This window comes from Crassostrea angulata, chromosome 9, assembly GCF_025612915.1.
Source record: "Crassostrea angulata isolate pt1a10 chromosome 9, ASM2561291v2, whole genome shotgun sequence".
Taxonomy (NCBI): Eukaryota; Metazoa; Mollusca; class Bivalvia; order Ostreida; family Ostreidae; genus Magallana; species Magallana angulata.
The window spans coordinates 31509554-31581642 of record NC_069119.1 but is presented as its reverse complement, the minus strand read 5'-3'; the positions used below and the strand labels follow the sequence as shown (position 1 = coordinate 31581642).

At 32.9% G+C, this 72089-nt stretch overlaps 5 protein-coding genes across 5 annotated transcripts; 3 read left to right on the top strand and 2 right to left on the bottom strand.

Moving 5' to 3' along the window:
• Window positions 1-2662: 2662 nt before the first annotated feature.
• Window positions 2663-5150, bottom strand: LOC128163836 (uncharacterized). The gene is made up of 3 exons (XM_052827505.1): window positions 5049-5150; window positions 4866-4921; window positions 2663-4768 (listed from the first exon to the last, which is right to left on the bottom strand). The coding sequence occupies exon 3, from the start codon at window positions 4762-4764 to the stop codon at window positions 2767-2769; it is 1998 nt and encodes a 665-aa protein (XP_052683465.1). The 5' UTR covers window positions 4765-4768; window positions 4866-4921; window positions 5049-5150; the 3' UTR covers window positions 2663-2766.
• Window positions 5151-18297: 13147 nt separating this feature from the next.
• Window positions 18298-20685, bottom strand: LOC128163635 (uncharacterized). The gene has a single exon (XM_052827264.1). The coding sequence runs from the start codon at window positions 20683-20685 to the stop codon at window positions 18685-18687; it is 2001 nt and encodes a 666-aa protein (XP_052683224.1). The 3' UTR covers window positions 18298-18684.
• An 11178-nt stretch (window positions 20686-31863) lies between these two features.
• LOC128163741 (protein inscuteable homolog) lies at window positions 31864-43907 on the top strand. Its single transcript, XM_052827394.1, has 13 exons — window positions 31864-31951; window positions 32406-32563; window positions 32992-33055; window positions 33728-33851; window positions 35214-35266; window positions 35578-35692; window positions 36018-36131; window positions 36851-36976; window positions 37320-37491; window positions 38330-38505; window positions 39647-39872; window positions 40117-40193; window positions 41004-43907. The coding sequence occupies exons 1-13, from the start codon at window positions 31920-31922 to the stop codon at window positions 41133-41135; spliced, it is 1569 nt and encodes a 522-aa protein (XP_052683354.1). The 5' UTR covers window positions 31864-31919; the 3' UTR covers window positions 41136-43907.
• Window positions 43908-45524: 1617 nt separating this feature from the next.
• LOC128163162 (phospholipase B1, membrane-associated-like) lies at window positions 45525-54882 on the top strand. Its single transcript, XM_052826692.1, has 13 exons — window positions 45525-45683; window positions 48025-48131; window positions 48740-48821; window positions 49985-50043; window positions 50848-50915; window positions 51219-51262; window positions 51366-51474; window positions 51608-51740; window positions 51898-52055; window positions 52627-52798; window positions 53345-53440; window positions 53873-53941; window positions 54697-54882. Exons 1-13 carry the CDS (start codon window positions 45638-45640, stop codon window positions 54736-54738), a joined length of 1185 nt encoding a protein of 394 aa, XP_052682652.1. The 5' UTR covers window positions 45525-45637; the 3' UTR covers window positions 54739-54882.
• A 6367-nt stretch (window positions 54883-61249) lies between these two features.
• On the top strand, window positions 61250-68946 carry LOC128163759 (melatonin receptor type 1B-like). Its single transcript, XM_052827409.1, has 4 exons — window positions 61250-61349; window positions 66628-67429; window positions 68097-68286; window positions 68500-68946. The coding sequence occupies exons 2-4, from the start codon at window positions 66644-66646 to the stop codon at window positions 68886-68888; spliced, it is 1365 nt and encodes a 454-aa protein (XP_052683369.1). The 5' UTR covers window positions 61250-61349; window positions 66628-66643; the 3' UTR covers window positions 68889-68946.
• Window positions 68947-72089: the final 3143 nt, after the last annotated feature.

Here is a 72089-nt window from a genome sequence, read left to right as displayed (position 1 = left end):
CATGTTATAAAGGTTATTACATATATTAACTGTAGTATTTCAAGTAACTCGACAATTATATTTTTTTTCATAAATAATAATCAAATCATTGGTTTTGGATAATTATGAAATTACATACCAATGCAAATTGATAGAAAAATATTCCTGAAATATTGCATTCAGAAAACGAAGCCTAAAATAAATGTTTATATCGTGGAAAGGGCCCGGTGTTAATCGAAAAATTTGTACATAAAAATTCTGCATTTTTATATAAAACACAACCTATTGATATTGTAGAATTATTCCAATTATTACTAAACACCTAAAGCACAATTAAATGTATTTAACATCCATTTTTTTTTCGAAATAAATTATCATGATATTGCTTTTGGAGCACCCGTATCTGATATATAATAATGACATTTAATGAAACTTATTAATTTAATACTGGTAGAACAAATGCATCTACATGCAGGATAACTTGAAGATAATTAAGTTCTCCCTACTGCATAGCTATGATTTTTCCAGAGTACGACTTCTCCATTACACGACTTCTCCATCATCCGCCGGAAGGGGGCGATATATAGGAAACGCGAAAACGAAAGTGGAAGTAGGTTTACAAATCTGGCGACAAAAAAGCGCTGCAGCTATGCTTAGCGCTTTAAAAAGGAAGCATTGGGATTGTGCGAAGGAAAGTCTTATCTTTTAATTGTTTATGTTTTCGTTGTGCAAACCTTAAAATAAAAACCCCTGTATATTCAAATTTTCTTTTAAATCACCTATTTATAAACTTTAACTTTTCAAATGAAGGTTTTTGAAAGAGTTATAATTTTTTACTAGTTGTGTTTTTCATTAAAAAAGTAAAATATAGAAATAAGACTGGAAAAAAACATATATACAATTTATTAATCACAGATCAGCCTTTACAATGGTGGAATAGGTCGCGTAATGTATAAAACTTTTTTTGCAGGTTGCAGGGCACTGGGGATGAAACCAATCTCGGAGACTCACTGAGAGTTTCAGTTGAGCATGGGTATCCGGATACTGAACGACTCACTGCGTTGAACTAAATAAAATGATAACTCTTTTTTTTAACTCATTGTTTTGTAAAATTGAATAAAAAATCGGTAGGGATTTAAGAACTGATAGTTTTAAGCCGGAATATTTTTAAAAATAGTTACTGAAAACTTATTTTTTTTTTATCTATTTAGTGCCTCTACCATTCATAAATTGTTTTTCATTTTTTAAAAGTTTAAAAAATTCATTGTAAAATATTTACAATGAAGAAAATTTCAATAGTAGTGTAAACTTTTATGAGATTTTCCTTAATTTTACAAAACAAAATTCAATGGCCATTAACTCAAATAGTAGGTCATTAAACTGCTTCAACCCAATACAACCAAAGTCTATTACATACAATAGATGTTTTTTTTTATTATATTTAGTGGATTTTTTTTTTTCATTCTTAGTAAACGTCATCCTTAAGAATATCAGAAAAAAACCATGCTATAGGTATCTCTCATGCTTAACTTTGATTTTCCATGAAAAATGAGAAATTTCAAATGTAAGCGACAAACGTCTTTTTTCATTAAATTTATGTGTTTATTAATTAAAGTAATATAAACACGTCAATATAGACATTACTAAACAAGAAACATTGGGTTCCATTATAAATGCCGTCACGGGAAAAAAAAGATTCAAATCCCAAGATTTCAATATGAATTCGCATCCATAAACCCTAGATAACCATCAAAATCTCTTTTAACAAAAAAATATTGAGATTATTTGTTTATCTTTTCTATTTTAATATTTTTGTACAATATATTTACACATTTAATCATACGTTGGTCTCAAACATTGTACAAAGAACGACAATAAGGCAAGAGAATGTTTTTATGACATATTATCAATTGACCGACCCATATTAATCTCTCATCATAATTAATTATTATCTGATTAGTCTTTGATTAGGTAAACTGTCGTCTTAAAATCATTAACAAATCAACAAAAGACACAGTTGACATTCCAGCATCAAACGGCATGTTTTATCACCTCAATTGTTACAACTATTGTAAACTTGCCTTTTAATCCCAATTCATACAAACACATTTTATAAAAATAATATACATCATTTATCATTTTTAACAAAAACTGTTTGTCAATTTAACATCCATGACAAATTAAACAAGAAAAGAGTAACTGTTGTATTTTCAACAATACTAGTAAAACGGCAATCGTGAGTTTGTAATGGTCAGTCTTTCGTCATAGATCCGTTTTGACGTCACAATTGGATAGGTTATGGTATTTTAAAGCTCAAATGTTGATATACAGCAATCATTTAGAGTTTATATGAAAAGCAATATAAAAATATCATGCATATATTTTATATGCTGGTTTAAGAGAAGCTATGCATTTTAGATTAATTTTTTTCATCAAAAACGCTGGAGATACCCCCCCCCCCCCCCTTACCAAAAAAACCACAGAAATTTGTAGCTGATTTCCTTCATATTTCCTTAAAAAGACAGTCATAAACAAGAACTTTTATAATAAATTTTTAACAATTAAGCCCCGGTACTCTTTACAAAACTAACCTTTTGAAATAAAACATTATTAGGAGAATTCATACCTTAAATATGGAACACCCCCCCCCCAAAAAAAAACAAAAAAAAAACTGTAGGCCACTTTCATATACATGTACTAGATCTTGACCTTTTTTATTACTTACTTAATTACAACTCAGTCATCATAATTTAACGCTATTGATAATCAATGCACTGCTGAATGTCATTACAACGTATTAATTCGTTGTCTGGTGGCAAGTTCTATTCCAAAAACTGGATATTGTTTAAGTGACTGTTGAAATGAAAACCGGGCAGCCTGGATGTTGCCCGTGATCTGTTGACAGATCCCCAGGATCTCCCAAGAAATATCCAAAGTTAAATCATGTACAATGACATCTTTGTTATTTACTAGGGCCTGGAGATTATCTAGCGCCGTCTGTGATCTCAATGTGTCATTATGTCTACAACTTAAATACTCAAGCAAACATAAAAGAATACAAGGCGGAATATTAATATAATGTCGGTTGCCCAAGTAACTAGACTGCTGTTCCAACAGCAGTTCCGTAATATAACAAATCTTATTGTCAAGTATAAGATTTTTTGTCATTGCTTGTCTCATTTTTATAAACCAAGGCCGGCCACCTACAGCTTCAGTATACGCCCAACGTTGTGCCTCATCTAACATGACATATGGTTGTGACATCTTGACCTTTGAGATATCTATTATAGATAACGCTTCCTTGTATCTGAATGTTTTGTAATAGAACATTGCAATGTACAGCATGTCCGACAAATATCCAAATTTCATTGATAATCTTAGCAAGTGACATGCCTTTTTGTCTCTGATATATATATTTTTGTTGTCATTTTTATCGATGTATTTATTGTGTAATACAAAAGCAGTACGTTGAAGGATTGTGGCTGTAATCTGTTGTAACATAATAACCGTATAACTATTCAGAGGTAAATAAATCAACTGTTCTATTACGAGAAGTGCTTTTGCACAGTCTTGTAGGTTGTTTACACTCAAACGATCACAATTTTTTATTTCTTCAGATAATTTAAAATCAAACACATACTCAGATCCCAAATTGCAATCGCCAGAAACTATAAGCCTGCCGGGAAAAATAAAGCCTTGAGGGATATAGTGTATCATCGATGAAATGTGAAGCAGCAGAAAAAAACCTTTCTCATACAAATGATAGAGTCTTCTGAATAGATTTCGTTGGTCTTCACCATATATACGGCTTAAGAATAAGTTATTTTTTGGAATAAAAAAATTAGGGCAAACCCCCTCATACACCCATTTGAGAATAAGTTTAAAGCAGATCCAGAATCCGGCTAATATATTTTTCGGACACCACTGAGGTAGCATGTTTTGTTGTATGGCCCAAAAAATGGCTGTTTTCATGTGATATGAACACAGCAGTTTCTCTTCATCGCTTAATCCAGCATTTATCACTTCATTTAGGAACAACTTCAGCAAGCCGTAAGTTAAAAATTGCGTATGATTCATTGAATAGATAAGTTTGTTTTCTGCCTGAGAAAAAGATATCCTCCACTCGATATCTGCGTGGTTTCCAACTTTGTGTCCTATCGCAACAAAATGACAACCATTTCTGACAATTTCGTCAGTAACATGCTTTTGTGGCCATGAGTGGCATCTGTCTATCCATGAGGATGCAGCGGGAGGCCAAAAATCACTGACAAAACAATGAACAAAGTCGTACATCGCTTTTCCGATATGCTTACTTCTGCATGGTCCATGTATTGTAGAATTAGGTGTTGCACAAGAACATTTGTATTCTCTGAATTTAGAACTTGATATATACAACCCTCCGTTTATCCTTACACAATCAGAATAATCTCGTTTCGATGGGTTTTCAAATGGCAACGAAAGTAAAGCAAATCCAAGTGGACTCTCAGAAGTGTTACATAAAATAAGAGTTTGTTCCTGTGTATTATATAACTCGGAGTGGGACATATCCCAGATAACACGGTGCCTAGGAATTATCATCATTATGTCTATGTCTGATTCTTTTAATCGGAATCCTTCTTTTCTACTACCACTATTCATAATTTCGCAATGATTCTTTCTTCTCAGACGATTGTCCAGGAACTCTTGATTGTCCAATATTTCCCTTCTATAGCTAACCTCTTCTGGGGTCCCTATCTCGTGACACATCCCGTGATACGCTATCTCAGCCAGAAACTGGACAGTCATCTTACTAAAAAATAATTTGTGAGTGATTCATTTTTTTGTCGTTTTAAAATTTCTGTATTAGCAGCACCTTGTTAAATTGACACAAATGCACCCATACTTACATTTGTGGTATTGGTCTTTGGAATTTGTTATTATTAAAGGAATAATGCTAGGAAACCTAAAATGAATCCTCTTAAAATGAATATGAAGTTATTTTATGTACCAACGTGTGAAGATAGGTCTTTGGAAAACCATTGATAATTTGTTTTAGGAAAAGATTCAATATGACGCGTCTTTATACTCACTATATTCTTCTCTGGAATAATCGTGGATTCTTACTGACAGCAAATTTATATCAGTGTACGTAAGACGTCATTCGTTCGTTAACAGCTCTTTTGACAGATCGTTTGTGTTTACTTTCATAATCTGGATGGGTTTTTTCCTCCGCATTTTTTTAGTTTGGTACGATTTTAGAGATGTGAAGTGGTTGCAACATTATATGGTTTTCCAATTTCCTAGACATTTTCAGCGAGAGAGAGAGAGAGAGAGAGAGAGAGAGAGAGAGAGAGAGAGAGAGAGAGAGAGTTTGTTTCTGTGATCAATACACTAATTAAAATAAAGTTCGTTCAAAGAATAAACCCATATATAAGAATCTGACTACTGCATGTGCAGGCAAAGTGTTGTTCATGATCAGTCACTATTTAAGTCTTCAGAAAGGTTTTTTAAATACATGTACATATCTTAAATAGAAAAAAATGTCCTCTTCACCTCGATTCTTAATGGCATGTTGTAACATTTATTTTGTTTTCACTCTGTTGAATTTCTACAGTAATATTCGATTTTGTGAAATGTGATCATCATCATCATCATCATTTTGTCAGTAGAAAACCGATCATCTTTATATTCCTAAGCAAGTGAAATTAAAGAGGATGCATATTTGTTTATTTTTCTTCTATGTAAATGTATGCGCCTGAAAGCATGTTTATTAGAGTGTTAATGGATGTTGTGTAAATGATTGAATCCAAGAACAAAAAAAGATGTAGGTTTTTACTTTAGATGGAATATTAGATCATCCGGGAGGATGAATTAAGATCCGAAATCCCTGGATGATTCTCTGCCATTTAGTCAATGGAAAGGTGTTTGAAAAGTAACTGAATGACAAAGCAATGTATGTCGGTCAAAGTTCGGGTCCTTACAGTTAGCACTCAGTTGACGGAGGGGCGCCTGAGGGGCACAGGTTCAGGCATCATTTGAATCTTTTAACAGCTAAGTATGCGGATCATGAAAGTAATGCAACTTACTATGAATAATAAGTAAATGGAATGCTAGACGTTGAAAGGTAAAATAGAGCTACGCATAAGTACCATAATCCACGAAATCGTGCAAAGAGTTATCGCGCTGTGCTACAATACACATTACATGTGAGTCCTCGAAAATATTTAGAGCAAACCCTAAAAAAAAAATTGTTCTCAAGTTCTGTCATCCTTTCATTTACAACGTGAGAATGGAGCTCCAAATAAATTACGTGTTTTTTAACAAAAAATAACAGAGACTCTAAATGTTGTAGGAAGTAAAGTGTATCATTGTATTTCAAATGAAAAAAGTTTTGCACATAAGCTTTGCAAAGAGATTAAGCTCCCTTGATGGATCTTATGCACCCGAAAAAAAAAAGATCAGGGCTATTACGTTTTAGGTTGCTCCTTACTTTGTCATTATGTACTTCCTTCAAAAACTTTGACCTTCTTTACATCTTTTATTTGAATTCAAATTTGATAACCAATTATTCCTTATTATAATCTTTCACGAATTCTATTTTTTTTTCAGGAGTATAGCGGGTTAGGTTGTTTGCTTTCCAGTTCCTTTGTTTGACAATCCTACAATGTATGTAACACTGTTGGTGAGGTTATACCCGTTAAATCGATTAACTAACTGATTTATTTTATTTTCATGAACGATATGAATATATATATATATAATTCAACATCATGCAATTTGCTCTTTGTGCAACATTTTTGACGATAAACAATGTCTTTATTCTCTTCATTTTATTTACAGTCTTAAAGGGACTTAGACACGATTTGACTTAAATTTTTCAATTTTTTTTTTATCCATTTTCAATGTTTATGATAATAAACATGGAAGTTTATAATGCTATGTCAAAATTTGAAAGTCAAATATCAAGTTATTAGCAAGATGCAGAATTCATAGTTCTTTGTTTTGTAAGCAAAGCTCAAAATGTCATTTTTAAATATGTGTTGTATTGGTGTAAGTTTTAATCAAAATGTATCTTTCTTTTTTTTTGATAATAGCATTTATGAAGATATTCAATTAGTTTAAATTTTTTTACATGTCATTTCGTCTAAGAAATGGCAATTCTAAAAAATAAAGGAAACGGTTGTGGAGATAAGTGTCATTAACGACAAGTTTATGTCATAGCACGTATTGACGCAATTGTAATAAACAAATTTAATGATTTTTACAAGGAAATTGTTTATTTTTATAACTTTGTCCTCATGAACAGGTTAGTTTTAACAATTCTCAATACAAAGTATCTTTACTATATAAAAAAAATTAAAGTTTCTGAGACGGTCTTGTCTTTTTAAAATCATAGTTTTGCAATGCGTTTTTAAAATAACGACATGTGTTGCAGACATGTTTACATGAGTGTTCAAAATTTATAAAGGCTGACCTCGACCGCTTAAAAAGGTGCAGTATTTCGAAATCTAAAATTAAAAAGATCAATTTCTAAACAGAAAATATTACATTTTATGAAACTGGTCTGAATTTTTTATTTTATATTTCCTGAAAATTTATAAAGGCTGACCTCGACCGCTTAAATAGGTGCAGTAATTCGAATTCTAATATTAATAAGATGAATTTCTAAACAGAAAATATTACATTTTATGAAACTGGTCTGAATTTTTTATTTTATAATTATTGAAAAAATGCTATTAAATAATAAAGAAAACATTACAAGTGTGATCTTCTTAACACAAAAATATAGGCGATCCACTTAAAATTGTAAAAATCATTATAAACTAAAAACTTTAGTTTTAATTGGATAACAGACAAACATTTTACGCTTTTTAGTAATTTTGTGGTCAACAAATTATTTATTATTTCTATTTTAAATATTTGAAAGTAAGCTATATTTCGTGAAGAAATATTCCATATTTTAAAATACCGGTATTTAACGTTTGAATATTTCCCCTTTTTACATAAAGCTCTTCTCTTCAAGGAAATAATTAAAGTCTAAAAATGGCAACGCTCATCCAGTCCTCTTAAACCTAATCTAGGACTGAAAACTTGTTGTTCTATTCTTCATACAGAGCTCTTCATGTTTCTGAAAGTTTGAGTTGTTTACAACAGTCCCTGACAAAACAACTGTTCTTGGTTCAAAATGTTTACCATTAGACAAGGATGTCGAGTAGGGCGTTCTAGAATAGCCGTCAAATGCCAATATTTTTCTTATGATCAGGCATGAAGTGTACTTATGTCTATTTAAAGCAATATGATCTGTATTTCTTAGAATTTTATTTTGCTGCAAAAACCTGCTCGTACGACAAGAATGCGTATGACTTAAACTTTTAATATAAATAAGAATTGAAAAATTGATTAGTTTTTGTCAAAGGAAATATTTCTCTTCTAATGAATATATAACTAATCAATTTTTGTACAGGACGACAATAATTCAGTTTTGCTCCAAATAAGGCTTTTTAACGACCTTTTCCACAAAAATATGGCTAACAGACATTTAAAAACCATGAAACTTTTGTCATTTTAGTATAAAAGAACATTTTAGTAAAAAAATTAAAATTTATCGAGAAAAATAAATTTCTAAGACTTTGTTAAACTATTTTCTTTTTTTTTTTTTGCTGGAAAGCTGCATTTTATGTTCTTTTTCATCTTTTGCAACTCAACATACAGCTAAGCGGCATAATGATACCGCCTTTTAAAAATTTAAAATATCAAAAGTGCACACAAGCGCGCTTAAATACATTTTGTAAAATAGCAAAGAAAAAGTTGTTTTACACGCGCGAGCAGATTCTGCAAATGGAGGCACGTATCATAATGGAGGGGGGGGGGGGGGCTTTTTTGCGTAGCAAAGATTTTTCTTAAATTTACATACAAAAAATTGAAATAATATGGAGTTGCCCCCCCCCCCCTTTTTCTATGACCATGTAAAAACTGAGTATAAAATAAGGAAATAAACAGTGAAATTGAATTGAAAAGTGTACTTGCCCCCCAACGGATTAGGTTTTTCAGGATTTTGGGAAGTAGCCTTTTTCCTTATTTTTTCTTTTGCTTGTCAAGACTTTTTGGATTTAGGATGAGTCTGACCCCCCCCCCCCCCATCTTTCAAAAAAAGATGGTACGTGCCTGAAATGGCCTCATTTGAGGCGTTTTCAACAAAGCGAGTGCTTGCAAGCGTTCGCCAAAATTCCCTATACTTGCAACACAAATTTTGGCGAGCGCTCGATCTGCAGAACACGCCTCGGGACAGACACTAGCAAAGTGTCAGATTCAACCCTTTTCTCATTGGTTGATGAATGAATATCATACTATATTATATATCATATTATCATATTGGCATTATACTAGACGGCTATATTCCTTTCCAGTACCCTGCCTAAATTCCATTGTGTATAATGTTTTTTCTGTTATTAACTTAATTGTTATAATGTATAAGGACCCCATTCGGAAATAACCTTTTTAACACAGCTTAAATTTATTGACTATCCTTAAATTAGGTGATATCTATCATTTATATGTCAGGTAATCTATATTTTAATATAAAGCCCCCCCCCCCCCCACACACACACACTTCTTTTTGCCCAGCAAAGATTTTTCTTAAATTTACATTCATAAAAATTGAATCAATATGGAGTTGCCCCCCCCCCCCCTCCTTTTTCTGTGACCATGTAAAAATTGAATTGAAAATAAGGAAATAAAAAGTATAATTGAAGTGAAAAATATACCCCCCCCCCCCCGAATTTATTTTTTGAATAAATATGCCAGGGGGGGGGGGGCTTTTAAAAACGATAAAATGTGCCTGTTTAGTATCTTTTAACAACAGTCTTTGTCATAAACAAATCAGTTTAAGAAACCGTTTAGTTTTTGGTCCACATGTAATGTGTGCAATTTGGCGGGACATCCCTCATAAAAGTTAATTTCCAATATTCAAATATCTCAAATTGAAGAACATGTAATTGGAATAAAAATAATCAAAAATGCTAACCTAATATGCTACAAAATATATAGTTCCCGTTTAAAAAAAAAAATCGGATGGACGACGATCCGATTTTTTTTTCAGACCCAGAGCTATTACCTGCAGGTAGCCACAAAAGTGCTTATTCTAATCAAGAATTTCGACTTGTTTCACCTGTATGTATGTCTTATCAAGTTCTGTAATTCGCGCCAAGAACAATTTCTCGCCAGTGCATTGTTACATAACGCCCGGGATTTAATCGACACATTAATCATAATTATATACGAATGATAACATAACATTTATGCACTCGCGAGAAATGGTACTTGGCTAGAATTGATCGCACGCCAGTTTAGTCCAGCAATAATTTACATGTAAGCAGCTGATAACTAGTCGCTTTTAGATAACGAATTAACACATGCAGCAAAAATTTCAGTCCTCAATATCAGTGAAATAAAAAACACCGGATTCTTTTTTATTTTTCTCTAGATAAAAAAATCATTGGACAATAATAATAGTACATGAGGATTTTTTTCAATAAGAGAAAATTTTAAAACGTGAGGTGCCTGTGAATTTGAGGAGCATAAATGAGAGAAGAATCACGTACATGTATGATGTACATGTCCCGGTACTACCTTTCTTCGGCTACTTCCGAAGATAACGTAAACACTTTTACAAAAATTAAACTGTACACTCTCTGTTAAAACTAAACAAAATCTGCGCTCGGCCCAACGGCCACGCCGAAAGGCGTTTAATATGCTATATAAAGACATGTAACTATTCAAAGTAGCTGGTCAAAGCCGATGGTTATTTTGCCGTTCAATTTTCCGCCAATGTCAATTAGTCAACCCGTTTATAGGCAGCCCGTTCTGGAAAGTTCTTTTCATTCTGGCACGTAGCATCGTTTTTGAAAGGGGGAGCAAACTCATCCAAAAAATCTTGAAAATCCTAATCCGGAGGGGAGGGGGGATAAGTTTTCCTTTAACATCAATTACATTCTTTGTATCCTTGTTTTAATTCAATTTTTACATGGCCACATCAAAGTGTGTGTGTGTGTGTGTGAGGAGGACTCCTTGTTCATTCAATTTTTTAATGTTAATTTTAAAAAAATCTACACAAAAATGTAAAGGGGAGGGAAGGGGAAGGGGGGGGGTATCAAAAATTACAAGACATTTATCAAATTGATCAAATTTTTATGAAGCAATATTTATACTCCTCCTTTCCCTATTCCTCCAACCTCTGCCATGGATTAATTTTGTTCAAATTAAAATGAATTGTATGGACTAGTACAGTTCATTACAATATGTTTTTGATGTTTAAGGGTATATGTTCTTTGGATAGAAAATTTCTCTTTCTCTCTTTAAAGCCTGATTACAGAGGTGAATGTACATGTAAAACAATTTGAACAAAATGACTAGGACAAATGTAAACTTTAGAATTAATCATTAGCTTCATTTGAAATTAATAACATTCCAAATGCCTAAAATTGAATAAGGGTTTTCTATTTTAAAAGAGGAGATTTGGAACACAAATTTAAAAACAATCCCAACAATTATATCACAGTTTATTCAATACTAGTACTTGATTAATATATCAATTTATATTTCAAATTTCAATTTGTTTATTTTCTTAAACCATTGAAATTCAATGGTACATGAGGTACAAAATCGTGTACAAAATTTGCGTTAAAGGTCTAATAAATTATATGTACAATGTAATTATACTGTAACACTACATCATGACAAAGTTTTGCATGTGTCAATAAGCATAGGTAAGAAAAAAATGTAATACATGTAATACAAGTATAAAAAGTGTATAAAAATACAAAAAAGTGTACGATCATGTAGAATACAGAATTTGACTGGCATTTAGTACGTGAATAATAATGATAAATACTAATATGAGTTGGGTTGGATGTTTGAAATAATTTTTTTTCAGATAAAGAAAGATAACTCTTGCAGATTGAAGCAGTAATGTATTTTTTAACAAAGTGCTTAACTGGACAAAAAAGCACTGCTTCATTATGTTTTGTAATAAGAATTTACAATGTATATAACTATATATTATTTTCATTTGCATTAGATATTTTCAATTTTACGCTGCGATAGTAATTTTGCTTTTTTAAATTTTCTTTTTATCATGATTGGACATATTCTCAAATTAAAAAAAAATCTAGCAGCGCTTCATTACTTTTTTTTTTTTTTTTTTTTTTAGAAAATACAAGTGTATGGTAAATTAAAAACAGAGGGATATTACATCTAAAATACATTTACCCGTCATATCTAAATATACAGACAAAACTCCATGGACGACTACATGTACACACTGGGTAGCCAAAAGACACATCATTTTACATGTATGCGCATTTTTATCGAGCGCGGCAAGGGCCAATCAGTCTTTATATTAATACTGTTAAAAGCGGGAATCCTGACCATTTTCCCAGAGAGTTCCGATTAACAATTTTGGGAGCGGGGAGGTCCGATGCCTTTTTTCGGTAATTTTTCTACGTAGAATTTTACCCCCCCCCCCTCCCGATAAAAGACTACTCTATATATTTCGATGTTAAAAATCCCAAATTGAATTCTTCTTGTAAAAGTGGTTTAAATATTCAATGAAACTTCATAAATAAATCCGAGTCTGACTCTTAAAAACGTTTGGGTTTGGTCTTAATTGTTATTTAAGAATAATTGCGTATTTGATAATTCGATTAAGCACGTAGAACAAACTTATCCGTATATGTGTATTTTCATCTACCTATTGCCTCATCGCTCATTCATACCTTTTGTGTGACTTAGGATTTTAACAATGTCGACCGGTACATATACCAATGAAAACAGCATATTTTCCTTAACGAAATACATCAACCTTCTTGGTTGATGTGTTACATTGTTTTGAATGCCCTCGTCAAGGAGAAGATGTTTAAAATTTCATGTGAACAGACTCTGTTACCCTAAAAAAATTAAACACATATTCCGACATTTATCTTTTTTTCAAAAATTAAGTAATCGGAATACCGGCAACCTAAAAAAAAGTAATAATAAAAAACCAACCAGTTAGTCTCGGTGAGTATAAGTTCATCATGCTTTAGCGTAAGAAAAAAATGCAATATTCAAGAAATTGTCTGACTCTTATTGACCATGTCAAATTAATTTTGTTTCAAGTAGGCAGTTGTTCACAACAGCAAGGATTCCCCTCTTAGATAAAGCAAGTAGTCGGTCACATTTTTCAATTTAATCATTTTAGTTATAATTCATTCAATAGTCTAATAAAATTTGATTTGAAGTTTCAACATACAACTCTTCATTGCTTTATAAATACAAAACGCTGCATGGAAAAAATTATAAGATTTACAGCGCATTCTTTTAATTTATTTTACTTTTTTTTTTATCTGCGACGGCTTTATAAAAACAAATGTTAAAAATTGCGAAGGCAAAAGTGCAAAGGTACAAATGCGAAGGAGCAAAGTGGGGTTATAGTTTTAAATGCTCTGAATTTTGAAACTCTCATGTAATTCATTTATATCCGTTGTAAAACGTTTTAAATACACTAGTAAATCCCAACGCACAAATTCGTCTTGGAAAAACCCCCACACTTAAGTCGTTAATAAACATAACAATCTACTACAAGACTCCCGCCAATAATAGCTGCCTTTGGAAAGTGGTTTGTTTTATTTGTTTCCAGATGCTTTGCCTTTAATTTCTTCCTAATTTCAAGAGTTTGATAAGATTGCACAGCTGTGAAGTTGTTTACGACAAAGTAATTTTGTTTTTTTTTCTCTTCAAATTCTTAAAAGTGTCTCATAAAGAGAGAGAATCAGCGTTTAAATGTGTGATAATTACATTTAGACAATTTTTGATAAAATGGGAATTCAGTCCAGAAATAAACACAATCTATACTAATTTAACTACTGCCTGATGCAAAGCAATTTACTTACTACAATGTATTTTAAAATTTTTATGTTTATAATTTTTAAATATAACATTATCACTTTCGTTTTCAATATTTTGTTTAGAAATTATCAACTTGACATTTAAGGTATGTTGTTTCAAACAAACAAACATTTGTTTCTGTTATCTCATGCTATAGAGATCTCTCATGCTTAACATTGATTTTCCATGAAAAATAAGAAAACTCAAATCTAAGCAACAAACGTCATTTTTCATTAAATATATTTGTTTATTAATTAAAGTTATATAAACACGTCAAAAAAGACAATACTAAACTAGAAACATCGAGTTTCACTTTAATTGCCGTCACGGGAAAAAAATTCAAAACCCAAGATCTCAATATGAATTCGCATCCTTAAACCCTTTATAACCAACAAAATCTCCATTTACAAAGAGGTTGAGATTATTTGTTTATCTTTTATATTTTAATATTTTTTAAAAAATATATTTACACATTTATTCATACTTTGGTCTCAAACATTGTACAAAGAGCGACAACAAGGCCAGAGAATGGTTTTATGAAATTGCATCACTTGACCGACCCGTATTAATTCTACGATCATAGTTAATTATTGTCCGATTAGTCTTTGATTAAGTAAACTGTCGTCATAAAATCACTAACAACACAACAGAAGACACAGTTGACATTCCAACATCAAACGGCATGTTTTATTACCTTCATTGTTACAAATATTGTTCAGTTGCCTTGTAATCACAATTACAAACACATTTTTTAAAAAATTAATAGATATTATAAATCATTTTTGACACAAGTCCTTTGTCAATTTTACATCCATGAAAAATTAATCAAACAAAACACGGGTGCTTGAGGACAGGATCAACCTCCCCCCCCCCCCCCAAAAAAAAAATTATAGACTCCCGGGACTTACTTATTATTTTTTTTAATTAAATTATCCTTTTATGACATACTTCTAATCTAATTCATACATTCATTGTTCCAAATTACCTTATAAACCAAATATTTTTTTTTTTTTAAAAATCAGACCCTCTACATATTTAATACAAGAAGGTTGCTAACTTCGTCTGCCAGCCGAGAGGCACTGCCGATGAATATTTGTTGAAATGTACTACCAAACTACATCTACCAGTAAAAACGGTGACCTCATGTCGTAGCCCGATAATTCCCTTCACTGAATATCTGCATGCCATGCCCGTGTAAATACGGTGTGTTCCCGTTTTGCACACATTTGATAATTTAGTATAGAACAATAGGTGTGAATAGGTGTGAATTGTGTTGTGATAGCAATTATAGTCTGCTTTCAGTCAAAGATTTTACCTGGATTTCTACCTGTGTTTTATCAGCGCCTGTGTTTTATCAGCGCCTTTACGATGAAACGTGAAGAATATAGATACAATTGTATTTTGTTGTGTTTTAGGTTTAACTACTAATAACTATCACCATTGTTTTCATTTGATAAAATAAAGATAATGATATTTTTAGTCTTAAATTTCCACTCAGGTCAAGACGTTGTGAAGATGATGGGGTACTCCGTGTCTCTTTTTGCAACTTGGTTGCGAAATATGTAAAATGCATGTTGGTATCAACAGAAAGAATATTATAAAAAGAAAAACAGATCTTTATCACAAAATATTTCAATCTTCGAAGTAGCGGCTTTGACAGTACTTCTTTTGACATAACCGCTTTAGTATAAATTACATTTTATAATTGCAGATCACTTTCTGATTTTTCAAATCAATAGCTAAATACATGAAGCATAAAAATTTCCGACAAAAATAATAATTTTTATATTGATTCAATAAGTTCTTATGATGTCACCGCTTGAGTTTATATTGTGGAACATTTTCTGGATTTTTTTTCTTCAAACCAGTAGCTAAATACATGGAGCACAAAAAATTCAAACAAAAATAATAATCTGAATATTGATACTATATACTTCAATCTGAAGAAGGTTTAGGTCTTCATTTTATAGGTTTTACAGTTTTTGAAGCATATAAAATTGCCGATTTATCATCATACCATCATAAACTTTGTTTCTTCTTTCTTCGATTATTCAAGCCACAGCATAAATGAGAAATATTTTGCAGCGTTTTCTTTATGTCAGCAAAAGCAAATTATAACTTAATATAAAAATATATTTTCTTTTCAAAGTCAAAATGTACATGTATATGTACTTCCTATAGACAGCAAGTTAAACAAAGTATTTCATATCCAACATCTTTCTTGTTTAAATAAATTGATGAAATTGTTCATGACTAATTTACTGTAGTAATGTTTGAAATTAAATTTAAAAACTTGCATGTCAGTTGTTATATAGATGTGGTTTTATGCAATTCATATTGTAACATAAAATAGATGTAAATATTTATTCGGAGTACATATGTTTTATTTATTGTATTGTCAATAGCCCTCACAGGAATTGTGATATAGACTATAGCAATTAAGCAATTATCTCACCTGGTCAAATTCCCGTTTTGCACACATTTTTTCGATACCTTATTTTCAAATGTGTGCAAAACGGGAACAAACCGTAAATACATTTATTAGGTGAATAGGACAATTTTTACTGACAAGTTGCAAGTTTTGAACCAATCCATCTAGAACCAACGGAAGTGAGATTTATCGCAAGGAAGACAACTCCAAGAGATTTATGAAATTGTATGACAAACTCGAAAAAAGTACAATTCATAAGAAGTATGAATTCTAATCAAGCCGCGAAAACTTTTTTATCGTCTTGAGAACTGGAAAATCTAAAAGAAGGCACTCATACTGAGTGGATTACAATGGAAGACATAAAAGAGAAAATAAAAAAAATATTTTACGAGTTATCGTCCTTGCGATAAACCCTTACTTCCGTTGGTTCTAGATGAACGAAGTTAGCAACCTTCTTGTATTATATGTAAAGAAGGACTGATTTTTTTCCAAAAAGATTAATTTTGTTTTATGTAATTTTGGGCAATGGATGAATAAATCAGATTTTAAATATGTCATGATAGGATAATTTAATAAAAAAAGAAAAATAAATTCCTGGGTATCTATATATTGGGGTGAAGGGGGGTGGAGGGGGATGTGTCGATCCTGTCCTCAAGCACCTGTTTCAGTAACTGTTGTTATTTCAACAATAAAACGGTAATTTGGATTTTGTAAGGGTCAGAGAGTCTTCCATCATAGATGCGTTATAACGTCATAATTGGTTGGATATACATGGATCTGCTGATAAACAGCAACCATTAACGGATTTCATTGAATGCAATATAAAAATATCATGCATATATTTTATATGTTGGTTTTAGAGAAACTCGGCATTCTAGATTAATTTCTTACATCATAAAGTTGAGAAATCGCCACAAAACCTCAAAATTTTGCAGCTGATATCCTTCATATTTCATTGAAAAAGACAGTCATAAACACGAATTTTTACGATGTTATCTTAAAATTAAGTCATGGTACTCCGTATGAAAACTTAGCTATTGTTATAAAGAATTACTAGAACAATTCATACCTTAAATTTGAAAAAAAAAACACAAACAACAAAGAACCCAAAACGGTAAGCCACTTTTATTTACATGTACTAAATCTTGACCTCAACTTTAATCTTTTATTTACTTAAAGCTATACACGCTATAATTTGCGTCAATTTTGAATGACAGTGAAAACGCATGTGCTTGTCTTCTTATAAAAGTTATCCTTAATCTGTAAATTACAAGGGTGAATTCCATCTCGTTACAAAGATATAGATTTTTAATTGTTTATTTTTCTGCCAGGAAAATATACATTTTCATGAATATTGATGAAGGAAGAGCAAACCGACCTCATTGCGCATGTCCGCGGAGAACTAGGTGGTCGTTATTGTTTGCCTAATTAAATATCCAACTTGATTTTTAATATGCTTAACAGTTGTTAATTTGAAATACATACATGTATAATGAGTAAAATACGCTTGCCATTCACGATACCCTTACTTCTGCATTAACAGTTATAGGATCTATAAATAGCACATAGGGGAAAAACACAGGTCTACGTCATTTTTTTAAAGGAAGTATTCATATCTACTCACAGGCTTGTATTTTTTTCTTTTGTTTGTACTCGTATATCGGACAAATTTATGCTTTACTGAAAATATCCTTTCCTTTGTGAAACTATCACAATTATGAAGATGTTGACCCTTCACCAGTTTTGGTATGATAAGCTAAATTTAGCTGTCGATATCACGTGATAGATTGATATTCACGAGGAGGCATTACTTTCCTGGCAGGAAAATAAATATTTTTTATTGTTTAATATTTGATATATTTGTTACGTGATCGAATTGAGCATTATAATTAACAGAATAAAGGTAACTTTTATTAGTAATCAAACACATACATTTTCCCCTTTATTCAAAATTGACGCAAATTATAGCGTGTATAGCTTTAAAGCAATATAAGCTGTATTTTTTATAATTTTATTTTGCTGCAAAACCTTGCTAGTATGAGAAGTCTGCATGTAACTTAAACTCTTTTGATAAAAAAATTGAAAGAATCATTAATTTCGTCAGAAGAAATATTTCTCTTCTAAGGAATATATAGCAGATCAAGTTTTGTACAGAACGACAATAATTCAATTTTGTTTCAATTAAGGCTTCCTTACGACTTTCCCAATAAGAATATGGCTACCAGAACTCTGAAAACCGTAATATGTTTGTCAATTTAGTAGAAAATAACATCTTTGTAAAAAAAAATTCTGCATAAAAATTGCAGCTCATATTGCCTTAATTACAATTCAATCATCATGATTTATCGCAATCAATGCACTGCTGAATGTCATTACAATGCATTAATTCGTTGTCTGGTGGCAAGTTTTATTTCACAATATGGATATTGTTTAAGTGATTGTTGAAACGAAAACCGGGCAGCCTCGATGTTGCCTGTGATCTGTTGACAGATTCCCAGGATCTCCCAAGAAATATCCAAAGTGACCTTAGGTACAAAGAACTCGTCGTCGCAATTTACTAGGGCCTGGATATCATCTACAGCCGCCTGTGATCTCAATGTGTCATTCTGTCTACAACTTAAAAACTCTAGAAAACTTAAAAGAATCCATGGCGGAATATCAATACAACGTCGGTTGCCCAAGTAACTAGACTGCTGTTCCAGCAGCAGTTCCGTCATATAACAAATCGTATTGTCAAGCGTAGGAATGCTTGTTATTGCGTGTCTCATTTTTATAGACCAAGGCCGGCCACCTACACCTTCAGTATACGTCCAACGTTGTTCCTCACCTAACATGACATATGGTTGTGACATCTTGACCTTTGAGATATCTATTATCGATAACGCTTCCTTGTATCTGAATGTTTTGTAATAGAACATTGCAATGTACAGCATGTCCGACAAATATCCAAATTTCATTGATAATCTAAGCAAGTGACATGCCTTTTTGTCTCTGATATATGTATTTTTGTTGTCATTTTTATCAATGTATTTGTTGTGTAGTACAAAAGCAGTACATTGAAGGATTGTGGCTGTATGCTTTTGTAACATAATAATCGTATTACTATTCAGCGGTAAACAAGTCAACTGTTCTATTACGAGAAGGGCTTTTGCACAGTCTTGTAGGTTGTTTACACTCAAACGATCACAATTTTTTATTTCTTCAGATAATTTAAAATCAACCACAAACTCAGATCCCAAATTGCAATCGCCAAAAACTATAAGCCTGTCGGGGAAAATAAAGCCTTGAGGGATATATTGTCTCATCGATGAAATATGTAGCAGCAGAAATAAACCTTTCTCATACAAATGATACAGTCTTCTGAATAGATTTCTCTGGTCTCTGCCATATATACGGCTTAAGAATAAGTTATTTTTTGGAATAAAAAAATTAGGACAAACCCCCTGATACACCCATTTGAGAATAAGTTTAAAACAGATCCAGAATCCGGCTAATATATTTTCCGGACACCACTGAGGTAGCATGTTTTGTTGTATGGCCCAAAAAATGGCGGTTTTCATGTGATATGAACACAGCAGTTTCTCTTCATCGCTTAATCCAGCATTTATTACTTCATTTAGGAACAACTTCAGCAAGCCATAATTTAAAAATTGCGTATGATTCATTGAATAGACAAGTTTGTTTTCTGCCTGAGAAAAAGATATCCTCCACTCGATATCGGCGTGGTTTCCTGCTTTGTTTCCTATCGCAACAAAATGACAACCATTTCTGACAATGTCGTCAGTAACATGCTGTGGTGGCCATGAGTGGCATCTGTCTATCCATGAGGAGGCAGCGGGAGGCCAAAAATCACTGACAAAACAATGGGCAAAGTCGAACATCGCTTCTCCGATATGCCTACTTCTACATGGTCCATGTATTGTAGAATCAGGTGTTGCACAAGAACATCCCATTTCTCTGAATTTAGAACTTGATATATACAACCCTCCGTTTATCCTTACACAAGCAGAATAAACTAAATCCGATGAGTTTTCCAATGGCAACCAAAGTAAAGCAAATCCAGGTGGACTCTCAGAAGTGTTACATAAAATCGGAGTTTGTCCTTGTAAATTGTACATCACGGAGTGGGACATATCCCAGATAACACGGTGCCAAGGTTCTATAAACATTATGTCTAGGTCTGATTCATTTAATCGGAATCCTTCTTTTCTACTACCACTATTCATCGTTTTGCGCTCACTCCTTCTTCTCAGACGATTGTCCAGGAACTCTTGAATATCCGACATTTCCCTTCTATAGCTTACTTCTTCTGGGGTTCCTATCTCGTGACACATCCCGTGATACGCTATCTCAGACAGAAACTGGACAGTCATTTTACTAAAAAATATTTGTGAGTGATTCATTTTTTTGTCGTTTTAAAATTTCTGTATTAGCAGCACCTTGTTAAATTGACACAAATGCACACATACTTACATTAGTGGTATTGGCCTTTGGAATTTGTTATTATCAAAGGAATTATGCTAGGAAACCTAAAATGAATCCTCTTAAAATGAATATGAAGTTATTTTATGTACCAACGTGTGAAGATAAGTCTTTGGAAAACCATTGATAATTTGTTTTAGTAAAGGATTCTATATGACATATATCTTTATACTCACTGTATTCTTCTCTGAAACAATCATGGATTCTTACTGCAAGCAAATTTATATCAATGTACGTAAGACGTCATTCATTCGTTAACAGCTCCCTTTGACAGATCGTTTGTGTTTACTTTCATAATCTGGATGGGTTTTTTCCTTCGGAATTTTTTTAGTTTGGTACGATTTTAGAGATGTGAAGTGGTTGCAACATTATATGGTTTTCCAATTTCCTAGAAATTTTCAGAGAGAGAGAGAGAGAGAGAGAGAGAGAGAGAGAGAGAGAGAGAGAGAGAGAGAGAGAGAGAGAGAATTTGTTAGTTTCTGTGATCAATACACTAAATAAAATAAAGTTCGTTCAAAGAATAAACCCATATGTAACAATCTGACTACTGCATGTGCAGGCAAAGTGTTGTCACTATTGAAATCTTTATAAAGGATTTTTAAATACATAATTTGAATAGAAAAATGTCCTCTTCACCTCGATTCTTAATGGCATGTTGTAACATTTTTTTTGTTTTATCACTCTGTTGAATTTCTACAGTAATATTCGACTTTGTGAAATGTGATCATTATCATCATCATCATCATCATCATCATCATCATCATCATCATCATCATCATCATTTTGTCAGTAGAAAACCGATCATCTTAATATTCATAAGCAAGTGTAATTAAAGACGATGCATATTTGTTTATTTTTCCTGTATGTAAATGTATGTTTTTTGAGAGTGTTAATGCATGTTGTGTGAATGATTGAATCCAAGAACAAAAAAAAAAGATGTAGGTTTTTACTTTAGATGGAATATTAGATCATCCGGGAGGATGAATTATGATCCGAAATCCCTGGATGATTCTCTGCCATTTAGTCAATGGAAAGGTGTTGAAAAGTAACTGAATGACAAAGCAATGTATGTCGGTCAAAGTTCGGGTCCTTACAGTTAACAATCAGTTGACTGAGGGGCGCCTGAGGGGCACAGTGAGGGGCGCCTGAGGGGCACAGGTTCAGGCATCATTAGAATTTTTTAACAGCTAAGTATGAGTATTAAAAAAAGTAATGCAACCTACTATGGATACGAAGAAAAATCGAATGCTAGACGTAGGTATTCAATAGAGCTACGCAAAAGTATCACAATGCACGAAATCGTGCAAAGAGTTATCGCGCTGTGCTACAATACACATTTCATATTAGTCCTCGAAAATATTTAGAGTAAACCCTTTCAAAATCAAAATGTTCTCAGGTCCTGTCAACCTTTTTTTTTACAACGTGAGTATGGAGCTCTTGGCTAAAAGAATTAACGTGTTTTAACAAAAGATAACAGAGACTTTAAATGTTGTAGGAAGTAAAGTGTATCTTTGTATTCTAACTGAAACAGTTTTGCGCATAAGCTTTGCAAAGAGATTAAGCTCCCTTGATGGATCTTATGCACCCGAAAAAAAAGATCAGGGCCATTACGTTTTAGGTTGCCCCTTACATGTCATTATGTACATGTACTTACTTCAAAAACTTTGACCTTCTTTACAGCTATTATTTGAATCTTGTCTTTTAAAATCATAGTTTTGCAATGCGTTTTTAAAATAGCGAAATTTGTTGCAGACATGTTTACATGAGTGTTCAAAATTTATAAAGGCTGACCTCGACCGCTTAAATAGGTGCAGTATTTCGAATTCAAAAATTTATAAGATCAATTTCTAAACAGAAAATATTACATTTTATGAAACTAGACTGAATTTTTTATCTTATAATTCCTGAAAAAATGCTATTAAATAATAAAGAAAACATTACAAGTGTGATCTTCTTAACACAAAAATATAGGAGACCACTTAAAATTGTAAATATCATTATAAACTAAAAGCTATAGTTTTAGTTGGATAACAGACAAAAATTCTACAGTTTTAAGTAATTTTGTGGTCAAAAAATCTATTATATCTATTTTAAATATTTGAAAGTAAGCTATATTTCGTGAAGAAATATTCCATATTTTAAAATACCGGTATTTAACGTTTGAATATTTCCCCTTTTTACATAAAGCTCTTCTCTTCAAGGAAGTAATTAAAGTCTAAAAATGGCAACGCTCATCCAGTGCTCTTAAACCTAATCTAGGACTGAAAACGTGTTGTTCTATTCTTCATACAGAGCTCTTCATGTTTCGGAAAGTTTGAGTTGTTTACAACAGTCCCTGACAAAACAACTGTTCTTGGTTCAAAATGTATACCATCAGACAAGGATGTCGAGTAGGACGTTCTAGAATAGCAGTCAAATGCCAATATTTTTCTATGATCAGGCATGAAGTGTACTTATGTCTATTTAAAGCAATATGAGCTGTATTTCTTAGAATTTTATTTTGCTGCAAAAAAACCTGCTAGTACGATAAGACTGCGTATAACTTAAACTTTTATGATAAATAAGAATTGAAAAAATCATCAATTATTGTCAAAGAAAATAGTTCTCTTCTAATGAATATATAACTAATCAATTTTGGTACAGGGCGACAATAATTCAGTTTTGCTCCAAATAAAGCTTCTTAACTTTCCACAAAAATATGGCTAACAGAAATTTTTAAAACCATGATATTTTTGTCATTTTAGTACAAAAGAACATTTTAGTAAAAAAAAAAAAATTCAACATGAAAAATGCAGCTCATATTGCTTTAAATTCTAGATTCGGCTCGAGAAAAATAAATTCCTAACACTTTGTTCAACTATTTTCTTCTTTTCTGCTGGAAAGCTGCATTTTATGTTCTTTTTTCATCTTTTGCAACTCAACTGTCCTTCAATACATGGTGTACATGTACCGGTAATATCTTTCTTTGCAATCGGCTACTTCCGAAGATAACCCATTCAAGAAAACCAAACTGTACTGTCTCTGTTAAAACCAAACAAAATCTGCACTCGCTTAACGGTCACGTCTTTTAATATGCTACATAAATAATGTAACCAAATGCGCTTTGCCCAAATCTTTTAGAGATCGGGATCGGAAAACAGAATATAGTTACCACCTGTTTACAAGATCAGACAAACATTACTACAATATTTCGCTAAAAGTCCCAACCAGCACCAGCATGTGAAGGTAATACAGCAGGCTGCTCTTTTATGGAATTGTAATATGTTTTACGGTGCTACCGTTCTGGCGAGCGCAGCAAGAATTATACACATACCTTGCATCATTGTCAACTTATAGTTTTATTTAGGTATCAACGAACGTCAAAGAATTTTTGAGAGAGTATATTGCTCTACAATAAGTATGCCAAAGGTACTAATTTTAATGGTTATGATACATACAGCGCAACCCACTTCCCAGAGAGAGAAAGAGAGAGCCCGGTACCTGTTTGTAGGTGTGTAATTTCCCACTTTTAAATTTAATGGTCTGACTATATCCCATATCTACATAATTTTTTTAACTGTTTATTTTTTATTTTATTCCTTTTTGATTTATTTCAAAATGTCCTATTGTTTATTTCCTCCCTACTCATTCATGCACTATTAGCTTAAAAATGGATCGATATGACAGTAAAGTATGGCTCTTGCTAATATATATACATAAAATCTCTATATTAAAAAAAATTAAAAACAAATCATACATCAATGAGGCAGGTATCGCAGTCTGTACTGAAATAGCTAGTACACGCATTACAGATGTTTGATCCACCTCTAAATTTATCGCGGGAGATATAGCGCGAGTGCACTGTGACGTCATCCATGACTTTGTTCGTCTTTGTTTACGTTTCTCGACTCATTACGGAGGTATGGAAGCATGTAACAAATCTTTTGAGTCTCGCCAAAGCATATGCGGTACTCAAAACGTGTCTTCAAACTGTAAGTCACTGTAAATTACGAGTTAAAAGTCGGCCATTTTTGGCATAGCACCACGGGTGAAAACATTAGAGAGCATTATGGGACGTAGACAAAAAATTTTGTTTGATGAACTGTAGGTTTAGCTCGTTCTTTTTCCCGCGCACACTGGTTCTTGGAGCTCGCTTCGCTCGCCGGCGCTGCGCGCCGGCGAGCTGCGCTCGCTATTAAAGTCGCGGTAACTAGTTTGTAGGAAAAACCCCAAACCGGAGTAAATCAAACGTCAATCTCTAATACAGTGGCCGCCTGATTACACAGGTGCTACCAGGGTCTCGATTTGTATACATATGCATGATACATAATATATGAGCCCGTCTTATGATATCGCGGTAGTTAAATCATTTTGTGGAAAAATCTATCAATACTGAATTATTTCCAAAAACTAAATGTTATTGGGGGATTCCTCTTAGTGCTGAAACGAATGTTCGAATATTCGCGAATGAATAGTAAATTTCTAATATTCGAATGTATATTTAGCATTCGAATATTCGATCACATGTTAAACACCCATATCAAGCACTGTAAACTATGCAGCATCGTGTTATTTCATTTTACTCAGAACGAGCCATCTATGACTGCATGCTTGGTAGAGTCTATTACTTAACCCAGTAATAGACTCTTCCGCCATGCTTGTTTACCTTGAAAGTAAAAGCAGGGTTTACATTGAACGGAGACAAACATTCTGGATTTTTCAATTCATGTCAGACGCTGGAGAAAAAAATTGCTTAACTGTTTGAATGAGTGTGAGCTACGGAGAGTTAATATCGAAAGGTACATCGAAAGTTTTTTTAAAAAGATACCTCGATATTATTATTATTATTTTTTTTTAATAAACAGAACATTACCAGAGTTGTGAGCGTTATCAGTTTTCTGTTTAATACTATATCAAACATGGCGGAAATATTTGGACTGACTTACGAAGTTACGTATCGGTCTCATCCAGAAGTCAGGACTGCAGTATATTATTAAAGAAGTAATAAATCTTTTGATTGTAGTTGATAGAAATTTTCAAAAAAATCAGTATATTATTATTTGCATAAAAATTAAATGCTCACCCAATTCAATGGATACTCGTGCATTAAGTGTCAACTTCGAACTGACATGTTTAAGCAGTCTACACATACACCCACTTAGTAATACAAACTATCATATATTTGCTTAATACATTGTCTATGACGTCTACGAATATTCGAATACGAATCGAATAGCACTCACGAATATTCGAATACTGATTTATGGTATTCGTTTCAGCACTAATTCCTCTATCATATACCTCAGTGGTGTTCAGCGTGCCTCTGTTTACTATGTCTAAAAATATCCCGACGTAAAATGTCAATTTCAGCGCGTGCTACTATTCGTAGACAGAAATACCATGATGCCATAGAACCCGCGATATAATAGGAGGCTACTATACATATAAATAGGGCTGGGATGATACTTTACCTAGCCGATTCGGTACATATCACGATACATGAAATGCGATATGATACTGATGTTTAATATTTAAAATGAGCGTTGCACAATTTACAAGTTACTTTAGTCTTGTGTTCACTACTTTTTCATAAACAAGTAATCGGAAAGTTTTCCACACTCCAGATTTAGCTTAATCATAACAGTTTGGACAACTTTACGAGGATTTTCTCAATCATTTGTACTTTCATATTAGGCGCACAGATTAAAAATAGTCTAAATATGAAGCTTGGATATTTTTGAAAAATAAAAAAAAGTTTGCTAAGGTATCGTTGTATTAATGGTAAATGTATCAATCCAAATATTGTCAAAATAAATACTGTGATGCATCGGTGGATCGTCCCATTCCTACATATAAATGTATTATATACATATTAGGTATATTAATAATATATATATAGAGACCCAAGCACATGTTGCTAATTACCCATACTTTGTATTTGTTTAGTTTTATAATGTGTTGACACATGTAGATCTATAGTCTATAGTCTCTCCCAATTTATTGCTTCGTTCATTTTTTTGATTTTTAATAAATAAACATACCTGTCAATGAAGAACAATTCAAATCAATAAAAGGAAAAAAAATCCAAGATTTCTTCATTGAAGCATCATCTGTTTATGCTGGAAGTACTCGGGACACCCTGCACAATTTTTTAATGTAATCAGCGGGGGGTGCTAAAAAATTGTTTGCAATGCAAAACCCCCGTTTTTTAAAAATAGTATTGGTTGTGTACTGAAACCTAGAGGCGGTAGAGAGGGCATTTCAGGGGAGATAATCTGGACTTTGTCTTTCTTCTTCTTCTGGATGTAGTTTAGGCACAAAAGTATTTATGATTATCGAGATATTATGCAAACACTGGTGGCAGCAGAAACTTGGGACAGAGTATAAGATATAATATATCATTTATTGTGTGACCGCTGCGGGGAGCGTTTTTCTAAGGAACTACACTGTCAACTACATTCCACAGACTTGCCCTGACCTAAAACAATGTCACTTTCTCTCAAATACTTTTACCCCCACCCCGAAGTTGGCCAGAAACCAAAGTAATAAAATAATTATTATTCCAAATTGTCCCAAACTAGGTTATTATAGATAATTCAACTTTCTCTGAGTCAACTTGCTTTAAATAAAACAAAAACAAAAAACTAATGAAAATATTTTGATAAACACAAAGTTTCATTAAAATATCATGCTCAAAATTTATTTTTCCTTTTGAAATGAATATTTAGGTCACCTGAGTCACTCAGTTGCATTTGGTCTTTGCCCTTAAAATGTGACGTCTGTTGTGAATAAAAGTTTTACATTTTTGACTACTTCTTGAAAATCACATTGCCAATTGTTACCATTTTTGGTGTGAAGCATTTCTAGGATAAGAGGAATCTAAACTGTAAAATTTATGACCTTACCAACCCTAGGCCTCATGTACTGGTCGAAATATGAATAAATAAAGGCCAAATTTTCAAAATTCTTCACACATGTGGGTAAAAAACTGAATGCATGATTATAATTATAATGTCCATGAAGCCCTCTACCAACATTTTAAAATTCATGGCCCCTGGGTCAGGGGTTTAGACCGGGGGGGGGGGGGGGGGGGGGGGGGGGGGGGTCAATAGGGTCATATTGTGAAAATGCCCATGGGGCAAATGTGGAGGGTTTTTTTTTTGGAGGGGGGGGGGGGGGGGACAAATATGGTCGTTTAGTGAACATGTATAATTCTTAGGGTAATTACTGTTTGTCGTTCTTTATCAATTTTAACTTCGTCTTGAAAACTACATAGTTAATTGTCATTTGGAAATATCAAATTCAATATGTGTTCTATTTTTAAATTAGGAAATCACCTTTAATTTACTGTCAGTGCATTGCATGCTAGAAATAAGCTGTATGCATGTTGTGTGCATTATAAATGAAACTTTGAATATTATAAAAGATGGACCATTAACAGCCTGCAGATCTCTTTTTACCAAAAATGTTTACAATTTTTGGCCCCTTTAGCTAGGGTATAGATATTATACTGAGATTCCTCCGACTCTTGAACCTCCCCCACCTGCCACCCTCATTTTCTCGACAGAATAAATAAAGGAATGGAGGAAAAGCAGTTCTCTTAGTTATCTCGGAAATGTGAGTGATGATAAAAATAGTCCACAAACCCCAAGTAACTGTAAATTGCCAGTAAATTGTCAACCATTTTTGGCATAGCACTATGGGAGCTCAAAGAAATGCTGGGATGTTTACCAAAAAATGTTACTTATTGAATATCTAAGGGTTTTAGCCTGTTCTTTTCCATTGCATGCTATTAGAGTCTTTGAAGGACCTTTCTTGCATATGATTTGTCATTATAGTGCTTTAGAGGTTTGTTTGGTGTACAGAAAATACCACAAGCACCTGGATTTTTATCAATAAGTCGCTCAAAAATTGTCAAAAAAAGATCAAGTGAAAAAAATGCAAGCAGAATAAAAAAAAATTATTTGACATGAACATATGTTCCCATTTTATAGTCCTGGTCAGCACGTTACTGGAAGTAGGGCAACATTCTTACCCAATGCTGTTGGAACAAGTTGTCATGCATGAAATGTGCATTAAACACATGTCCTTACTGTAACTACCAAAATAAGCAGCCAGCCATTTTATTTGTAAACATGTTAGTAACATTGCCCACAGGACGTATATATGTACTTAATATATAGCTGTTAAATAAAACTGAGTGCTTTTAGTTTTATGACCGTTGACCGCTGAATACGGGACGTACTAAAGACCTGAAATACTAATGACCTGAAAGACCTGAAAGACCTGAAATTTTATATGATTGATACTTTTATAAGATTTTTATCAAATAAAATTACTTGTGGGGGTTTAAATCATATTTCCAGGTATAATTTTGTTTAAAAAATATCATAATGACCAGTTATTCATGCAGAAATATGAAAGACCTCAGAATTTGAATTGACCTGAAATTTTCAAATGACCTGAAATTTTAAATGATTGATACATTTCTATGTTCTGTGTCAATATTAATGTCTATTTGTAAGTTTTTATCATATTTCCAGGTATATAAGTGTTAAAAAATAGCATACTGATCAATTATTTATGCAGGAGTATGAAAGACCTTAGAATTTGAATTGACCTGAAATTTTCAAATGACCTGAAATTTTAAATGATTGATACATTTCTATGTTCTGTGTCAATATTAATGTCTATTTGTAAGTTTTTATCATATTTCCAGGTATATAAGTGTTAAAAAATAGCATACTGATCAATTATTTATGCAGGAGTACGAAAGACTTGAAAATTTGAATTGACCTGAAAATTTCAAATGACCTGAAATTGTATATAATTGATACATTTCTATGTTCTGAGTCAATATTAATGTCTATTTGTAAGTTTTTATCATATTTCCAGGTATATAAGTGTTGAAATATATCATACTGATCAATTATTTATGCAGGAGTACGAAAGACCTTAAAATTTGAATTGACCTGAAAATTGGAGCTGACCTGAAATTATATATAATTGAAACATTTCTAAGTTCTGTGTCAGTTTTAATGTCTATTTGTGAGTTTTTAATCATATTTCCAGGTATATAAGTGTTAAAATATATCATACTGATCAATTATTTATGCAGGAGTACGAAAGACCTTAAAATTTGAATTGACCTGAAAATTGGAGCTGACCTGAAATTATATATAATTGAAACATTTCTAAGTTCTGTGTCAGTTTTAATGTCTATTTGTGAGTTTTTAATCATATTTCCAGGTATATAAGTGTTAAAATATATCATACTGATCAATTATTTATGCAGGAGTACGAAAGACCTTAAAATTTGAATTGACCTGAAAATTGGAGCTGACCTGAAATTATATATAATTGAAACATCTCTAAGTTCTGTGTCAGTTTTAATGTCTATTTGTGAGTTTTTAATCATATTTCCAGGTATATAAGTGTTAAAATATATCATACTGATCAATTATTTATGCAGGAGTACGAAAGACCTTAAAATTTGAATTGACCTGAAAATTGGAGCTGACCTGAAATTATATATAATTGAAACATCTCTAAGTTCTGTGTCAGTTTTAATGTCTATTTGTGAGTTTTTAATCATATTTCCAGGTATATAAGTGTTAAAATATATCATACTGATCAATTATTTACGCAGGAATACGAAAGACCTGAAAATCTGGGCTGACCTGAAATTATATATAATTGACACATTTCTATATGTTCTGTATCAGTTTTAATGTTTATTTGTGAGTTTTTATTATATTTCCAGGTATATAATAGTTAAAATATATTATTTACACAGGAATATGAAAAACCTGAATATTTGAATTGACCTGAAAATTTGGGCTGACCTGAAATTTTGTGATAGTGTAGTTGTGTAGGTCATCTAACAGCCCATGTTTCGTTTTGATATATTTTAACACATATATACCTGGAAATATGATAAAAACTCAACAATAGACATTAAAATTGACACAGAACATAGAAATGTATCAATCATTTAAAATTTCAGGTCATTTGAAAATTTCAGGTCAATGCAAATTTTCAGGTCTTTCATATTTCTGCGTAAATAACAGCTCATTATAATATTTGGAAATACGATGTAAACCCCCACAACGTAATTTCATTAGACCAAAATCTTATAAAAGTATCATTTATATCAATAATATAAAATTTCAGGTCATTTAAATTTTCAAGTCAATTCAAATTTTCAGGTCTTTCACATTTCTGCTTGAATAACTGATCATTATCATAATGATATTTTTTTAAACAAAATTATACCTGGAAATATGATTTAAACCCCCACAAAGTAATTTCATTAGACCAAAACCTTATAAAAGTATCATTTATATCAATTATATAAAATTTCAGGTCATTTGAAATTTTCAGGTCAATTCACATTTTCAGGTCTTTCACATTTCTGCTTGAATAACTGATCATTATGATATTTTTTTAAACAAAATTATACCTGGAAATATGATTTAAACCCCCACAAAGTAATTTCATTTGACCAAAATCTTATAAAAGTATCATCTATATCAATTATATAAAATTTCAGGTCATTTGAAATTTTCAGGTCAATTCAAATTTTCAGGTCTTTCATATTTCTGCTTGAATAACTGATCATTATGATATTTTTTTAAACAAAATTATACCTGGTAATTTGATTTAAACCCCAACAAAATAATTTCATTTGACTAAAATCTTATAAAAGTATCATTTATATAAAATTTCAGGTCTTTCAGGTCTTTCAGGTCATTAGTATTTCAGGTCTTTAGTATGTTCCGCTGAATACTCTGCTATATCAGAGTTTTATTTCAGCCAGATTTTAACTCTGTACAAAGTTTAACTTAATATTAATAACATATAAATATTAATTGTAATACTTGTGTATCAGATTGAAGCTTTTAACGTTAGCTCTTAAAAATTGTCCATAATGAATGATTCCACTCCACTATAATTTAGACTGAAGAACAAAAACATGATTTAAAGTTCAGTATATGGAAAACAGGAGAAACTGAGTGAGGTAAATCCATGGGAGAAGATGACCAAGAATAGTCATGCTTTCTAAGGAGGTGGCTAGAGCTTTTATTCAGAACATCTGAGACTGTAGAATTCCACACACTCCATTTATTGTTGAGGTTTAGTCATCATGCTTCGACACAAGAAAACCAAAGCCTCCGGGTAAGTGCCAGCTGTTTACAAAAAAATCCCATTATTTTATTTCAGGAATTTTTTTTCCGTATATTAATTATTCTATAAGTACAAGTACTGGGATAAGTACATTTATTGTATATTGTACTACCATTTGCCCAGCCACAGTTTATGTACCTGTTGAAATAGCTATAATTGAATTTTTCATTCTTACAAATTAAGTCATTTGTCAGGATAGATATTACATGTATCATTTGAAAAAAAAATATTATGTTTTTAAAAAACATATATTTTGTTTATTATTGCAAAAAAATAATTTGTTGAATACAAGAAAACATATTTTATTAACAATTTGTTGATTAAAATTAAAAAGAAAAAAATTTTTGGTTGATAAATGAAGAAAACGCAATACACTGTTCATGTATATATTTTTATACATAATTTATATAATAGAAAGGAAACAAATTTTGACCACTGATTTTAGTGTGACCCACTGGCTTAGAAAACGCAGAGAAGACCCAGTGCAGCAATGGCTGATGGACATTCGCTGGTCTACGGAGATGGAGTGTATGAATGTCCTGCAGGGAAAGTCCATCGTACAGAGTGTGGAGAAATCCGCCTTCCACACCTCACATATTAAAGGTAGGTTCCACACCTCGCATATTAAAGGTAGGTTCCACACCTCACATATTAAAGGTAGGTTCCACATCTCCCATATTAAAGGTAGATTGCACACCTCACATATTAAAGGTAGGTTCCACACCTCCCATATTAAAGGTAGGTTCCACACAGTCGCATATTAAAGGTAGGTTCCACACCTCAACCATAAAAAGTAGGTTCCACGCCATGCACATAAAGGGTAGTTTCTTTGGGTTCTATAAATTTGCTGCATTTGTTATTTACACTTCTGCACAGGAATAAATGTAATGCATTATTAAAATGAGATGATGGCATGAATGTTTACATTTAAGTATTTAAGAAAATTGGTGACTATGCACGGCCAGACCCTTATGTAAATCATTGATTCTTACATAGAATTGATATTAACACTCAATTTTCTCCTTTTCAAGGTGCTATTGACGTTGTGAGGAATGAGTCAAATGACATAAGTGGAGAATTCTCAGTTCTTTTCAAGTAAGTTATAATTCAAGCAACTTAAATCTAAACTTTTTTAAGTATGTTGATTATCAGTTCTTTTCAAGTCAGTCAATTCTGAGTTCTTTTAAACTTAGTTGATTTCCTCTGAGTTCTTCTATTAAAATAAATTTAAGGTAATTTCTCTGTTCTGTTCAATTTAGTTACTAATCATTTCATTTTAAAAAACTTTACATAATTTTCTTTTTTCAAACAAGTTAGCTAATTTCAGACAGAGTTTCTCATCCCTTAGGATCAAATGAAAAATTGCTTAAGTGCAGCCCAAAAATTTGTTTTGATGTTGTTTTCAGGCACTGCTGCATTAGCATTGGGTTGAATATTGACATTCATTAAATTGCAGTGAAAAGTGATAAAAACATCATTTAAAAAAAAATTTAAGTTAATAAAGGTAGAAATTGAGTTATTTCCCCTACACTTCTCAAATCCTACTATAATTTAAATACCTGCTTGCGGCATCAAAAGTTGAAAATTTTTGATCCTTAAAATGATATATTTATGTGTGCCACTAAATTTTGAAAATTTTTTGGTCAATAAAGTGAAAAAGTCTGATTCATTTTGTCGTTGGTACTCGGTATAATGAAATCTAATTAAAATTATCATATTACTAATATTATTAATAGATCAAAGTACAAAAACATGTTGATATTTCAGACTGGTAGAGGACGAGGAATGGGAGACAGTACAGACATTTACCATACAGCTGACCTGTCATGTAAGGGGGCTCATACACAACTGTAGCAGGGACATCCCCCACCCTAACCAGTTCATCCTAGAGGTAAGGGACATCCCCAACCAACATCTCGAGGGGTAAGGGACATCCCCCACCCCAATTAACATATCCTAGAGGTAATGGACATCCCCCACCCTAACCAACAAGTCTTTGAGGAAAGGGACATACCCAAACCCAACCAACACAGCCTGGTGTTAAAGGCCGAACATTTTACAAACGCCCCCTTTTTTACCTGTACAAACTTCAAAATGATGCCGCTTGTCAATCAAGTTTGAAACAATAGCAGCCAGTTTGATTGACATGATCGTCCGAGCGTGATCTTGCCAGGTCCGCGGTTTTCTGTTTACTAGCAATTAACAACGTGATCTTTGATATCTTCCGTCATATATTCAAAAGGGGGGATTGAAAAATTAATTTTAAAACATTACCAGTATTAAAATTGATTATGAAAAATAATTATTCAGTGATTGAAAATCCGCACAATTTATATTTGAATTATGTTGAATGTGTGTGACCTAATGAATTCCACGAAAATGCATGGACAGCTCCAAAACATATAAAATGTTCTTTCTACAACAAACGTACAATGTGCTACTAAAGCTATATTTACTGGTAACTCACTCAGTTGGAAGTTGGTGAATGTCAACGTCACTCCATGGAAAACGAACTCCATTAATTGTCGACGTATAATGTCTGTCTTTACATTCCACATTCTTACTGATCGTATGGCTTTCGTATACTATTATAATTGTTAAAATTAACTTTTTAAACAATGTCAAGTGCTAAACACAATGTACTGAGTTATACTTTTATAGCAGAATTAATTTACTGCATTTTTGAATTGTTCTTTACACACGTGTGCTTAGAGAAAATTCGGACGACAATACCATTTCCGTATAAAATCGCTTCGTATGGACATAAGAACAATGAGATATTTAAACTTAGACCAATTCTGACTAATTATTTATTTCCTGTGTATTAATTTGCCTCCTGTGTATAGCGATTAGCAGCGTACACGACCACGGTAGCCTGCAAGCCCCGGAGGCTTTCACACCTCTAATAATTAAGCCCCGCCCTCACCTGAGATTTACCACCCGGTAAAAATGTTCGGCCTTTAAGGGACATTAACTAGATGCCTCTTCTTTAAAATTTGATTCCACTGCATAATTCCTTTTGTTTAAGTGAGTCTGAGACCTTTTTAAATATGATGGCCTTAGGGGCCTGGTTTTAATTTATTGAATTCAAAGAGAGAGAAATGATATCATGTTCAATAATATTAACCCCTGTTGCTAAATCAATCCAATATTCAAGGTTATAAACATCTGCTTGAGGATGGCCTTTATTCTAAGTCTCTCGTTGATAAACATACAGGCAGGGGAGCTGATATCATTTTAATTTTTTTTCTAGCAACAAGAAGTTGTAATGGGGGAATGTGCTAAGCTTGCACAGCAGGTAGAAAGGTGAGTCATATACTACATGTTTATTTTCTTTTTTCACGACATACATGTATGTAATGAGATGGGGGAAAAAGAACAGAGTGTGAGAGGTTGGGGGGGGGGGATAAAATGAATGAGAGAATAGGACAAGACAAGAGAGAGAAAGAGAGAGAGAGAGAGAGAGAGAGAGAGAGAGAGAGGAGAGAGAGAGAGAGGAAAGAGAGAGAGAGAGAGAGATTGCTACCAAGTGATAAATATCTACAAGATTGAAGTTTTACATATATATACATACATGTATACATTGTAGTAACTTTTTTTTTGCTTTTCTTTTCCAGTGCCTTTGTTAACTCTGCAAGCCACCCCTCCAAAATCCCCGTCATTAACCAGCTGACTTTCCTTGGCCAGGCTTTCAGTCGATTCGTAGACCTCTCCCTGGGTTACCTTGTTCAGGTAGGATCACTACGGTATAATACCAATGGCATGTACATGGTCAAAGTGCAGATGGGCCGGTAGTTTAATATTATCTCGTCTCTCATGGATATATTATAATTATTTTGAATTAATTTTGTATTTATTATGATGCAGCCAGTCTGAATATCCTGGAATTTGTAGTATTATTGTGTGGACTTCCACTGTGCTTTTCAACAATTTTTAGAAATAATTTTTCAAAATTTATAGAATAAAGTAAGGGTTTCAGTATTGCAATTTTGGCTCTTATGTTTATTATGATCATCATATTTTGACAACTTCATCATATTTTTTTATGATTTTGTAGAAAATAGTAGACATTTTGGATGAGGCTAATGACCCAATGGTGCTGTCTCAAGCTATTGGCTCAGTGGTTTCCTTAGGTCTAGAAGGAGAACACATGTGTTACATCATAGCCAGGGTATAGTATAATTATTACTATATAGCAAAAGGGAGACAACTCTTAACAGGTCAAAAGTTAGAAACAGCAACTGTGCTTTCATTTTTACAATGAAGTCCTTAGGGGAGTGTGTTATTATAACTTAGGGAAGAGTGAAATTTTTCTTTCCCTTTTACATCCAAGATCATCAGGGAAGAGTGTAATTTCACTCTCACTTTGAATGTATCTGTTCTTTTCACTTTTACCTTGAAAATCCTTGGGAAAAGTGTAACTGTGCCATCGATCATTGTATAATTAGAGACTCTGTACTTTCATTTTTAAGATGAATATCTTATGAGTGCCCAGATCTAAAGGGAGGGTGGGGTGTGTACTGTAACTGTACTTTCACTTTAATTTAAAACTCCACCATTAAATGATTACCTAATAGGGAACAAGATATACAGTTGAACCTCGATATCTCAAACACTGATATATTGAATACAATGGATATGTTAAAGTGATTTGTAAGTCAAAACCATTTATTTTTTAAGTAATTTACCCTCGATATCTCGAATATCCAGATATCTTGAAGTTTTTAAACAGTCCCATCTAGTTTGAGATAACGAAGTTTGACTGTACTTCAATTTCTGGGAAATGATACTACCACTATTTGCAAACAATAGTTACATCAGCCAGTTTCTCTCAATTGGGGAAGATTTTATCACTATTCGCTGATCAATGGCTGTCTTATTTAACTGTAGGAGGGTGGAGTGCGAGCCCTGCTAGACATCTGTAGGACCGAGAACCTGAGATTCTGCCACGCTCAGTCCCTGAGAGCGCTCGCCACCATCAGCTGTGTCACAGAGAGCATATTCGAAATGGAAAAGGTAACAAGTTATCTTAGATCTTGAATGTGTTTAATAGCTATGAAGAATTTATATTCATAAAAGCTGGGAATTTTTATTCATATGTACTGTGTTTGACAGTTGAGCTTAAAACTGTTCTGACTACTTTACATGAGTATTTAAAGAGAGAATAAATTTGCAAAAAAATAAATGTACGGTACTTATTTTGGTATATAAAGGCAAAAATTTGCGCCTGTAGTCATAAAAGTTACACAGTGTGTGTAATTTATTACAGACAGAAAGTATGTTACATGTATTTGATATGCATGTTGTGTAAGACACATCAAAACAGTTAATTTTGATTAACCACTTTTTATGCTCACAGGAAGGAGGAATTTGGAGCCTGCTTGACCTTTTGTCTGACCCCGAGGTCAGGGAGTCAGTGCGGGGTGAAGTGGCTGGGGTCATTGCTCAGGTTACCTCCCCTTGCCTGGAGAATGTCCACCAGATGTCAGGGTTGATTGACAACATGGAAGATCTTCTGATCCATCTACTTGGTACTGTAAATCATTGCCCCCCCCCCCCCCCCCCCCCCCCCAAAAAAAAAAATAAATTAAAAAAAACAAAAACAAAACAAACAAAAAACAAACAAAAATAACAAAAAAACAAAAAATGATTAACTACTGTGAATCATCATTGTTTGTGGGGGACCAATGTTCATGGCAACCCACGAACATTGACCCCCACGAATAAAAAATTCCACAGTAGCTTTTTCAGAGATGGTTAATTGTATCAAATGCTGCCATCTTGAATCATTTTATGGATATTTTAAAGAGGGGAATCACTTAAATTTTAATTTTAGCAGAAAAAAGCAGGTTAAGTTATTTTAAAATCTAGGAAAAAATTGAAATTAGATACCTTCTTGTCATATAATTTCTTAAAAGTTTTTTGTCCTATGAAACCAAAGACTAATTTTATCAGCCTAACTTTATGGATTTGAAACTTTTTAATGGAATTTGGTTACTTTGAATTTCTTACCTTTTGAAAACACTGTGTTTTGTTTAAGATAGCAATATTCATTTTTGATAATTTCAACGGATGAATAACATGAAATCAGATTAGAAATTTTTGTAATTTTCTGCTATATATTTTCATTCATTCATTCATTCATTCATTCATTCATTCATTCATTAACTCATTCATTCATTCATTCATTCATTTCATTCATTCATTCATTCATTCATTCATTCATTAACTCATTCATTCACCCTCTTTATGCATTCCTGCACATAAGGCCGCAACAAGGTCCCTCCATCCACACCTGTTGTTGGCGATTCCAGTGCTGTTATTCCAGTTGTATCCCGTACTCTTCATCTCCGTTTCAATGAATTTCAGGGCTCTGCAACTCCACAAAGACAGAGGAGATTTTCCTGTTGTCGTCTGCTGCCATTGCTAACATGACATTCATGGATAGCACAACCTGTGAAATCCTGCAGAAGATTCAGGCTCCCAGAATCCTCTGCTCTTCCTGTCATTCCAACATTGCCAAATCTCTCTTTTCTAAGGACCAGGTAATTTGTGTCCTTTCATTCTCAGGAACCCCTCTCCCCCCTTTCCCCCCCAAAAATTGAAAATTTTATCTGGAGTATGTACATTTGAAATTTTGTCAGCCAAATTCCATCTGTACAAGATAGACATTATCAGCAAACTTATGGTAATACTGTAGAAGCAGAAATATTTGTTGAGGATTTAATTTCTTTTATTTTCATTGGCAGTATTATTGACGAAATTAAATCTTTGACGAATTTTTAACCAAAGTATTAATTATTACAGAGTTGATACGCAATACGTTTTAGGGATTATGATATGACGAAATTAAATGCCAACGAAATTGTATATGGTTTAAAAACTACAAAATTTTAACCTAGTAACAAAAAGATGTGCTTCTACTGTATTAAATGAGACATTAACATCATTCATGATTTTTTTTTCTCAAACATTTGTTCAGATGCCTTACGAGAAATATACTCAAACTAATTGCATTTCTAAAAGCATAATTATTTTTGTGACATTTATTTCAAAGACTTTAAAAGAAACTGTTATCTACATGCAAGAAAATTAGGATAGGTTTAAACCTCAGTGTGACATTATAATTTTTGCCAGACTTTTAATGTGAGAGTATGAATAGATTTCATAAAATGATTTATAGAAGAAGGAAATGTCTTCTCATAGCAATGTGTTGATATTTTTTAAAAATTTTAAAGTGATCGAACCACAGGTGCATCGTATCTGCTCTACAATCTATGACATATATATAAATATTACACAAGGGAAGAATCGAAAGTAGGACACGATTAGAAAACAATGTCAAAAAACAACTTACTTGACAAAAGTTACGCAAATCCTCCCACACAATGTTGCAAAATTATGTTGTCAAAACACACATTCACACTGAAATATTCCTAATAAACTCGGTAAAAAGCGTTCTTATTCCATTAAAACCGCTGTCTGCTGCAGACACTCAATCTCTTTGCCCAAGAAAAGATAACTCTACATCCTTGTTCGCAACTATTTTAGTTAACATGGTAGCTTAATTTATATGAAATGACAACAATAACTTAACATCCTACATGTATTTAGCAACCATTCTAGCTATCAAGGTGGCTGCATTTGTATATTGAAAGAAATTGTTAAAATAATTGTGCATCCTAGGTGGCAACCATTTTAGCCAACATGGTAGCCGCAGACAGCTGTCGCCACGATGTGGTGGACTGTGGTGGTATAGACATCTGTCTAGAGCTGCTGAATGAGAGTCCTCTGGATTACAAGACGCCGTCAGAGATTGCAGCGTGCGAGCGAGTCCAACAGAAAGCTGCCATCGCTCTGACCAGGATGTGTCGCGACGAGAGTAATGCCGCAACCATTGTGAAATCTGAAGGTATAGGAATTTTCATAATAAACATTAAAATTTTGATCCTTTTCAAGCTGCTGTAGAACTGGGGTATTAAATGTTTATTGTACAAAAATTGAACAAAAATTATGTGTTGCAAAGAATTTAAAAAAATTATGGAAAGTTTCTTTCTTGGTTAATTTTTTGACCACCATGGTCAGCTTCTTGAAATAATAAATGATTTGTACAATTAAGCTGAATACACATACACAAACCTTCAAATTACTTTAAGGTGTACCCCGGTTGATACAGTTGTGTCGTGACAAGAGAGAGAGGAGTAACAGTGACGCTGTGTTAGTAGCCTGTCTGGTAAGTCCTCAATTTGTATTCATTTTTGTTCATGTGTCACTATAAAAATAGTGCCTGTTTGGGAGGGTAACAGTTGAAATTGACACCCCAAGAAAACCGTTGTCAACCGACGCGAAGCGGAGGTTGACAATGGTTTTCGAGGGGTGTCAATTTCAACTGTTATCCTCCCAAACAGGCACTATTTATTTTGTTATACTGAATGTCTTAATTTTTATGAAAATATGAAAATTTTACTGCTTTTATATAGGAATAACGTAAATTCTACAGCGAACCGTATGCGCATAATTTTCGCGCATTTAACATTTTTTAATGTTACCCGTTGCTAAGTGTGTTGCTAACACTGAGGGTAATAGAAAATATTATTAACTGCGTCTTAACCAATCAGATTTCAGTATTTAACATGAAAGTATAACAATGATGATTATCATTACCTTATGATATGATATACTGTAGATTCCTTATTTTATGCGAGTACTTAATTCTGCGATTCAACGATTTACCATCAAATCGCGAGAGCATAAAATAGCGAATGCCGAAATTTTATCTTACTTTCATGTTGTTTACACGTGTCAAAAAATTAAAAGCGAGATTTAAAAATTCGTGAGACGGGCTTCTTGCGATTTTATGCGGATATTATTTCCTCGCGTTTAATTAGGAATTTACAGTACTTGTACCATATAGAAATTCATAAATTTTATTACATGAACATGTGCAACCTTTCTTTCTTGAGCAGCAGTGCTAGCCATTTTGAACCTTATTGTACTTGGTTTTGAAGAAATTAATGGCTTTGATTTTAATCATTTGAACCAGGCTGCATTAAGAAAGATCAACTCCTTGAACAAGCTCGAGGACCTGAGTGGGATCGACAACCAACAGCTGATCCAGCCCAAACTCATGGACTCGTTCCTCATCTGCACCAACACAGATGAAAATTTTGTATGATTTTGTAGAGGCATGTTTACTTAAGGACTCATTATCTGCACCGACACAGATAAAAATTTTGTATGAACCCGTAGAGGCATGTTTACTCAAGGACTCATTATCCGCACCAACACAGATAAATATTTTGTATAAAACTGTAGAGGCATGATTACTCATGTGCACCAGCACAGATGAAAATTGTGTGTGAACCTATAGAGTGATGCTCTCCAACATCCAGTCAATGTGCAGTATTGAGGCATTCTTTGGGTGAACAGAAAGGGAACAAAGTAAAAACTAAATGCAAAGTCAACATGAGTTGACCTAACAAATCCATATCAATAAAATGCTCATTTTTTGGCACAAGTATACAAAATATATTTTTGTAGAAAACTGTAGATGCTGAAAATTTTTAACAGTTTATGATAGTGTGTTAATTTATTTTGTGATTTTTGCGACATGAGATCAAATTGGAATTCACTTAAAGTGTCTTTATGTTGTTGTTTAGTACCTGTTTTTTTTCTTCAAAAAATAGGTACTCTTACCTATAAACCCCGTACCCAAACTTCTGATATTTGTGCATCTTTGCCTTATACTGTGGTTTCATCAAAATTCGTTGAACACCAATTTTCGAGTATTTCTTTGTTAAGTTGATCCACGAAATTTAATGTTCATTGAAATGCAAGTTCTATTATCAATTTATATTAATAGGGTCATAAGCTGCAAATTTATGTATCATCTGCAAATTTATGTATCCTTAAAACTGTGATTTTCATTTTATTTATTAAAATTGATGCCCTTGAATATTAATGAAACCACAGTAAATGACTGTGTTCAATTAACTCTGTGTTCTTCTTGGAGCTTTATCTGAATCAAAACAATACTTCAGGGTACAATTATAGTTATTACACCCTGCAGGTTATATTTTTTTGAGATATCAAAGCTTTTAAAGATTGATTGCACCAAAAGAAAAGCATTAGTACAAGGTTGTCAAAAGTTGATCTATTTCGTTTGATATTTTAATTTGTTGTTTAATTATCTTTCCGTCATGATTGTTGTCAAAACTTTGTTTTATATTTTGAAACTTTGTTCTTTTTCCATGGAATGCAGTTTAAAAACTTGAAGAAAAAAATCCATACAGTGAGGAATATTTTTTTTTTTTAAGAACTGCATTGTAGTTGTAAATTGTTTTGTTTTGTGTTATCAAAATGACAATTTGAAAAATGTTTTTCATTTTCCAAAACAAAAAAATATTGCAGATAACAAAATATAAAATATATACAAATATACCCTAGCTAAAACCTTGAAAATTACACAGTTTTGAAAATAAGCCCCCACTCTCTTACCTTAGTCCAAGCTCTTGTTAAAATGGTTCTAATGAGTTTGATTGGGAAATAAAAAAAAAACTGTTTATTACTTGGTACTATGACTAGGGGAATAAAAGATTGGATCGAAATCTTAAGCTGTTTAGATATTATGTTAATGTATGAAGTTTTTTTTTAACAAGGTTGTTACCATATATTTAGCAGACTTGCAAAACAAATGTTTCTGCTTGTTACGAATTTTGAATACATGGATGAGCAGTGCTACCATTTTGTTGTGACTTTTAAATTTTTTTTTCTTCTGCATGCATTATATTCATTTTAGCAGTGTTTTATTTTTAGACAATGACAATTCTTGTAATTTTTTTTAGATTAGGTATGGCATATATTTTTAACTGTTTTACTTTGGTAAAATTTATATGAAATGTGTTGCTATACAAGTATTTAGAAGCATAATTTTTAATTGACAACATAACCTCAATTATGACAGTTTGGTGCATATCACCAAGATAAGCTAAAATTTAAAACACCTCTTAAAAAAAATTACCACTGTAAATTAGTTTTAAAAAATCTGTTTCTAGAAAATGTTTGTTTGACTAGTAATCTAGAACTTAATCATACACTTATAATGTATACATGTACACCTAAACATACAATTCATAATGATTCAGAATTATAGTAATGCACAATATAACAACAACACTCAAACTCAATTGGGCCAAGGAAAATCACAGTAAGAATAAATGAAAACAAACAAACCCAAAAGACATTGGTACTAAGGTAAAACTTAAGATGTTTGAATTATTGAAGTGCAAAATTAATATACATAGTTACTCAGTATACATAATGCATTAACAATTTGTGGTGCACATTGCAACGTTTCCACAAGAATGACTTACAGTATTACACATATATAAAGAACCATGTTTTATGTCTTGCCTTCATGTTTTTTATTTATTTTCAACTTTAATAATTATTATATATTTATTAATACAGATATAAATAAACCCTTTTTTGAATGTGGTATATTTTTTTCTCTTGCAAAACATTTTGCTGATAATCTTGAATTTTTCTTAGACTAGTGAAAAGTCTATTGTTTTATTTGTTTATTATTGATATTTTGTTCTGACTTAAACACTTAAAAAAATAAACTGATTCACCTTGAGTTGATAGTGATTTAAGGACTGTATGATTATATTTTACTGTATTGTTAATGTCATATATTTTAAAAAATGATATTTGATTCTTTTGATGTCTCAATTTAGATTTTTAACAAATATACGAATGTACTTTATGCATTTGATCTCACTTTATTTTATACACGCAAAACACAAACCACATTTCTTATATTACTCTCATATTTAAATAATGTTTTGATATTCTTATCATAATATGAATTTGTATCTTTATGATGTCTATTTATTATAATAATATGATTTTGTTTAAAGAGTATGCATCAGAATTTGAATCATACCATTGAAACATTGCACCGGAATGATATTTTTATTATACACAAACACACCTTATGGTTCGTTTTACAACAGCATTGTCTACAGTCATGTTTAGATATTGTATTGAGAACCGGTTCAGCGCCACGTAGTTTAGAGAGCCAGTTGATTTGTTCTAAGACTGTTTGGGTCCTGGTCAATTTGAACCGTTTTAGACGATGGTGACAGTTATCTAGATTATGTGTATTATGAAAACTTTGCACATTATCTGTTATCAGTTCTTTGATTGGCAGAATGAAGTGTACTATTGAGAGGTTGTTTTATTATTAGATAGACTAAGTACACTTGTTCACAAAGATAACGTGACCTGATTTATGCTGGGTTTAGTTGCTACAGTAAATACATGTACATGCAAATTGTTATCTTTGGCAGTGGGACTGTTATGTCAAGTCATGAAACATTCCTTAAAGATTGACGATGTTATGTTTATATATTTACACGTATTGTTACAATACAAACATATCACTAACAAAGTCACGTTGGTTTATTGTAATAAATTGGCAACAGATCTGTTACAACTTGTTTGGTCTTTTTTTTAAAGAGCTTTGTCAGTACTAACAATATTTAAGATGATACGGTCCGTCAACCCGAATTTCCTGTGCAGCTGAGATGATATAGGTTATACTTATAATCAAACTCGTTTATTTTACATTTCTTGACTTTGATTATGCTTTTTTTATAATAAGTGGTTTTGTAAGCACTTGTTTACCATTATTGGATGATGAGACTGATTTTGCAAATCTATGTGAAATATGAGGGTTGTTCCAAAATGCCGTAGACAAAACACATATCAACTCATTAAGCCTGTTTGCTGCAATTTCATTAGACTTTTAAGTTTTCTTTAATGACCCTTTGGCAAACAGTACTGAAAAATTCAAACCTGTGCTTCATTTATTTCAAGAAAAAATGAATAATTAGTAACACAAGTTTTGCCAGGCGGCGTGGCAAATGTCAAACTTTTTCTGACTGTTTTAAAAAATAATCCAATATACTACTCCATCGATTACAAAAAGATTAATTAGATACTTTATGAGAAAAAAAAAGATTTTAAAAAATGTAGAAGAGAGCACCGTGGCCAATTTTTATAGAGTACTAAATTACGAAATTCTACCAGAACGCCAAAGATCTAGAAATGAAGTTGCTAGCGTGCGGCGACTATCCTTTATACCTCACGCTCTACAAAATATATTATCTTCAGAAATATCTATAATAACGATTAAATTTTCAGGTGTGAATTGAATTAAGTAGATATCTCAAAGCACGAATTTTTGTCACTTTACGCGGATTTTTACGATTTTTTCGAATTTGTGACATCACTTTTCGATCAAACCTCGTAATAGGATGTTTAAAAAATTTAATGATTTTAAAATCTTGCAATTGAGCAAATATACGAAAAAAAAAACATGTGCTAGCTCTCTCAGTCTATTTTAATATCAAATCTGAAATAGAATAAACGTCAAGCTCCTGGTCTGTTTTGATCATTAGTCTAGTAAATCTGAAATGGGTCACTTGATATTTATAATTTATATAAGTATATAGTTCTACGTTTCTACAAATACGACTGTTGAATACAGTTGAAGGATATGGCACTGATAAACGGCTGAATATCTCCAATAAATGAGGCCAGTGTTAGACGTCTAATATCACGACCAGATAAGTTGACCAGTCCCAGAGATTGGTTTCTCCTGCTGCTGCCATGTTGTTTGCAGTTCTCTGTTTGCTCAGTCTTTCCGGCGCTCAAGGTGGGCTATGATGAATACATTTTGGTGCATGGGGTTCCTAGATCTATACTCAATGGGCGAACAAATTTAATGCATTTTTTTTTTCATTAAATTTGTGAAAGACATGTAGCTGATGAAAAAATTGCGTCTCTTTACGAAATACTGTATACAGGGTTATTTTCGCCCCGTGTTATTTTCGCCTTACTTAATTTGCAAACGGTTTCGCCCGGCCTATCTTGAATTCGCCCAGACAGAGTTGTGTTTAAAGATAAGTAATATGAGACATTGGAATTTGCCCAGTCTTAAATGCGCCCGCTGACCACGAGGGCAAAAGGAGCGAAAACGAAACGGGGACGAATATTTCCCTGTATACAGTATCAAAATGCAAAGCAATTGTTATGGATTGACATCGATATTGTATAATTGTAATTAAACACCTTTTTGGTATGCATTGATTGCATTGAATTTTGTTCAAAATCAAATTATGCTCCAATGAAATGAAATAATATTTAATATGTGGAAGAAAAAAAAATAAGATTCATGCGAAGAAATAGGATGATGGAAATATTAAAAAAATAACATAAATGATATATATATTTTTTTATATTTACATTTTCCAGTGTCTTTGCCTGTGATAACACTACTTATCGATTTTGTACTATATAACCCATAATACAAATGAAGCCAAATTGAGGCGCCAGCGGGGTATGCTTATTTATATTTACATATTTAAACGTACGATGGCTAAAAATTATATATATTTAAGTAATAAGGAATCATTCTTTGAATATTAAGGGGTGATAATTTCGGTCGGGGCGTGTTAAAATCTATCATAAAGCCCTTCGGGCTTTTAAATATTGGATTTGATCACGCCCCAACCAAAATTATCACCTCATAATACTCAAAGAATGATTACAAATTCCTCATATAAATAAGCAAACCCCGCTGGCGGTTCGATTTGGCGTCATTTGAAGTTATGGGTTTTATAGTACAAAATCGATACATAATGTTATCACACAGGCAAAGGCACTGGAAAATGTAAATATAAGTATATACATTGTCGCAAGGAAAAACATATTTTTTTGCCCAAATTCAAAAAATATATGAATATATTTTTAAGCATAGCCTATAATTTTTGATAATAAATCAAGTGTACTGTATTTGAAGCACAGTGTTAAACTTTTAAGTACTTGAATCTCATTAAATAAAAACATCTGTCTCATTCCTCTAATGAACAGTAAACCAACGCTATTTCAATCAATCATTCTCGTAAAAGTTAAAAAAGAAGAGCAATACCATTTTACATCAAGGGTAATTGGATCTCAAGAGACATCATTAAAAGCGAATTCCAAAAATCATCGCGATGTCTCCCATAATTTTTTTTTCCTGATATTTCCTCTGATACAGTAACTGAATTAAATGAGTCTTGTGCCTTTGGGTTTTATACAACCAATCAAATGTACGATAGTTGAATGCCTAGGCCATTTCAAATTATTTGTACGTTTCAAAAGTAGATGTTTGACGTTAAAATACACGTTTAAACTATTTCTATTTATCAATATAAAAAAGGAATTTATTGAAGTGTTTAAAGTCAAGTGCCTTCGGTTAAACGTAACCCAAAAAAATCAAACTTTAACCAGTACTTAAATATCAGTTTAGGAGAAAAATCAACATGCATAAGAGTGCGAATTCACTCATTTGTTTGTATTTAAAACAGTAATGGAGAAAAATGCAATAGCCTATGGAACATAATAAATATATAATGTTAAAAAGACTGCTTCGTGGCGTATGTCAAATATATATATATATATATACTTACGAATAAATGTAGCTACAAACACATATTCTCTACTTAACATATTTAATGCAGTTTTCTCTTTCTGCAAGTTTTACGTTTATAAAAGAATTAACTTTGAGCAGCCTAAGAAAAGACGATCGCGTTAATTGCTCGTTTAGAACTTTATTTGCGTAGATAACGCGTATATAACTAAATTCAAGTACTCAAGTACACCAGAGGCAACACTATCTTGAATTTGAAAGGTTTATAATGATGTCGTCATTTGTTGAAGTTAATAAACACAACTACAGCAAGAATCTTTGCACTTACTTCAGTTTTAAATTGTATTGTTCGATTTGTCAAAGAAAAAAATTATATATTTGAATATAATATTGCTTTCAGAAAATATAAAAATGTAAGGATATCGATTCATTTAAGATGCTTGAAATATACATTAAGAAATAAAGTGAATTATAGTAAGGAAAAGTAAACTTAGCTCAATTGTTTTGCTTTTTTGGGGTGTTTTAAGTCCTATCCAGTTTATTTCCTCACATTGCTATACGTGTTGTGTGATGCTTTCTATAGCCGCCGGTTGGTACAATAGATATGTGGAGTTCTTTAACAACACACTCCCCAATAACCAAACACTGCTGGACATGTGGAAAAATCACCTGAAGCTCTGGGAGGAGAACGTGAGTCTTTCATCTACTGTGGAATCATTGTATTTCGTGGGGGGCTCCATTTTCGTGGAATTCGTGCTTACCTCCTACCAAGGAATAAACACCCTCATCAAATTAACAAATCAATCAATTAATATATTAATTCATAAAAATCTTATTTCTTTTTGTAAGTAAAAAAAAACAACACGATATTAAGTCCTCACGAACCAATGTGATTTTAGCAATCCATGAAAATTGGCCCTCATGAATTTTAATGATTCTTCAAATAACTTCGAGATACATGATCGAGAGTTGATTGAATTAGTCGGTAATTTCTTGGCATGAGAACAACCCAGGACCATGCTGGTCAGGAGAAACGCAATACTATCTATTTTACTGTGTAGTTTTAGTGCGAATGTAACAATCAGGAAAATAAATTAAATGTGAAAATGTTATAATAAAATCGACGAGCTTTATTGTTAGGTATAAAATATGCGTTTTCGTTGAACTTAATACTTTTGGATTTAGTTCTCTAACCCATACACGCACACCTAAGGAATATAATCTTTTAAAAGTTTATTATGTGCATGATGTGGTATTTGCTACTTTAAAAAAAATCAAAAATGGTGTTCTAATTTCAGAGCAGCCGTAGTAAGCGATATCCCATTCCAAACTTTGACTGTCACAACACCCATGCGCACAACGGACACCAGGCTACAAGTGGTAAGTGAAAATTAATATCAGGCTCAAGTGGTAAGTGAAAATGGATATCAGGCTACAAGTGGTAAGTGAAAATGGATATCAGGCTACAAGTGGTAAGTGAAAATGGATATCAGGCTACAAGTGGTAAGTGAAAATGGATATCAGGCTACAAGTGGTAAGTGAAAATAGATATCAGGCTACAAGTGGTATGTGAAAATAGATATCAGGCTACAAGTGGTATGTGAAAATGGATATCACGCTACAAGTGGTAAGTGAAAATGGATATCACGCTACAAGCGGTAAGTGAAAATGGATATCAGAAAACTTGGAGAATGGGATAATAGACTCTTTAAAGATACTGGTGGTAAGTGGTAATTACCAGTTGTAAATGATAATGGACCAATTAAGAAACTGGTAATGTACATCAGTATACTACAAGAAACAGATAATGAACACTAGGATACTGTCGGTACATGTAAGTGATAATAGACATTAAGATACCAGTGGTAAGTGATAATGGACATCAGGGTACTAGATGTACATGTAAGTGATGAGTAAATAAATACTTATATATTAATGGTTAGTGAAAATCGACGCTAAGTTACTGATGGTAAGTGGTAACTTTCACTAAGTGACTAATGGTATGTGGTAACTTTCACTTAGTTACTGATGATAAATGATAATTTTTACTAAGTTACTGATGGTAAGTGGTAACTTTCACTAAGTTACCGATGGTAAGTGGTAACTTTTACTAAGTCACCGATGGTAAGTGGTAACTTTCACTAAGTTACAGATGGTAGTTGGTAACTTTTACTAAATTACTGATGGTTAGCGGTAATGGACATCACTCTACTAGATATTTATATAAGTAATAATGGAAACTAGTATACTGGCGGTACGTTGCAAAGAACATATGGTTACCAGGGGTGATTTTAAATGAAAATGGGCACTTAATAACCAGTGGAGGTGATATTGGACATCAAGGTACGAGCAGTAACTGTGAATAAACATCAAACTATATATTTTACCATTTAATCTACGAATAACAGAAGATGTTACATGGACAAACGTGCTTTTTTTAATGTAGTTGAATTATTATGCTAGTTAGATTCCAAAACAAGTGTTAATTGTTTCTTTGTTTAGTGCTGGTTAAAACCATGTCATATTTCCGTCTTTCGTTGTAGTGCACGATCTTCATCCGGGTGACATTCGTATTATCGGTGCCATGGGAGACTCCTTAACGGTAATGGACATTGCTATGATCACTCATACATTGTACTACTGCTTTATAGTACGATTTATACAATTATGTTTCCATAATTTGGAGAAAATAACGGCAGGAAAGTTTGCGGGGATACAAGTATTATTTTAAACATTATCAAAAACCATTAATAATTGACATAATTAAGGGGGCTTGGTGGTTTTGGCCATTTTTTCGCTTTTCGCATTCGACATCAACGAGCTCTGAATGTATAAAGGTATAAAGAGAGATGTGTAAACTTTAATTCTAGAATATTTTGGGTTTTTCATTACTAGATAATAGTATGTGGCCCAAAATATTGTAAAAATATCTTAAAGTCATTCCTGATAATTATTTTATTGACCATCCAACCTCTCTAAAATCCTGTCAACACAGTTCTCTATCGGTGCGATTTGTCCTACCGTTCCATTGTGAGTAAAACGAAGATGTGATAGCAACAATTAGAAAACATCACAAAAAACTCAATAGCGATATTTTGAGTGAAGCGAAGATGTGATAGAAACAATTACAAAAAACACCACAAAAAACAAACAACTCAATTGCGATATACGCTCCTGCTCTTTTGCATTGGCGTTTTCTACCCTTTCCTTAATCCCTTCCAGCATTTTGTTCTTCTAATTCTCGCTACGGTCTTTGGAAATTTGCAGCTTCGATGTATAAGACTGTCATAGCACGAAGTAGCTGTAGGCTTTAACGGAACAACAAATGAGAATATTTTGTTTTATTAGTAAATTGGGTAAATATTATTTTGACAAATTGAAGATGTTTACAATTCTGATTTTTCAGGCCGGTAATGGAATTCTTGCCAGTAATATTATTGGTGATTTCATCGAATACCGTGGACAAGTCTGGAGGTAGGAATTCTAATGTTGGAAAACACATTAAGCATTTAAATAGTTTTGTCATGTTCAATATTTTAATCTTCATACAAATAAATATATATATATATATATATATATATATATATATATATATATATATATATATATATATATATATATATATATATATATATATATTAATGCTACTTGTCATTATCTTTTCAACTTATGATAATTTTCTCTGATTAGGTCATAGATTTACCATTGATTTGAAAGTTCAAAAGAAATACCTTAGACAAGAAGTTTGTCCTATTTGATATTTTACTATTTTTTTAGCATTGGCGGAGATGGAGATTTGTCAAACACGATTACTCTCCCAAGTAAGTTTTTTTTTCAAATGTCCTTAAATCATGAGTTTGTGTCTACAGGTTTTTTAAATTTTAAATTAATTTTTTGGCAAATCACCAAAATGACAATTTGCAGATATTCTGAAGAAGTTTGGTCAGTTCTTGTGGGGTCAATCGTATGGTACCGGCTCAGTAGGGACAACCAACTCTATGCTGAACTATGCTCACCCAGGGGATGTAGCATCGTAAGTCATTAATAAGTACCATAAACTAAGGAAGTTGGTTGGGGTGACAGCTTTCAAGAACTAGAATTGGGGAAGGGAGTTAGAATTAAAAATAACCTGTAGATATGCAACAGAGTTTTTTTCCATGTACCAGAAACATGCCTGGACAAGCCAACGCCATTGTTCAGAGGTTGAAAACTGACACTCACGTGCGTTACCAAGACGACTGGAAAGTCATCACCTTTTTTATTGGTGGAAACGATTTATGTGATTACTGTCATGACCAGGTAACAAATGCATTCATTTTAGACCAAACAAGCAATTTGACATATAATTTGTTATGAGCTAAAATACAGAAATCGCTCAAAAATAGAAAAAGAAAATGTGTGTAGATTTTTGAATAGTATTCATAACTTGTTGACTTAACTACTACATGTACAATAGAATGGCTACTCGGCCGCCAACTACATTCGTCACGTGAGGGATGCCCTTGACATCTTGCATAACAATGTTCCCAAGTTGTTCGTTAACTTGGTGGAAATATTCGACATCGCTCCCATCGCTGCAATGGATGGAGGATTTATGTGCAATCTTGTACACAAGTAAGACAAGATACAGTTTAACGTATGTTGTTTTTTTTTTAAAGTGGAAGAGGTAACACTCATTTATGGGCTGAATTAATATTTTTTCCTCTACAAACTGTCACTCGCAGTAAAAAGTTGATGCAAAAGATGTTGCACCATTTTTGCCATGCTGATTTTTTTTCTATTAAAAAAGAAACTTGCAAGAAAAGATTCAAGATGCATGCAATTTCGCTAGCTTGTAAAATGTTTTGACCTACATGTAAGTTAAACCAATATAGCAAAAAAGTCCTCTTTTCTGTCACTTTTATTGTCTGAAAGATTTCCTTCTTCCTAAATTGGTATGAAAGTACAATGATAAAAAGTACTCAGGTTGATATATAAACACTTCCTAAGGATAGGTCTCCGAGGGATAGTTACATATATGTTTGACGCAGGGGGACCAAGACATTTGTTCAGTAGTTCTATTATGTAAATTAAAGAAATTAACCATGACTACTCAATGGATCCGCAAATGCAAAGGTATCTACCAAAGTATTAATACAAAAAATCGAAAAAAAACATTTTATTTTCCTGCCATTTCTGTGTTTAGCATCGTCTGCGACTGCGGACACAACAAGGCCAACTCTGAGATGTTGAAGAATGCCGCCATGGCTTACCAGCGAGAGCTCCGCGCCCTGGTTAACTCTGGTCGTTACGACACTAGGGGAGATTTCACGGTGGTGCTTCAGCCATTCTTCAAAAACACAGAACCACCAACTTTGGTACGACTCAGGAATATTTGGGTTTTATTTCGTATTGCGTTTAAGAGTTTTGATGAATAATATAAATTTTGCATTTTTTGTTGTTGTTGTTGATTTACTACTTTTTTTTAAATAGAAACTTTATTTAATTGACTTTTTTTTATTTAAATGGTTTAACTTTAAAATCATTTAACAACTGACTTATAACGAATTTAGTTTTGAAACTCTATAAAAAGACTATTCTGACTACGACTTAATATGCTCAGTCTGGCAGATATTTAAAAAAGTCGAACCAAGAAGAGTCTGTTTGATCGAGACAAGTATGATAGAAGGTTTTGAATTATAACCAGCCTATCAAACTACACATGTGCAATGAATATCAACTTTCAACTTTTTGACATTTGACTTTATTTTGCATTGTTTTTGCTTAATTTTTCATGCATCTACTTATAAATTAAAATTAAGCATAATCAACCGGACGCAATGCTACACCGTCATATAATAAATATCTATTACTATTGCCAATTCTTTGTCATTATTTTCCTTTTTTATAAATTTTTTTACCAGGGTGGCTCAATTGATTTGAGTTTCTTCTCCCCGGATTGCTTCCATTTCAGCAAGAAAGGACAGAGCGCCGCCGGTCTCTCATTGTGGAACAACATGGTAGAATTTATTTTATGCCTGAACTGTTTATTCATTTCAGCATATTTAATTTCTTTCTTTGGGTGGCGATAAGGTTGGGTGTATAATCCTTTTATTCAGTGAAAAAAGTAAAAACTTCTTCAGTACTTGATTGTTAATGTGCCCTTTTGGGTATCATTCAAGGAGAAATGACACATATGATAAAAATGAAAATTAACTAGAGTAGTGAGTAATTTAAGTACGTGCATTCTACTGCGATGTACCCTGTAAGTCATGTCAGGACTTTGATTTTTCTTGTAATCGATATGAATTAATATATTTTAGAATTGGATAAAAATTGATCTATGCTTTGTAAGAAAAATATATAAAAATGTTTTATTAATCTATGAATTACTTTATGGTTTATATAATTCGAAAGTAAGCTACTTTTATGACACAAACCGCCTATTTTAGTTGGAAGCACCCCAATATAAAGAAGAGCAGTGGCATCTGTACGGCGACTTCCATTGCCCAGGAACACACGTAAGACTTATTTATCTAATATGATGATGATGATGATGATGATGATGATGATGATGAAGAAGAAGATAAAAATGATTATTATGACCATTAGTTTTATCTAAGTAACGATATTAAGGACAATTATCTTTTAATGATGATAATGATAATGATTATGATGATGATGATGATAATCAGTTTTAATTGATTAACAATGATTATGACAAAGATCTTTTGATGAATTTGATGATGATTTTCATAATGAATGTTGTCGATGATAATAATAACAATAATGAAGATGAAGATTAAAAAAAAAACTTTATTTTTTTTATTAACGACGATTAAGATGATGATGATTTCAATAATTTGATAAATAATAATACTAATAATTTATTTATATTTAGTTTATCTATTGTCATTGACGATTGTACATTAACAAAATTTAATATAATAATGTGGAATCATCATTGTTCGTGAGTTGACCAATGTTTGTGGCTTTTGTGGGTAATCCTTGTCCACGAATTTACATTTCCACGAACGTATATACAACAGTTTGATTAATATTTATTCACGAAATAGAACTTCCTACCTACGAAATCACGTCCCAACGAACCAGAAAATTCTTCTGCTACCCACGAACATTGACCCCCACGATTAAAAATGATTCCACGGTGTTGTTTAACTAACAATAATATTATTGATGTCAATGACATGCTGGCATTTGAATTTTATCCAGGCAGTGATGATTTGATGACAAGAGTGATTATTCTTTCTTTTAGGCTGGACATGACCACTCTTTCTTTACTACATACAAGAATTAAGCTGGGACGCTTGGTTATCGGAATGCATTAAATTATAGGATAATGAGGTGGTGTTTTAAATCACAGGAACTCGCTGCTGTATAATCTGTCGGTTTACCAAAATAGTGTTCCATGATGAACTTAATAAAATGACATAAATCTAAAGATCGTTTAATTTTGTTAAAACAAATATTTTAATGATTTTATCCATATGCACTGTTTCACTTGTTTAGAAAAAAATCGGTGAGAGAGAGAGAGAGAAGCAATTTTTTCATTTTTTTGTGAGAGAGAGAGAGCGAGCACGAGAGAGAGAGAGAGAGCACGAGAGAGAGAGAGAGAGAGCACGAGAGAGAGAAAGAGAGAGAGAGAGAGAGAGAGAGAGAGAGAGAGAGAGAGAGAGAGAGAGAGAGAGATTATTGGAGTCAGAGAGGGACAAACGATATTAGATGCGTTCAACTCTACAACTGTTGTATTCAATTTGTCCTTCTTTAAGATGATTTCTTATATCTAGGATACATTTCCTCTTTATGTAGCGGTCAGTAGTTTGGTACACTCATTTCTATTCTGCTCGTGTGTGGGAAAAGAATCGAGCCAAATCGTCATTGCTCTTAATGAACCTTACTTAAAGCTCTTTTGGGGATAAGGCATTAAACAAAGTGCCAGGGACTTTCTGAAAACAAATAGACACAAATTATGGAAGCAATGGCTAATATGGGTCAATTAGCCGTCTTTTATTCTCCGCGGTATATCGTGCGAGTTTTTTAGCTTAATTACAAAACACTACGTTGCATTTTAGAGGTTCTATCCGTATTTCTCTCCTTCTTTGCCGATTGGTCCGTTGGCGCCTCCAAATAATGAACTTCCTTATACTGATCAGTTAAAAAAGAATGTTGATAATAATTTTGATGTTATTGATGAATATGGTGTCAGGATTAATTGATCAAATTTTAAAAGCTTTTAGGTAGAGATTTTGAAATTAAAAATATATACTAGATATGACATGGGTAATTACGTTTTTCTTAAGTGACATGCAGAAAGTCAGGGGCAACATCAAGGATAGTTTTACTTTCTTACTTGTCATTAATTGTTACCAAATCTGTATATGTAATGTTTTAAAGAACAACCTGAATTTTCAAATTCATTTTAATAGCAGTTTATATTTTGAATACAATTCTGTGTCCGAGATACATTCTCAATTACCTTCAACATGTTTTTTTATGTTAAATGAATCATTTGCGATTATAGATGGGAGGTCGGGAGAGAAGGAGGTATCGACCCACCCCCCTCCCCTTCCGAAAAATCAAATTCATTAAATCTACATTATAAAATTATTAATAATGTGGCTTGTACACCTCTTAGCAAACTTAGATATCCCTTGGACCTCCTGAAAAAAGCCCCCAAGATCAGTAAATGTGAGTTTTAATTATTAGGCTTAACCTACCGTAACCAGACAAGTCCAGTTTAAGTTTATTTTTTAAACCTTTAAATGCTTCATTCTATTTATTTATGTTTAGAAGCCAAATGCTCAATCATGTTTATGACCCGAAAATCTTGGTGTTACAGTGAAAACAAAATGTTTAACCTTTTGGAGAAAACTTGTAGCTTATTAATAAGTTAATTCCATAAGCAATTGATGTATTTATGAAAACATTTCCTTGAAAAGTATATTTGATGTTAAATTGTCAGAGAGAATGCATAAGGAGAGAGAGAGAGAGAGGGAGAGAGAGAGAGGGAGGGAGAGAGAGAGAGAGAGAGAGAGAGAGAAGCAAAAAGAAAAGATGACATTTCTTGCATTAAACCATCGACAATCAAATCTGCAATTTCTATTCAATTTTTTGGGAACTTCATGTATTGTCTCTTGACACGAGTTAGAAATTCTGGCAATTGTATTGTGCAGCTCTTGGGGCTAATGTTTCGTTTTATTATCAATTGAAAACTAGATTTTCTGAAATTGATAAAGGGAAGGAGGACCGTCGATCGATAAATGGCTGTAGATTTGTTGACTAATTCAATTGGTTCTCCCTGTAAATCTTGTTAGTTTACCTCCATTGTTGCAATGATGAATGCTACTGACAGTTCAAAGTCGACCGATTCATGCATTGAAGTTCACCCTTATGAGTGTCTAGACGATGCCAGTCATAATAAAATAAAATGTATGATCTTATTTTAAACTGTTTAAGTTGCATTCTTAAGAAAATTGAAATCGATTATTAGTTTCGAACGCTTTTAAGTACATGTAGAATTAGAACAACTGTTCTGTTGAAAATCTGTGGCTCATTGCCTGAAAGCCATAATGTATACTTAAAAGAAATATTTTCTAGGTGACCTCTTAACACATGCTTTCAGTAATATTAATAATGTTGTAAAAAAATTGTGCAATCAGTATTTTAGTTTCGTGTTTAAATGTAGATCTATAATTCTTTATTAAAAAAATATTTGAGGATTGTGGCTAATTACAAAAAAGCACGCACAGTAACAAGAAAAAAGAAGAAATTGTGTGACGTGTAAGATAACATTATTAGAGAAAACGAATGTTGCGATCCGTCCTTTGGGGTTTTTAAAAACTCAATAAACAGAATTATAATTCGTCATGTAAATCTCGCGAGAGCATCATTGCGTGTTCTTCTAAAAACAGCTTTCCTATGTAACAGAATCACGTCGCGTTGCACTGGGAATACACTAAAAGAGAGAAACGCATCTGGATATTACGTAAGAGGAATCATGGATCTTCTTTAGCTTCCTTATAGGAGTGTACATGTAACTTTGGATAATGAATCTGTCACCAGGGGGAGAGGCACGCAGGCCTCAATGCATTTATTTGAAGCAAAGGAATGGTAACGTCTCAGACTTTTTTAAAAGAGCGAAAAAATCCCATTTCTTATGGAATTTGTTTTCGAATGTTAGAATATACAAAGTAAAATCCCCTCTTGCATTAAAAGTTTCAAAATATATGCTAGGCAGTGTCTAATGTCTATCCTGTGGTACATTTAAGGTAGTTTATTATATTACTGTATTCAATGAAGATTAGCTTTAAACTCATGAAATTTCCTCATCTATAAAACAATGTAGCTTGTTGAAAATATTATCATACGTAATTGTATTGATTTTTCCTATTTTGTTCTTCAAAGTCCTTGGCTTATGAACAGGATTGCATATAGATAGCCGTATTGTTCTGCGTAGAGTTAGGAATGTCTTTATCCATATTCTTCTGCCTTTAGCATTCCTATAGAGATAAACTTGTCAAACATTTCCCAGGGGTCCCTGCCAATAATGGGGAAATCGGCTCGAACCCGATAATCTCCGGACATCCGGACACACAAGAAACATTCTAAGAGAGGAAATCTCATCGCACGCGTACGGCACAAGACCGGAAACACTTCCGAATTGTTGCAGCCCAGTCACGCTGATATTGGTCGCATCTGTTTTGTAACTTGTATAAATCATTAATTTTTTAGCCGGGCTCTGCAGAAAGCAGAGTCCTGGCTGTAGGCAGGCAAATCGCCAATGTTACTATAAATAGCACACCAAAAACCAAACAGCGTCAAGCTTCCGCTATACCAAATAGTTACACAAAGAACCACGTTTTGTCAAATGTGTTTGCATTTTGTTTCTTTTTTTTTAATTTCGAGAGAATCTTTTTTAATAATTTTATTAATGACGTGCTTTAAAAACAAGACTATGCATTTCGGACACATACAATGCGCATGAATTTCCATGAACTCCTTTGCTGCGCATTTAAGAAATGGGGATTGAATATATAACGCTTATTGCAAAATTCATGGCAGCAACTGATGAACTTTTTTCTATTAGACATACATATTTTTATTTATAGCCGCTTACAAAATTTGGTCGCTCTCTGACGCTTTGCCGACATAAAAAGCATGAGAGAGAGAGAGACAGAGAGAGAGAGAGAGATTTAAGTCTTTACTAAACAATATGCATATAGACACACCAAAAGAGCCCGGCTTTCAGTACTTCAGTACTTTGATTATTATTTTTCATCTGGGCAAGGAGGCGGCGTGTTCAACAAATAATACATCGATCTACCTAAAGTTTTTAGACCTTTTTTTGTAAAGCTTTGTTAAGTAAAAAAATATTCAATTTATTTAAGGTGGTTCTCTACATCAATAAAGGTTCTGTAGGTTCTTTTTGTTGCATGGATTTTTACCAGTAGTTGGACTAGTAAACAACAATACAAGACACCAAAGTAAAACACAATTTATTTTTTTTTTTTTGGAAAATTTTAAAAATATCAATCATGATGTCTTCTTTATAATAATATCAATATTATAAACTAGACTTATTGGACACAACCACCCAACCCTTTAAAATAAATAAAGATTATTTATAAACTCTTGTATCGCCAACCTAAATTCCGGAACAGACCGTACGTTTTCCTGGATTCTTTTTCATTAAACTATAATTTCTGATCCACTACAAACAGTTGTTACGTTGATTCGTATCTTCCAATTTCAAATCGGCAATTGAAATTAACTGCAACATATGCAACCTATGAAACTGAAGATTTAAAGAGTTTATAATTATTGTTTAAGCGTAATGAATGTATTACATAATTTGTAGCCATTAAGATTTCAGAGTGTTTGCATACAACTTTTCAATTTATTAATATTGTATATATCAAGTTTACAAATGTTATTCTGTGGCATAATTAATAATATTCATTGAAATCAGTCTTCTTGTACTCCGTTGTTGATTCAACCACAGAAGTCCAATTTTCATCGAAATAGATTAAGTTTTTATATCACAGTTATTCTTCATTTGCATACTTAAAACTGTAGAAATTTGTAGATCCACGAAAATTAATGTCCACCACTATTATTCAAAAAGCTTTGCAACATAGAAAATACAAACATTACCAAGCTTTACTTTAAATATTATCAAAAACATAGATAGCAAACTACGCGATTCTGATGCCAATCACTTAGTCTAGCCAGTAGTTACCAATCTTAGAACCATTTTAACATTTGACTTTTGGTAGGACGTAACTGTTTTTTTCTTACATCAAAAAGGTTAAAATGATTCTAGTTTCGAGTGAAATAATTTTACATTGATTAAGTAGTCTTAGCCCAACAGTCAGAAATATCTTGTTGATTTCAAAGAGCCATGGCCGAGTGGCCAGCAATGAAATACACAGCCTTACGTTACATTGCTTTTCACACAACTACCAAAAGTCCACGTCCATTTTAATATGTACGGTGTTCCGATGGGGCCACTTTGACCTTCACACTTTCGCCTATAGGGCGAAGATGCGAGAGTGCGAAGTAATGAAGAAGAAAGTGCAAAAGTGCGACGGCGAAGGTGCGAAATAAGAAGATGCTACGACGAAAGTGCGAAGTTGCGAAGGCGACAGTGCGAAGTTGCGAAGTGGCCCCATCGGAACACCATAAATTGTATGTAATCGACCGAGACTTGCTGAATGCAATAAAAAAAAGCGAAGGTAAGAGTGCGAAGGCGAAGGAGTGATAGTAGTATCGCTCCTTCGCCTTCGCACTTTCGCCATCGTATCTTCGCGCTTCGCCGTCGCATCTTCGCACTTTCGCTCATTCTCCTTCCACCTTCACACTTCGCACTCTCGCATCTTTGCCCTAGAGGCGAAAGTGCAAAGGTGGAAGTGGCCCCATCGGAACACCATCAATATGGTATTAATTATAGCTTGGTGAATTTTCGGAGAAGTCTAAAGTACTGAACCTCAATGAAATTATAAAGTCCCTTAATGGCATTGTCTTCAATGACATTAAGAAGTCCCTTTGTGAGCTAGTCTTTGCTGAGTAAAAATTGAATCAATGCCCAAGTTGAGATGTAACGTCATTTATTGGAAATTATGACACAAAATAATAAAATGAGGGGGGGGGGGGGGGGGGTTGACTCCAAGCTATTCTAACAATACAAAAACGACATATTCATTGGCTGATCTCCTAAATCTACAGAATTACAATATCTTTAACAATATATACAACACCTTAAACATAAAAGAAGACACCTGAAAATTAAAAAAAAGCCACCAAACTTGAATTGCCATCCGTAAATTGGCAATTGCATTGTGCCATTGGTGTTGTTCCTAATATGTAATTAGTATAGCATGTATGAAATTTTCAAGAAACTTGTATAATCAAGTTACAAGACTTGGTATATATAAAAAGAGGAATGGGTGGATGGTGATAGATAAGACTGTATGATGAAGATAAATTGACATCAAAACTTACGTACGTTGCCGCTAATTATACACGCATACTGCCGACTTTTTTCTTACCACGTCAAAATTGAAAAATGAAATACGTAAAACAAGCACACATTACGCAAAAACTGAATCCGTACAAGAATAAAAAAATAAAATTGACTGAAAATATCTGAATTTAGAATAATTGAAGACATGATGATGGAAATCAAAAATTTAGATTCCAAAAGCTGATTTTGTCTATTGTGGCCGAAACACTGCCAATTGTGACTGTTTGCCATGACCTTCAATAGAAATCGATTAGCCTGGTATTAAGCGAGAGCTGCTCGCAGTTCCCCTCATGTCGCCTTAATATGAGGACGATCTTCTCTTTATTGTCACTGAGTCATTAAGAAACCGATCTCTTCAGGATATATAACACGGATCAATTGTCAAGGTATGTGGATAAAAAAATGGATCCATGATTTTTTTCTTCATTATTTTCTTGTTTAAAGCTATCGATTCATATACATTGGAGATTTATACTGAAACTGATTAATTTTTTTATCAGAATATCTATTCAAGATAATGCAGTTGTTGTAGAAAAAAGAACTGGACTACATGCGCGGATCTAGAGGGGGGGGGGGGGGTCGGGGGGTCCCGACCCCCCCCCCCCCCCCCCTGGAAAATGAAAATTTATTAAATTTACATAGTAAAATTATTGCGAAAAAATGCCTCGGACCCCCCCCCCCCCTGGCAAACACAATTATCCTTCGGACCCCCCCTGGAAAAATTTTCTGGATCCGCGCATGGACTATATTTAATGTAATTATTAACAATCTTTCTCTGTTTTGCAATTTGATAGGCAAATATGATGACAATTCGTTACAGGGTTTATGCTTGCCAATAAAAATCAAAACAATTTCAATTAAGGCGTATGTTCGGATCTCTTTAGGATTAAATTTACGCTATTCATAAATTACACCTTTCACGTTGATTGAGTCAAAACAAATGCCAGCCATTACGTTACTAATTGCAAACGATATAGAGGCTTACTGAAAAAGATAAATCAAAGACTATATATATAAAATAAGATAGAACCATTTTAACAAGACCTTGGACTTTCGGATGGACGTAGCTTTCTATTTCTTGTGTCAGGGCAAGTTAAAAATGACGCGGTTCCAAGCGAAACATACACCGATTGCGTAGACAGTCTTAGTTCAAAAGCCAAACAAATATTGTTGATTTTAAAGAGCCCTGGCTAAGTGGCCAGCAGTGAAATAGACAAGCCTACGTCACATTGCTGTTTGACACAAATACCCAAAGTCCAAGCTCTTGTTAAAATGGTTCTATATATTTAACATTCATCCATAAATTTAATCAGCTTATGTTTAAGTGGACTGCATCCTGCAATCAAGTCTTTACAACCATTTGTTTTCCTGGACTATTTTTGAAATATGTACACAAAAAACTTACATATTACTCAAATAGGGACCGATATACTTTTTGTCTTTGTAGATTACAGTTAAATACAAGATAGGAATTTATCATCTACAGATTTATACGTAAATAAACTTGTTCGGGACAGTTAATGCTTTTAATTATAAACTATACAAATAAGTTATCAAAAATGCATTATCAAATCTGATGTATAATTAAAAGCTTTTTTTGGTGATTTATGCGGGATATGAAGGTTGCAACATCATGTACACACACAAAAAAATAAATATAACTTAACCGTGAAGATTTAAGGCCTGGCAGTTTCTATAAAACTATGATTTAAAATCGTTTTTTTCTTCAGAGATTGGGGAGAACATACTTGATTGATGCAAATACTGTAATCCAACTATTATTCGCGACTGAGATACACTGGTATGCGGTAACTTATAAATTTTCGCGACCATTCCTTATCTCCACTTGTTCTTTTTTTCCATACAACTTTATTCGCGGCGAGAAATATTCGCGAGGATGAGGCTCTCGCGACCTCGCGAGAATTTCTCGCTCGCGAATAAAATTTGGTAAACAGTATATAGGAATGAGAGTGAAACAAATATACACAAATAAAGGTTAAACTATGAATAGGTAATCGTCCTCTATAATGCAGCCTCACCTACGTTAACTTTGAATACACCTCGTGCTTTCGTAGCTGGGTAAAAGAACTATATTGATAACCAGTAATGTTCACCCTGCAGCTATTTTATACTAGTACGAGCAAATGCAGAACCGTCCCAATCAATACAAAACTTTTGATCTCTAGATGAAGTGACTTTTGTATTCATTAGTACCGGGTATATTTTTTTAATGTCTTATCAACCATACAAAATACGCTCAATCGATTTTACTTTGTTTCATGAAGAGGCTAAATGGTTTAATTGACCTTTCTTTTCTGAGAGTATAAGAATGCAACTCGATTTCAAATAGATTGGGAAAGAATTAGCCAACTCCCTGGCCTAACCCTAATCAGAAAGGAAAGAAAAAAAGCACAGAGAGAGAGAGAGAGAGAGAGAGAGAGAGAGAGAGAGAGAGAGAGAGAGAGAGAGAGAGAGAGAGAGAGAATTGGAGTCAGAGAGGAAAAACGATACCTACAGCTGTTGTATGCTATTTGTCCTTCTTCGGATGATTTCTTATATCTAGGATACATTTCCCCTTAGTGAGAGAGAAATTGTGTGTCAAAGATACTTTTTAAAATTTTACTTTATCGCGATATATTTCTGAAAAATTACAAACGTTCCATTACTTCAAATACAACTTACAAACAAGTGTCTCAGTATGATTATTTGATAATATAAAACTCTATGTAAACTTAGTTTTTTTTAATATAATAAAAACTTATTAGGGGATATTTTCGAAAAGACCGAACTTGCGTTTGACGTCACAGATTTTGGGCTGTGCGCAAATATCTGAAAAAATTGATAATGCTAAAGCCAATGGAGGACCCATGTTATACTGAAAATACCCAAGCATGGCAAAGCATTGTTATTAAAAAAATAAAAACAACTTATGAGGGGACATTTTCGAAAAGACTGAACTTGCGTTTAAAGTTAGAGTTTTTAGTTTTGTGCGAATAATATCTTAAAGGCCGACCAGTCTGAAAATGTTTATATCGCTTAAACCTGGGATGTACCCAGTTCATACTGAAAATGCCTATTACATGTAGTAAGCATGGACAAGCTTATTGACTTGGATGTAATCCTAAATGGTTACAGAATTCTAATAATTATAGCTGTAAGTTTCAAGTGTCTTAAATATACCTAAATTAGAAAGTGGAATCTTGATATACATGTACATGTATTCTAGCTTTTCTTAACAGATAGATACATGTAATATCACCTTTTGATTCAAGGTTTTACGCATATAAAAATATTATATGTATATATATCATTGAAATTCATTTTTTCTTTTAATCGGTCAAACCCTAATCTAAAAATGCTGATTGGTCAACAAATTAAACATCTACCCTCAAATTGAAGACACAATTTCTCTAAGCCGTAAACTATTTGGCAATAAAGAAAAAGTCTTAATATTTTAGTTATTTCCCTGTATCTTTAAACAAAGCAGAGTGACGTCATAACATCCCTATCCCATTGTCTTACGCAGCAGAAGCCTATCCGCTAGGTGTCTTCTTTTCAATACTCTTGTAAGAGCACTCTTCTTAGGTTTGAATTGGTTATTTACATGGATAACAGGCACTATTTTTAAAACAAGTATCTTCGCAAAGCTACCCAATACTAGTATTCTATTTGCTCTTCCTTGTCAATAGTTTTTTTTTCCATATGAGATAGTCACTTTAATCAAGAAAATAGGCTCAAATCTTCTTCCCCTTGGTTACTTAAAATTACCATATTTATGGTTTTATGCCAAAAAGGTTCTGAATAAAATTAAAAAAACCCCACCAGAATCATAATTGAGGCCTTTTCGGACCAAAAGTAGATGATATATTGTATAAATGTTGTATAAATATTACTTAAACTGATTATAAATTTCAAAAGTTGAGATTTACATGAGAAAGTGCGATTTTGAACAAGGAGGATTAGGCATCAGTACTGTAACATGTATAGATATATGTATAGGTATATTAACAGTGTAATCAAACTGATGCTAAGATCTCAGATATTGGATTGACAAAGGTAATTTTTTAAACTGCAAAAATGAAATACACTACAGTTGTACAATACACTTGCTTCAACTTCATCTAGTCAAATTATCCATCCTGTGCGGTATGCCTTTGTAATATACTCAGAATTGTCCCCATAGAACGTTATTAAAAAATCAGACTAATTCTTGAACAAAAAATAGATCCCCAAATCTCCTCATCTTCGCTAGCCAAGGGTTTACGATCGTAAACCCTTGGCTAGCGAAGATGAAATCTCCTATAAGGTGACATTTGTTGTAAATCTCTATTGTAATGCATGCCAAATTGCATAGTACCCAGGAAGTTTTAGTCATAATGGTGCAATCTAGATGTGTCCCATATTGAAAAAATATGCATCATTCCAATGAAATAAAACTATAGTCAACAAGATAATCTCTCGGCGGTTCAGATATTGATACTGCCTGATTACAGTGTGCAATAAATACCCCTAACATTGTTTTGATTTGATGCATAATGCCAATATGCCAGTGCATCTAATCTCTGTTTTGATTCAGAAAAGGAAATAATCAAGTTAACATTTCATAGAAAGATCTGTCTTAATATTCTAAGGGCAGAGAAGTCAATTTTCATATTAAACGAAATCATTTTGTTTCGGTTAAAGATATGGCAGGAAAAAAAATTAACCCAGACCCATCAATGTGTGTTTGAACACATCGCTACACATAGTTTTGATAACCGTGCCAAGATAATTCAGCTTTTGTTTTCTTTTGACGTATCAAATAACTCAGTGTTTGACGACAAAACAGCCATTGATGACCGATAACTATCGAGAAATCCTTGTTTGTTTCAAAACTCTGACCCATTAGCACTAATGCAGACGTTGTACTGACGTTTAAGGTATCGATCTCTATCTAAATTGTGTTTACACGTATAAAAAAGGCAAAAAACGCCAGTTACCAGGTGTTTAAAAGCAGGATGAATATCTCACAAGCGAGATAATTCTGTCAATGAGACTGATAATTTGCTTGTGTTACAATACTTTCAACACGGTGCCATACATGGCAAATAATTGGTTACACAAGATTAAAAAGTTTGCTGCATCTTCCTTAAATAATTTTCAAAGGATTTTTTAGAAAGAATATCCTGGACCTACATTGAATATTCTATATTAATTTAATTTGGACAATACTTCATTTGAGCGTAATGAAAAAAAATACAGATATAAAAAAAAAATCATTTACTAGATTCCCGTTCCAAATTTATCAGTATCAATTTACTTTCAATATTGAAAAACAATCACATGTCCAACATGTACATGAAAAAAATCCCTTCAAAAGTAAAAGTGTCTTGCTTTATATTATGCTCTGCTTAATGGTTTTCTTCTGTATCTTTTTTTTTTGCTTCACGTATTTTGAATGTAAAATAATCCCCCGCATTATATTACTTTATCTAATATTGAAAAATTGGGCAGGGTCTTCTGAAAAATTCTAAATGGATAAAAGAAGTAGGGATTTCTCATTAAAAACAAATAAAGATGATTCGCCGAAAAGTTCCAAAGGGATAAAAAAATTCGATTTTTTTTACTGAAAACAGTGAAATAAAGGTAATATTAAGCTGCTGTTTTATTTTTATGTTTCTGTAGGCTTTTAGACGCAACCATGGACCCAGAAAAGCGAAACGTCTCTAACGAAGCCAGTGTCCAGGACATTGGAGGAACATTCACTATATTCGTGGAGGTGGCCACCACCCTAGTCAACATCATGTCTCTAACTGTAGTAATCAGAGGAAAAACATATCGAACACGATCAACGACAGAGGACATTATTCTGGTGCTAAGTGTGTTGTACATATTTTCAGCAGTGGTCCCTTCGCCGATTGCACACGTAAGCTACTTCAGAAGCACGTGGGTTGGCGGTGAGACGACATGTAAGATTTACCAATTCCTAACCCACTCTTCGCGTTTGTCCGCTTTATGTACTGTGGCGGTGTTGGCCATTAACCAGACGTTGTGTGCTTTCCATTTCCTGAATATGAGAGACTACACTTACCAAGCAGCCGCAAAGACTAAAGTGATTTGCATTATCATGTTAAATATCCTAGCCTGTGTCGTTATATCATCCATGCCCATAGTTGGACTCGGACCAGAGGCCTTTCAGTCAACTCATTGCCAGTTTTGGCTCAGTTTTAGGCTAAAATCCGTGAACGAGTTTGCGTTTTTGATTTTGTTTCTGTGTTTTGGATTCTGCAACATTTTGTTGATTACTAGTTCTGTTGTTATAAATTTGTGTTGCAAGAGTCTGATCAAGAAAAGGATTTGTACCACATCCGCTAATGACCGCAACGCCGATGTACGGTGGCATGCAACAGGGTCGAAGGTGCTTAGCGGAAATATCTTGGTGCTTGCAGTTTCTGTGCCAGTATTAATCACATGGGTACCGACCATGGTATGGCAAGCAATATATTGTAATGTATATTTTGAATTATACGATACATTTGCTAGCAAGTCATTCATCAATGCTCTTCACTGTCTCTTATGTTGTTTTCATTCAAGACAAAGTGCCGTTACTCTTCCTATAACATAGAAATCTATTTGGAAGAAGAATCTTTTAGATAATTATGTAAAATTCTTTAGATTCTGTTTCATTGAAGAAGACAATTATAGTGTAGCAACATTTTGTTTAGTTATATAAGTCTGAGACTGGAAACTTTTGAGAAACAAAATCCTGAAATTAAGACGAAACAAAACCTACAGTGTGCTTGTTTTGTTTTCTTTGTAAACAGTTGCTTTTCCACAATATTAAAAGTTGAAATTTTGTCTTAGTATAATAATTAAAAATAATAGGTCTAGTTCAGAAATATAATCTGATGCTTGCTAGTCTTCATTATCACAACGCAAATGTTCAGAAATAATACGTTAATCAATTTAAAGATTATTTCTATTGCTAAATAGGATGGGTCGACAGATAAGGCAAACATAATCCGTCTTGCTCGGATAGCATAATAACGTTTTTTTTTCGTTCAACATATCATTGAATAATATTATTTTGTATGAGTCAAACCTGATCTTTTAAGCTCTAATGATCCCGCATATATCTTATCTCTTCCTTCTAGATCCTGGCTTTAATGCGCCAAGTAAATGAGGATATCAGTGACGTATCGATCCTGTATGCCTTACTTAGCACTTCCGTTTCTGGAATGGTGAACCCGATCATATATGGACTTTGTGATGCCAGCTTCCGGCGAGGCTATCGACGTCTGTTTCATGTTCTCTGCAACATCAAACAAATGGCTCCAGTCGCTGGTATGATTCATTTATATTTGTCTTTCATCTTTTTAATAAAAAAATAAGATTATCTTTCTTGATAAATGGAATTTGAATATTTGATTTAGATGCTTCTGTCAATGAATGCAATTAATCTTTTGAAAGGTAATAAGTTAAGTTCTATTCATGGTAAAGCACAATAATAATAAAAATATATAGCAAAACAGATTATCAAATTAAATTTTTCTTTAGACCAAGTTGTAACCAGATCAACATCGGGGGTTGAAGCTTTAGCTACAGATGCACAGAGATCATTTCCACCCTCCTCCTCTTCCGGATTTTTAAATTCCGCTTTCGAGAGTCAGGCAGTATCTGACTATGATTCCGGTTTGTTGTCGATTGATGAATTGGATCTGGAGAAATCTAACAAAAACTACGACAGTCACCCGTTTGAAAAAACGCAACTTTTGCTGGGAAAGTGTAGCAAATACACAGCGAAAAACAGTGGGGACATCTCCGCGGAGTCCCACGAAAACTTATCTGTGTCAGAGGATTTGGATTTATACGAAGATTTATCATCAAACAGATCAAGCGACGAGGACGACAGTCTCGATGAAAAGGAGAAAGAAACTTTCATCTGATTTAACATTTCAATATTTTCGTGTTCATTTGATATATTCCTCATAATATATTGGTCTTGAAATCCCCATGCAATTAAAGATAAATGGACTTGATAATACATGTATCAATAAATTTCGTAATGTTCTTGATTTTACCACATTGCGGAAATCTTCATTCTATTCTTAGTAGTCTCGTCACGCACGAGTGACCTGGCGCGGGGTACAACCAGCTTTTCATGTGTCAATTTGGTCATTGCGACGTATGTTACAAGATTGTTACAGGGGCATGGTCACAATTTTGGTAAAAAATTATTTTTCCAAGTTTAAGGTTTACAATGCTTTGGTAAGGCATCTTAAATAGGCAACCAAAATTTGAGTGTCATTTGTTGAGCTATAAGCGAGTTACAGTGCTTACCATTTGCTAGGTAAACAAAGCTTTTGTTTACATTTTAAATGCTGAAGTGAAAATTTAAATTTCAGACCTAAAATGAATGTGTTAAACGTTGGGAACTGTTTATTTATGCTGAAAATTAACAAAGAGATGGACAAATCAGCTTGAAAAAGAATTTTTACCGGTATGTTGATATTATGTAAACAAAAACAGGGCACGAGGCTTATTTATATGACAGAGAAGTGTAAGCTCTGTATCTTGCTTACAACTTAACGGCTGATTCTAAATTTTCGTTTGATCATCAAAAATACATTCCTAAATCATTGTAAATGATAAAAAAAGACAAAAAAGAATTTGACAAAAATTGTGACCATGCTCCTTTAAGAGTTGATAGTATCCCTCCCTGTCCGCCCTATAATATGTGCTGCATAAGTTACATGTTTGTCTATATGTTATGTGATTATGTTATATATTCGATTTGTTTCGTTATATCCGTAATGTGATTAAATGCGATCTTGTATTCTTTTAAATTAGTCAAGAAAATATTTATTTTCGAAGTAATGAAACGAAGGAGAAAACAATTTTCTAACTGATGAGGTTTGACACAAATTGTTACACACTGGTTATACTTAAACTTTTAGGAATTACCTGACCTGAAAAGAAAACCACTCCCTTCAGTATATTGTAACTGTCAAGTAACCTCCAAGGACATTTTTAGCTCACCTGAACCGAAGGTTCAAGTGAGCTTTTCTGATCACCTGTTGTCCGTCGTCCGTCTGTCTGTCCGTCCGTCCGTCTGTAAACTTTTCACATTTTTGACTTCTTCTCTAGAACCATTGAGCCAAATTTAACCAAACTTAATACAAAGCATCCTTATGGAAAGGGAATTCTAAATTGTTGAAATAAAGGGCACAACCCTTTTTAAAAGGGAGTTAATTGCGAAACTACGAAAATTGGGTGGGTATCTTTAAAAATCTTCTTCTTAAGAACCACTGCACCAGATATGCCAATATTTACACCAAAGCTTGTATATATAGTGAAAATTCTAAATTGTAAAAATCGCGATCCCCGGGTCAATACTGGGGTCCCAAGAGGGGTTCAAAGTTGATTAAAAAAGACAAATTTAACATAGAAATATATGGGGGGAAATGTTTTTAAAAATGTATTCTCAAGGACTACAGTGCTAAAATTAGTGAGATTACTATACAAGTACCCTAAGATGGTGTAGATTCTAAATTGTGAAAACCGTGATCCCCGGACAAATACTACATACGGCTCCCAAATATGTTCAAAGTTTAACATAGACTTATATAATGGGAAACTGTTTTTAAACTCTCTTTTTAAGAATTACAATGCAACAGTTTGTGAGATTACTATGCAATCATTCTAAGATAGTGCACATTCTAAATTTTTTCATTTTTAATTAAAAGAAGTATTCAAAAAAAAAAAAAAAATCCATGATAAGTTTATCATAGTTGAATTATCTGGAAATACATGTGTATGTTTATCGATTAGTTTTCTTTTTTGGAATTTCGATCCCGACATCAATTACTCACATATCGGGATCCAAGTGATCGGGATCAAAGATCATAAATTAAAACAACTTCAAAAAGGTGTGGATCTTAGTTTTTACAAAGTTTTGATTCACAAACACTCAGTAAGGAAAGATACAGGAACAAAAGATAAAAAATGGTTATGGAAAAAAAGTAGGAATCATTGATAGACTTTATCAACTATATATAGACTTTCCATGTTTTTTGAGTTTAGTCTATAAGACAGATGATTGATGAGAATGCAAAATCTAACATGCCTATAATGTCCTCATCACACCTGCAATATTTGTTATTTGATGAATCGATAAAAAAGCTTTTAATGATTGAAATACAAAACAGATGCCAATATCATCTTTTAATTATTTAACAAATATTTTTCAATTTTTCCAGTGAAATGGGATTTTTTTTTTTACTGCAAATGGGTTACTTTTAGAGCCTAAAATTCAGTCTCATTTGATGTGTAAAATATCTATGAATAAAAACATGCCAAAGATAAAAGTGGTTCTTCTTTTTTATGTATTGTTTAATATATGGCAACATCTTGAAATATATGAGTTTTACAATATAAATTCAGAGTTCACTTCATAATGAACCCTTTCGAAATAAAATGATACAAGGACTATTATTCAGGTGAGCGATTTGTGGCCCATGGGCCTCTTGTTGTATTTGCATTGACATTAGTTGACTGTAGAACATTCATAGATAATGTTCATTTACGGAGGCTGGGTGATCAACTAATTACCCATTATATCCGCCTAATTTTTTTTTAGATATGATTTGTTAAGATTTTTAGCACTATCTAGAATTAAAGGACAAATCTGTAATGTTTAACTTTTAAATTTGAGTATTTTGCTATAGAGTTACACTGAGCTCTTCTTCTAAAAGAGATCCACACAGTATAAAAATAGCCCCGACCATCCAACCCTCTTAATTACATTTTGCGCTTATAAGTTACCTAAACCCTAATATTCATTTCAGAATGTAAATTTTAAATGTCAAATTTTTGCCTTCATTTTGACACTTGAACTTTAAGATTGTTATGCCTTGTTTTATAAATGATACCTGTTGCCTCGTTATTTTTCGTGGAAAGTTTCTGGAGAGAAAACTATACAGGATGAATCTTTGCTATTCAGTCACACTAATGATAAAAGTCTTTATTTAAAAACAAAGAAAGGTATACGAATTGCAGAACAATGCCATGATATTTTTATATCACTTTAAGTAACACTTCAATTTGTGACATGTAAACCTCTTTTTAAACAGTATACCAAACAAGGT

Bases quoted from the DNA above. Each gene is read 5' to 3' on its own strand.
- LOC128163836 (XM_052827505.1), bottom strand. From the start codon at position 4,764: ATGACTGTCCAGTTTCTGGCTGAGATAGCGTATCACGGGATGTGTCAC.
- LOC128163635 (XM_052827264.1), bottom strand. From the start codon at position 20,685: ATGACTGTCCAGTTTCTGTCTGAGATAGCGTATCACGGGATGTGTCAC.
- LOC128163741 (XM_052827394.1), top strand. From the start codon at position 31,920: ATGCTTCGACACAAGAAAACCAAAGCCTCCGG. The intron at 36,132-36,850 runs GTATAGTATAAT...ATTTAACTGTAG, and splicing joins TGTGTTACATCATAGCCAGG to GAGGGTGGAGTGCGAGCCCT. The intron at 36,977-37,319 runs GTAACAAGTTAT...TTATGCTCACAG, and splicing joins GCATATTCGAAATGGAAAAG to GAAGGAGGAATTTGGAGCCT.
- LOC128163162 (XM_052826692.1), top strand. From the start codon at position 45,638: ATGTTGTTTGCAGTTCTCTGTTTGCTCAGTCTTTCCGGCGCTCAAG. The intron at 51,263-51,365 runs GTAAGTTTTTTT...GACAATTTGCAG, and splicing joins AAACACGATTACTCTCCCAA to ATATTCTGAAGAAGTTTGGT. The intron at 51,475-51,607 runs GTAAGTCATTAA...TCCATGTACCAG, and splicing joins CACCCAGGGGATGTAGCATC to AAACATGCCTGGACAAGCCA.
- LOC128163759 (XM_052827409.1), top strand. From the start codon at position 66,644: ATGGACCCAGAAAAGCGAAACGTCTCTAACGAAGCCAGTGTCCAGGAC. The intron at 67,430-68,096 runs GTATGGCAAGCA...TCTTCCTTCTAG, and splicing joins TCACATGGGTACCGACCATG to ATCCTGGCTTTAATGCGCCA. The intron at 68,287-68,499 runs GTATGATTCATT...ATTTTTCTTTAG, and splicing joins ACAAATGGCTCCAGTCGCTG to ACCAAGTTGTAACCAGATCA.